Raw genomic sequence first — 69,933 nt, forward strand, 5'->3', positions numbered from 1 at the left:
TACCATCCTTGCATCCCTGGAATAAATCTTACTTGATCATGATGGATGATCTTTTTTATGTATTTTTAAATTTGGTTTGCTAATCCTTTGTTGAGTATTTTTGCATCTGTGTTCATCAGGGATATTGGTCTGTAGTTTTCTTTTTTTGTGGTGTCTTTGCCTGGTTTTGGCATTAGAGTGATGCTGGCCTTGTAGAATGAGTTTGGGAGTATTCCCTCCTCTTCTACTTTTTGGAAAACTTTAAGAAGGATGGGTATTAGGTCTTCACTAAATGTTTGATAAAATTCGGCAGTGAAACCATCTGGTTTAGGGGTTTTGTTCTTAGGTAGTTTTTTGATTACCAGTTCAATTTCATTGCTGGTAATTGGTCTGTTCAGATTTTCTGTTTCTTCTTGTGTCAGCCTTGGAAGGTTGTATTTTTCTAGAAAGTTGTCCATTTCTCCTAGGTTATCCTCTTTGTTAGCATATAATTCTTCACAGTATTCTCTAATGGTTCTTTGTATTTTGGTGGTGTCCGTAGTGATTTTCCTTTCTCATTTCTGAGTCTGTTTATGTGTGTAAACTCTCTTTTTCTTTTGATAAGCTCCTGCTTTTATTGGTTTTTTCTACTGTTTTATTCTTGTCAATTTTATTTATTTATTCTCTAATCTTTATTATGTCCCTCCTTCTGCTGACTTTGGGCCTCATTTGTTCTTCTTTTTCTAGTTTCGTTAATTGTGAGTTTAGACTGTTCCCGTGGGATTGTTCTTTCTTGAGGTAGGCCTGTATTGTGATATGCTTCCCTCTTAGCATGGCCTTTGCTGCATCTCACAGATTTTGTGGTGTTGAATTATTGTTGTCATTTTTCTCCCTATATTGCTTGATCTCTGTTTTTATTTGGTCATTGATCCATTGATTATTTAGGATCATGCTATTAAGCCTCCATGTGTTTATGGGCTTTTTCATTTTCTTTGTGTAGTTTATTTCTTGTTTCATACCTTTGTGATCTGAAAAGCTAGTTGGTACAGTTTCAGTCTTTTTGAATTTACTGAGGCTCTTTTTGTGGCCTAGTATATGATCTATTCTTGAAAATGTTCCATGTGCACTTGAGAAGAATATGTATCCTGTTGCTTTTGGATGGAGTCTTCTGTAGATGTCTGTTAGGTCCATCCGTTCTAGTACATTGTTCAGTGGCCCTGTCTCCTTACTTATTTTCTGTCTGGTTGCTCTGTACTTTGAAAGGAGTGGTGTGTTGAAGTCTCCTAAAATGAATGCATTGCATTCTTTTTCCCCCTTTAATTCTGTTAGTATTTGTTTCACATATATAGGTGATCCTGTGTTGGGTGCATAGATATTCATAATAGTTATATCCTCTTGTTAGACTGACCCCTTTATCATTATGTAATGCCCTTCTCTGTCTCTTGTTACTTTATTTGTTTTGAAACTTATTTTGTCTGATACAAGTACTGCAACTCCTGATTTTTTCTCCCTATTGTTTGCATGAAATATCTTTTTCCATTCCTTCACTTTTAGTCTGTGTATGTCTTTGTATTTGAAGTGAGTATCTTGCCGGCGGCATATAGACGGGTCTTGTTTTTTATCCATTCAGTGATTCTGTGGCTTTGATTGGTGCATTCAGATCATTTACATTTATGGTGATTATTGGTAGGTATATACTATTGCCATTGCAGGCTTTAGATTCATGGTTACCAAAGGTTCAAGTGTAATTCCCTTACTATTAAACAGTCTAATTTAACTCACTTATTATGTTATTACAAACACAGCCTAAAGTTTCTTTTTTTTTCCTCCTGGATTATTTATATATTAGGTATCATGTTCTGTACTCTTTGTCTATTCCTTGATTGACTTTGGGGTTAGTTGATTTAATTTTGCATCTGTTTAATAATTAATTGTTCTACTTTCTTTGTTGTGGTTTTATTTCCCCTGGTGACAGCTATTTAGCTTTGGAATACTTTCATCTATAACAGTCCCTCCAAAATGCACTGTGGTTTGTGGGAGATAAATTCTTTCAGCTTTTGCTTATCTGAAAATTGTTTAATCCCTCCTTCAAACTTAAATGATAATCTTGCCAGGTAGAGCATTCTTGGTTCGAGGCCCTTCTGCTTCGTTGCATTAAACATATCATGTCACTCCCTTCTGGCCTGTAAGGTTTCTGTTGAGAAGTCTGATTGTAGACTGATGGGTTTTCCTTTGTATGTGATCTTTTTTCTCTCTCTAGCTACTTTTTAAAGTCTGTCCTTATCCTTGATCTTTTCCATTTTAATTTTTATATGTCTTGTTGTTGTCTTCCTTGGGTCCCTTTTGTTGGGAGATTTGTGAAACTCCATGGCCTGAAAGACTATCTCCTTCCCCATATTGGGGAAGTTTTCAGCAATTACCTCCTCAAAGACACTTTCTATCCCTTTTTCTCTCTCTTATTCTTCTGATACCCCTATAATGCAAATATTGTTCCATTTGGATTGGTCACACAGTTCTATCAATCAGTATTCTTTCATTCTTAGAGATCCTTTTTTCTCTCTGTGCCTTAGCTTCTTTGTATTCCTCTTCTCTAATATATATTCCATTTACCATCTCTTCTACTACATTTAATTTTCTTTTAAATCCTTCCATTGTACATTTCATTTCATATATGGAATTTCTTAATAATTGAATCTCCATCCTAAATTCATCCCTGAGTTCTTGAATATTTTTCTGTAACTCCATGAGCATGTTTATGATTTTTATTTTGAACTCTCTTTCAGGAAGATTGGTGAGTTCAGTTTCATTGGTGAGTTCAAAAACACCCTTTTTCTGTTGTTTGTGAAATTTTGGTCTTAACCAGTTTCGTTTGACTTTTCATATTTGTATGTGGCGCCCTCTAGTGCTCAGAAGCTCTAGTCTCTGGAGCTGCTCAGCCCCTGGAGTGATGTGGGGGGTCGCAGTGGAGCAGCACTAGTGCCCTGTTTCGTGACGTCCACTCTGTTCTCCAGGTGTAGGAAGTCTAGCGCAGCCTTCTTTCCTGTTGCTCTTTTAAGATTAGTTATATTAACTATATTTTCATATTACATGTGGTTTTGGGAGAAGTTCCCTGTCTCACCTCTCATGCTGCCATCTTGAATCCTCCCTTTTGGCCCAAAGACACTTTCTATCCCTTTCTCTCTCTCTTCTTCTTCTGGTACCCCTAATGTGAATATTGTTCCGTTTGGATTGGTCACACAGTTCTTTTAATATTCTTTCATTTCTAGAGATCCTTTGTTCTCTCTGTGCACAGCTTCTTCGCATTTCTGTTCTTTAATTTCTATTTCATTTGCTATCTCTTCTATCTCATCTAATCTGCTTTTTAATCCCTCTGTTGTTTGTTTCATTTCAGTTGTCTCCCTCCTGAGTTCATCCATTAGCTCTTGAATATTTTTCTGTAGCTCCATTAGCATGCTTATGACATTTTAGTTTGAATTCTTTTTCAGGAAGGTTGGTGCTTTCTGTCTCACCGAGCCCTCTTTCTGGTGTTTGAGGGATTTTCTGCCTTTTCATAGTCCTAGAGTGATGGGAGTGGTTGCAGATGAGTGGCATGGGTGTCAGCTGGGGGGACAACATCTGTTCCTGCTTGCTGGTCACAATGCCTGTCTCCATTGTCTGTGCTGGTTAACCGTGCACAAGGAAAGGACTCTGGATTAATCCCCTAAACTGCCATGGGCAGTGTGGCCCTCGGGATGGCCTAGTGTGATGGTGTGGGTTGCAGGTGAGCAGCTTAGGTTCTGCCACAAGGACAAAGCCCTTTTGGTTTCCCAGTCTCAGTGCCTGTCTCCACTGTCTGTGCTGGTTAACCCTGTGCAGGGTGCAGCTTCTAGGTTAATCCCCTAAGCCACTGTGGGCTGGGTGGTCCTTGGGATGGCCTAGGGCAATGGCAGGAGTTGCTGGCAAGCAGCGCAGGTGTTTGCAGGGAGTGCAAAGCCCTTTCGTGATTCCCAGTCCTGGTGCCTGTCTTGCTGTCTGGGCTGGTTAGCTGCATGCAGGGAGAAGCCTCTGTGTTAAGCTGTGTGGTTGCTGTAGGTGGGGCTGCCCTCTGGCTGGTCTGCAGCAATGGGGAGGACAGTGGGTTTGCACACAGGTGCTGGCCAGGAGGAAGGAGCAGCAGGCTGCTTATCATGGGGAGGGGCCTCAGGGCTGTGTTGCCAACCAGGGGAATAGGGTGCCTGAAGCTCCTCAAAGTTCCCAACCTGCTAGGCTGAGTGTGCCAGGATGATTTTGTCTGCCTGTTCCTTCTCCTAAACCCTTGCCCCTTTAGCAGCCTTCTTATTGTTGAGAAGTCTTTCAAAGCACCTGCTTTTCTTTTATCTCAGGGCAGCCAGTTGTGGTAACCTGTTGCAGTCTTAGCCTCTGACTTTGGTTTTCAGCCCCTCTAATCTCCAGAGCACCATACAATGTGGGTCTGTGCTCCCAGGGTAGATTTCTAGGGCTGGATATTTAGAAGTCCTGTGCTTCCACTCCCTCCCTGCTCTGATTCTCCTCCCCCCACTGGTGAGCTGGGGTGGGGGAAGTGCTAGGGTCCAGCCAAGTCATGGGATTTTACTTTACCTTTTTCAATGAGATGTTGACTCCTCCCAGATGTAGACTGGTTGGTGTACTGTTACTTCTGGTCAGTCTTTTAGGAATAGCTGTATTTGCTGTATTTTCAAAATATATATGGTTTTGGGAGAATTCCACCACACTACTCAGATTGCCCTCTTTTCTCCTCTCTGTCGATTTAATTAGTTTTTAACATTTTAAAAAGTGTAACATTATTATGTGATCTTTAGGGACTTTGTTTTAAACTTGTTGCTACAGAGCTATGCATCAACCATGTGGTTGCATCCCTGTGGTCTCCATGGGGCCCCTCTTGCAAATACACCATAGTTTCTTCATCCATTCTCCTGTTGATAGGAATTAGATTATTTCCAGATTTTTAAAAGTTGTTAAAAGCTGATTCTCTGAGACTATTTTGCATGAGATCTCTTGTAAATTATATTTTGTTGTTCATTGCTGGTATATAGAAATGAAACTCTCTTTTACATATTCTTATATCCAGCCATATTGTTTAATATTCTGATTATTTATTATAATTTGTCTATTGCTTATGTCATGATTTCCAAGTAAATGATCATAACATCTGTAACAACAGTGTTTTCCAAGTATTGAGTCTCTTTTTTTTCTCATCTTACTGCACAAGCTTGGTTTTCTTATAGTATGGTGGGTGGCTATCCTTGTCTGGTTCACATTTCAAAGAGCCTACTTCTAACATCTCTTCACTTAGGATGATGTTTGCTGGGTTTTGCATTTTTTAAATATTACATTATCATATATAGAAATTCTCTTATACTCTTACTTTATTGATAGTTTTCACTGCATTGAACTTTTTTTTTGCATTGAACTTTTTAAACTGTTATCGTATATATTGTTTCTCTTTAACATATTGTGATTAATCATATTTACAAATTTTCTAATGTTAAATTATTTTGTATTCCTGGAATGAACCCAAGTTGGTAATGGTATAACACCTATTATATGGACTGTGGGATTTGATTTAACAACTTCCTTGGGATGTTTACATTAAGGAAGATGGTAGGCCCATACATATTTTTTTGTATTGTTTTGCTTTGGGGTTATGTTGGTTTTGTAGGATGAGCTGAGGTGTGTTCTTTTCTTTTATACTTTCTCAATAAGTTTTTATTGATTGGGATGATCTGTTCCTCAAGCATGTGGTAGAACTCCTCAAACCATTTTCTTGGTGGTAATATTTTAAACTCCTTCAAATGCTGTCACAAAGATAAGAATATGTAGCTTGATTTGTTCTTCAAAATGTAATTTCAAATAAATTTTATATTTTGTTTGTTTTCAAAATTGATAGTATGTCATTTTGATGGTGTTCTTTTGATCACCTGTTTCCTGCTTGATCTGTTATCTCCCTTCTCTTACTCAAAATGTTGCTAGTTGTATGTGTAACCATCCCCTATGTTCTTGATAGTCTTCCTAGGCATTGCCTTTTTGTTAGATTTTTCAAAGAAGCCACCGTTACTTTGTGGACTCTACTGTATCTTTGTTCTCTGTCATCAGTTTTCTCTGCTGTAGCTGATTTTCAGCCTTTCCTTTACCTAATACAGGTTTTTCAGGCATTTATTTCCCTTGATCCTCTGCCTTGCTTTCACTACCATCATTAACATTATCTAGGGGGATTTATTTTGGAGATGATAGTTTTACATTGCTGAGTAGTTTTAAATTTCAGTATCCATTTCTTCTTAAACCTTGACTCACTCATCTGTGTTCTTTTTAATTTCCCAGGGTGTAGGGATTTAAAAATATAATTCCTGTTAACTTTAAGTTTAATCATAAAATCATCATCGACATGGCATCTCTTCTTTCCATTTGGGGGCTTTCTTTATGGCCTGGTACATGACCAATTTTTAAAATGCCCCCATGTCTTTGAAAGCGGCAGGCATTCTTAAACTGCTCCACATGTGCTTCTTGGGTTCAGCTGGTTAGTTTTCAGTATCCAGATCTTCTAAATCCCTACTGATTTTTTTTTTGGTCTGTTTACTTATCAATAAGGGAAAGAGAGCAAAATTTCCTCTCATTATATTACTTTTCAATTAAAATAGTTAAAAGGTATTTTATGAGGCACACACATGTTTAGCATGACTGGATACTCCTTGTTAACTGACGATCCTGTTATTTTGTAGCAAAAATGTCTACCTCTAATAAAACATTCTTTGTCTTAAAATCTGCCTTGTCTGATACTAATAGCTCTTCTAGCTTTGTTTTGGATAGATTTTGTTTGATAAATCCATCCTTTCACTTCTAACTTTGTCTGTTGTAATAAAATATTTTTTACCTTAATTTTTAGCACTTGAATCTACCTATCAATGTTTCAATTAACTGGCAAGTTTTAACATCTATTTAAGTCAGGATTTAACATCAATTTATGTCAATCTTGGCATTATTGACATTTTAGGTGGGCAATTCTTTGTGGTCGGGGCTGTCCAGGAAGTTTAGTAGCATCCCTGGCCCCCAGCCAGTAGATGTCAGTAATACCTTTCAGTTGTCACACCAAAAATATCTTCAGACACTGCCAGGTATCCCTGGTTGAGGACAGAATTTTCTCAAGTTGAGAATCACTAATTTTATAGTAGTGACAGTTGGATCTTTTTACGGCTTTGTTATTCTCTCGTCTTCCTGCATCCAGAGTAGGATTAAAAACATTGTGTCACCTGGACATTTGTTTCTCTTTGACTTGCTCTTTCTCCCTTAAAGTTTTGATATTTTAAGATTTCACCCTAATTTATCCACAAACGTTTTTAAACTATGTCCCCTTTTACATTCTGTGGAGCCAATCAATCTAGAGTCTTTTGTTTTTCTTTAAACTGTGAAATGTATCTCTTATTTCTTTACTTTCCAGGACTTGACTTGTGTGACCTGATGTGGCATGCTGCCCCCACCCACCACGTCCCTGGCTAGTCTCTTTCAGAGAGAGCTCTTGGCCTTGCTCCCCTGCTTCTCCAAACTGTCCTCTAGCTGTACGCACCCCAGTGCTCATTCCATGTATTTTATTTTATGTTTCAACTATTAGATATTTCACACCAATTACCCCATTTGTTCCTTTGTGTTTTTTGTTCTTGCTTTATGATATAAGACCTTCCCTCACCCCCTCAAGCCTGCTTATTTTGCCTGGACAGACAGTTGTAGTATGTTTCCATGTAAATTTACCATATTTTTATGTCACTGGGTTCCTCAAAGGTCTCCCAACTTGTGAGCTCATGTCGCCTCAGTACTGGCCACTCTCAGGTGATGTGTAGGCCTGTGTGCACCCAAAGCTCTTAGGCAGGGGTGCAGGTGGGGGCTGAGTCCTGAGAGGATAGCGCCTAACACCTGAGGTCCAAAGCTGGTCATTTTGTCCCCAGCCCTCACCCAGGGAGAGGTGCTCTGGAAGGAGACACCCCCCAACAGGCACCCTGCAGGGGAAGAGGGATGCATCCAAGGGAGAATATGAACTGGCCAGCTCATCACTGCCCTACCTGGAGTTGCTGCTTCAGGATACCTGGGCCAGATGTACATGCAGTGTGGGGGCAGGAACCAACTGTTTGTAAGCTACAGAGGGACAGGGTGGAGACAGAGGGACAGCATGGGTTCATGCTGCCACACCTCCTTCTCTGAAAGGGTGCCTTGTGCACATGCCCATCTAAAATAGCATCTGGCTGCTATCTTCAGGGGTTCCCCATGGTTTCCAATGACCTAGAAGTTCTCTGTAGGACTCCTCATGGCTGCATGGAGGGTGGCGCCTGTTGTGTCTTCATGACATGTTGAATAGTGTCCCAAACTTCACTGTCCAGAGGTCCTTACCTTCCGTGTTGCTTCTTCAGTGGAACTGTGTTGAGGTGCTCAGACTTGCCCTTCTTGATGTCCGACCTCCATCTTTGCACTGCCACATTGGATCTGTCCCCAAATATTGTGGGCCGTCTTCACAACATGCTCCAATTGCACCACATCTCAGCCTCTTTCGGCAGTGCGGGTCCATGCATCCTGTCTTGGCCCTAGGCTTTCCAGTCCTGGCCCCCATAAAGCAACTGAGTGCCTGGCATAGCTTAGCTACATCACCTCCTGTGATAAAATGGAGTCACAAGAAATACATACATATTTCCCAGGTATATTTGGTCTCCACCTGCAGTTCCTGAAAGCACTGCAGAGCGAAATGGATGTTTTATCATATTAATGAGACTTTTGGACCCTGACCCAAGGGCAGGGGCTGGAGACTGAATCAGCTTACTGTCAATAATTTGGTCAGTCATGACAATGCTATGAAACCCTCATGAAAACCCCTAAGAAGGGCTGTTTGCTATCTCTCTGCTTTGCTCTCCCTGCTCTGCTCAGCTGGATCTTGCTTCTTGATCAGAGAGCTCTTCTGTGCTTGGGAAACCAGAACACCTCCATGTGCCACCAAGGCAGGCTCCAGGCTCCACGAGGACAGAAGCTCCTTTATTTGGGACCTTGCCTTATGTTTCTCTTCATCTGGCTGTTTACTCGCATCCTTTACAGTATCATTCATTAAACTGGTAAACGTAAATGTTTTCCTGAGTTCTGCGAGAAGCTCTAGCAAATTCATTGAACCTCAGGGGGCAGTCATGGAACCTCCAATACGTAGCCTGTAGGTCTGAAGCACAGGTAGCTTCCTGCAGCCTACCACCAGCATCTGGAGTGAGGGGTGGAGGGAAGTCTTGTAGGACAGAGTCCTTAACCTGGGAATCTGATGTTGTCTGTAGGCAGATAGCATCAGAATTGAGTGGAGTTCTCAGGCAGGTAGTGTCAGAATTGAGTTGAGTTCTGACACCCTGCTAGTGTTCCAGAATTGCTGGGTGTTAGTGAGTGGGAAGAACCTCTCCCACATACTTACACATATTGTAATCAAGTCCAGTAACCGAAATGGAGTTATACTACTATTACTGCTGTGTATAATATTATTATGGTTCATATATGTAGGGAGAAAATACACCATTTCATTTGGTGTCGGACAAATGGGAATCATACCTCCCTTCAGCTGTCTCAGCCTGCATGGACTTGGTGTGGGATTTGGGCTCCCTGGGTGCTGGCCCGACTCCTCTCTGGTCACCAATCCCACCTCCTGGGATGGTGGCCATGTACCTGCCTTTGGAGGGCTCCCCTTGGGGTCAGCTGGCCTGCTCCCTGGGTCTGTAATAGAAAGCCACCTCCTCTGAGAGGCCATCCTTGACCATCTTTTCCAAGTTAAAAAAAAGGAGAGGAAATGGGCAACAAGCACCCTTGGTGGTCTGTGATCTTGTTTCTTTGGGCAGCATGTGTCCCTGCCACTGTACACCCCACTTGATAACCTTGTCATCTTTCTCAACAAGAGCAGTGATTCTGCATGGCTTTCCCACTGTATGCGGGTCCCATCCTAGAACATACCATGCAGATACACAATCCTCTGGGGAGGAAAGGTGGGTTCCAAGAGTCTGACTGAGAGGAAACATCTGCACAGGTTGCCACGGAACAGAAGCCCCTTAGGATGCCCTTGCTATGTCGGTGCTTGTCGGTCTTCAGCTCATTCATCTGCTGGTTGGAGCATGGTGGGCCATGCTGAGGCCAGCGAATCTCATGCCCTCATGTGCTGGTTTGCTTGGGTTTGAGGGGGTGGTTGGGGACATGTGGATGGGGGTGGTGGAAGCTGAAGCCTGGGAGGCAGAGTTGCTTCTAGGGTCCAACTGGAAGGCCAGAAGAGGAGGAAGGGGTGGTGAGAACTGAGGAGCCTGGTGGAGCTTACTGGGCTTAACAGGAGAGTGTTTAGGATAGTCAGTCGAAGGTGTGAACTTGGCAGAGGCTGGAGGTGACCCAGGGCACAAGATTCAGACCACTAGGAAGGCAAACCTGGGGCCTGATGGAACTGGCACATATGGCCCAAAGCTGCTCCACAGCCTGCCCAGCCCTGTGCGGGATTCCCAGGCCCTGGCAGCCACTCAGGTGCCTTGAGCCCTGACACCTACAGCCTGCTGGTGCCTGTCACAGCCCACCAGCTTGCTCTGCTTGCTGCCTCCCTCCCAGGCACCCCATAGGACCTGCCCCTTTGCCCTGGGTCCAGTGACATGACAGCCCCTACACTCTAGTCTCTGCACACCTACAATGCTGTTTGGCACACATACCTCTGGTATGATGGAACCTTATAAACATTTTATTAATGGGGCAGCTATGGCTCTAAATGTATGGCTCGTTGACATGGGGTTTGATGCTGTAAGTCACAAGCTCAGATCTTTGCCTGAGTGGCTGTGACAAGGGGCAGCTGTCCCAAGGCTGTGTAGGGGGACCACACCTAGTGTCCCCCTCCTGCCTTGTCCACACCCCTTCTCCAAGCAGTAGGGTGGAATGGCTGCAGGAAAGGGTCGGGGTTCTGTGACTTGCCCTGCTCAGCTGTGAGGCTGCTCTGAGTGGTGATGGGTAGGCAGCAGGGGACAAAACCTAAACATAGCATGGGCTGAATGGTGACACAGTCCTGTGACAGGAACATCTTCCCAGACAGGAGGTTCACTGCAGGAGGGACCCAGCCCTCCATGGGGGGCAGCAAGGCATCTGGGACTGTCTAGCAAGTGCTTTGTTTTGGCCAGAGGTGGGGGATGAAAGCTTCTCCACAGTCAGAACACCCACCCTTGCCCCCTCTGGGTTTCATCAGTAACAAAAAACCTAGAGCCAGTCAGCAACACGGGGAAGGGCAGCTCTTTATGGTAAAAACTTTATTTACTATTTATAAATACATTGCAAGACAAACTTTCCAAAAATACCTTTTTTTTTTCCCAAAAACTTAATTAAAAAAATAAAGAAAAGCTAATAGGTAGGCAGAATGTCTGGAGACCCTTTGTGTTCTCAAGGAGGGCTGAGTGCGATGTGCATCCAACCTGGAGGCTCCTAGGGTCCCTGCCGCCACCCCCAGACCTGGAGAGCTGGCCCCAGGGGGGACACAGCAGGCTGGTGTGCAAGCCCCTGGCCATGCTGACCCTCAGCAACCTTGCTAACATCCTCTAGTACAGGTCCTATTGCATTGGGACTGTGACACATACAATGGTAACAGTTGATGAAAAATGTATTATCTGTGTAAATAGGTGAATCAGGAAGAAAAGTAGGGGCGACTCTGTGTGCTCCCAGGATCCCATGTGGGCTCCTCAAGAAACCATTCCTCTTTCCTCGTCAGATACAATTATCATTTTTTAAACATTGTGCCAACAGGACAGACACGAGGGGTGAAAATAAGCCTCCTTTGCCTTTTAGGAGCTTATCCTCAAAAACAGATTGGAGCTTGAACTGGTCAACATAGGACACAAATCCTGCCATTAATTCTGATGCTCCTGGAAATGAGGTGCTATCCCTTCCCACCTCCCTCCCTGGGGGTCACCAGAAAAGGCTGCTCACTGGCCTGCCAGGCCCTACTGCCTGGCGATGCAGGAGGGTCAGAAACGCCTGCTACAACAGGTTCTCCAAGTTCCCTAGAACATTCTTGGTCATTTTTGTTTTATAACTAGTAAGACTCTGCCTTATTCTCTGAATCTCCACATTACAGTCCCTTGAAGACACAAAATGCCTGTCAGGGGTCCCAGGCCCTTGCCCCCAGATGTGAGCTCCAGGTGGTGTGTCTAGATCCCAGATACAGGTGTTTCCTGCTTTCTACAAGCCGGTGAGGCCTTCACAGAGGAGGACAAAGCCTGGTCGCCAAGGCCAGATGCCCAGGGTCCAATGCAGCGAGATTCCAGGACAGCATGAGGTCCAGCTGTGCTGTGCTGGAGTTGACAAGTATTTTTATAGGAAGCGACAAGAAAAATCAAACTGCGTTTCACGGTTCAGTGGAAAGTGGAAAGATGCTCAGGTGCACCATTTAGAAGAAACCTCAGAATTTCAAACATTTCTTTCTAAGTTTTGGTTTAAGAAAAAAATCAATTCACCACAAAAAGAAATATAAATTGAGGCTGTAGCCAGCTGCTGATCATTTCCTTGGCAGTCTTTTGTGCAAAATAAGGCGTATTTGAGCTCAACGTTAACTGAAAAAAGCAGAGAAAGAAATATATTGAAATAACGCCCCCAGATCAAAGGACTCTCCTCCATCAGACCCCATGCCCAGGCAATGGTAGTGGGGCTGGGGGAGGGGCCGCCCTATACTTCTTAACAAAAACAAAGATCAGTGAGATGCTCTCAGTGCTTACTGTTAGTCACCCTAAAATTAGAATTACTCATTCCCAACTTACAAGGGAACAAAACTTGTAAGTAAAAATGAAAATTTCTTCTCTTTGCTTAATTTGTTGCAAGGAGATGAAAGGAAATGTATTTCTTGATAGAGCTCTCATTTATTCAAAGAAAAAGGTATATTGAATATGATGGCACTCTTCAAATGGTGGTTTAGAAATCAATGTTGTTTTAGATTTAAATAAACTTTACTGAAGTTATATTAATCAAACTATCAGAATATCTGCAATATATTTTACAGAAAAAAACAGCCACATCTTTCATGTAGAATCATGTTCCTTTAACAAGTCTTTTTGGATTAAAAGTTTAACTGTGAAGATCAACAAACCAGCAGACTTACAGGGAAAAAGCCTAAATTTGAGGGTCCCTATGCTGCATGTGTGTGAATGTTCACATGTTCTAAGCTCTCTGAAGCAAAGCCAAGTATCTTGAGACAACGTGGCCACAACCTCTTTCACTGCACTGGTTCAGCTGGGTTGGGGACCCCCAAGCTTTCTTTGGGGGAGGGCCTGGGTTGTGTTTGTCCTCAGCCAGGGCAGCTCCTGGGGGCCAGCCCCTAGGCAGTCCTTCACCCACAGATCCCCCACCATTCCAGGAGGGAAAGCCCAGGGCCGGGTGCCGTCTTGGGGCCTTACGTGGTGGGCAGTTTACTTGCTCTCCATGCTGTAGCAGTGCACGTCGACTTTGCCCTTCCCATCGAAGCCCGGGAGGGGCTGCCCGTACTTGTCCACGCACCAGCAGAAGCCCCGCTTCCTGCCTTTGGAGGGGCGGCACTGTGGGCAGAGCAGACACAGTGAATCTGGGGCCCCACTGTGGGGTCCTGACCACAGGGCAGGTGCCAAGGCCAACCAAGGGTAGGGCATTCAAGGCCACTGTCCAGCACAGCCTCTGCTACGGGAGAATCCTGGTCAAAGCCACATTGGGGTCTCTGGTAGATACAGGAGCCTGCTGGCTCTGCAGGCATGTCCCATGTGCCCTGTGCAGGTGATGCCTGTCCTTCAGAGCCATATATAGGAAAGCTCTCATGGTGAGTTTACTGGTATGTGACTGAGAGAAACATGGGAAAAGGATATATGAATGGAATAAATGTTGTGGAATAATGGCTGATAGGAAACAGGTGTGATGAAGAGGCCAAGGAGACCACTGGTTACCAAAGAAGATGGCCCTTGAACCATGTCACACCCACAGACACCTGGGGGGCCACCTCGGGGGCTCTGTCTTGACCCTGTGAGAGGCTGCCAAGTGGAAGCCAAGCAGGCTGAAATGTTGCCTGGTTAATAGTAATCTGCAAGGCACCCTTACCACAGGGTTGGGTCCCTGTCAGGAAGCACAGTGTGGCACAGTGTGAAAGGGATCAGTGTGGGGTCTCAGAGCTGTCACCAATGTCATGGTCATGCATCATGGAAATGATCCACACTAGTTACTCAAAACTTCACTTAATAATGCCAAGCTAACACAAGTGCCAGTCAAGGGCTCCTGGCCGCTGGGGGCAGCTTGGAGGGTCAGAGGGAGAAGTGGATGGTGGAAAGGCAGCAGGGGTGAGGGTCTGTGCTGCAGCCCCCGTGGTCTTGGCTGTGGCCAGAATGCAGGGTGGCAAGTGAGAGGTGAGTCGAGTCAGCAGTGTGGGGGCGGCTGAGGGGCTGCTCACCTGCTTCTTCTTGTAGAAACCCTTCTTGTCGCAGTTGGGGATGTGGATGCCCCTGGGGCTGAGCATGTCCAGGAACTTGAGTTGGTTCAGTGTGTCTTCCATTTCCCGGCGGCAGGGCCCCTGAGATCAGCAGCGGGTTACTTGGGTACATGCGCTTACAAAACCCCAGGCAGCCACGGCCTGCTGCACCACTCTTTTGCCTGACTTAGGGGAGGGTCACCATCTATACCATGTAAAGAGGACTTGCAGCTGCACAGCTGTATTGCTGATTTACCACCAGGGCTCCTCATAAAAAGGGCCCTGGGATACCGGGCTGGTGGCCCCACCACCCACCCAGAGGCAACAGGCGCTCACATATTCAGTCTCCCGCTTGGACTCGGAGGAGAAGTTCTGGGTGTCCGTGCTCTGAGACTCGTACTCGACCTTGTAGCGCTGGCTGTCCTTGGCATGCCCCTTCCTGATAACATCCATCTTGGCATGCAGTGGGTGGAATTTGGGGTCGGGCGTCCTGTGAGTGCCAGGGAGGGCCTGGTTTTCCACGCTCCCAGGGCTGTGGTCTTCCTCCGACTCACTGCCGTTTCCTTAAATACCATAAGGGGGACAAAGCAAGATGCTCTTTATGCTTAATTAAACAACAGGCTTCTCAAGACCTTAGTACTGTGACCAAGTCACCCTGAAGAAGAAATGTTACCCAACAATTCCAAATACCCTCAGAAAACACCTGGATAAAGTGTTGTTCCAAAATAGAGTAGCCAAAGTAGCTTAACCTTAAGAAGCCCTGTTTCTAAACTGGAATCTGACCTTCAACAAGAAGGTGGAGTAGAAGTGATTATTCCGCAGCCTTAACCTTCAGACCAGCCAACCTCCCTGGCAGGGGCAGACCCAGCCAGGGCTGTGCAGGCACATGGAGCCCCAGGGCCTCTGGAGAGCGGGTGCACATGGGGCTCGGGGATAAGCATGCACCCTGGCCCACCCGCCCGTGGGATGCCTTTGGGTGGTGGCTGCATCTGGCAGTGAGAGTGCATTCCTCCCCAAACCTGCTGCATGTCCCAGCTACTATGGGTCGTGCTGTCCATGTATAGGGTCTGAACACCTAGAGGAGCTGTACAGGCCCTGTACATCCTGGCACCCCTCCCTGCCATGCACAGGAGCCTACAGATGCAGACAGCACCAGCACTCAGCCCAGTGAGAGGCTCCTCTGCCAGAGCATTCACTCTGAGAAGGAAGGCGCTTCTGTAGACCCCTCTAAATCAATGTGCTAAATGAAGAGACTGACACCTGATGGGGATGCTGGAGTATCCACAGTGTCACTGGGATTTTAAGGGCACTGACTAAATGTGGGGCTGCTGGGGACCCCTTCCCCCTGGCTGGGTGGGTCTACAGTCAGGTAACTGGTGGATTACTCCACTCAAGGAGCAGCACCTGGTGCCACCAGGTCCTCAATATACTACTTGGGGGCTCCAGAGTCCTATTCCACCTGTAGGTTCCCTACCTCCAGCAGCCCCGTAAAGACAGGGGCAGTTTGCCTGCTGCTGGGAAGCCCGCCAAGGCGTCTGACTGGGCTCTGACGAGCGCATGCCTTGTTGGGAGAATGCTGAGCTGGACTGGGAGACCCAGTGCCTCTGGGCAGGTGCTGGCTCTCCTGGAAGCACAGAAGGCAGGTGCGCTCACAGGGTGCTGGGGAAAAGTCCCTCTCCTATAGGGCCTTGATTTCCTCTCCCAGGAAATGAAAAGGTGGAGGAGTAGCCGAGTCCCCAGGGGTCTGGTGTCTGGGGAAGCAGATTTGACTAGCCAGGTGCCAGACAGTAGGTTCTTAATTGGTAGAATTTGCTTTCAATTTCCTTTCATCTAGTTTTTTTTCTTTTTCAGGGAAGTACTGGGGCAAAGGAAATGCTAAGGATATGTAAATAAGCACATTTGCATTTCTTTCCCAAGAAGTGGGGATAATTTTAAACGGGATAATTTTAAACTTGCTTGGTTTCTTTCTTATTCTGCTGATTTAAGCATGAAGAGAAAACCTTTCCATTGAAGCAACTGAGAATTTTAACTTTCGACTGTCATTTAAATTCACCCCTCCATGAATTTTATAAGTCATTTAGATCTTTTCATGAATTTGTAATGCACCACGTTAACCTATACAATGGAGCTACAATGGCAGTAATCATACCATCCATTAAAGTCTAACTAAAAATGGCAATGTCTATGAGAACTTCTACATTGCTTTTTGAATATCCAAAAACACACTAGAAGAATAAAGTACACCCGGTAAACGACATAACCTCACCCCGAGAAACAAACACATCTAGTGAATTTGACTATCCACTAGTATAAACAGTGTTTCAGGCAACTGGAATTGTGCCTTTCTATCAGTCCTCTAATGGTGTTTCTCTGAGATAAATAGAGCAGTCTAGTAAGGCTGACCCCGGAGTGGAGGTCGGCAGGGTTGGAAATGATAAAGGGACCTCCTCCTGCCAGCCTTAGGCAGCGGCTTGCCCACTGCACTCTATCCTGCAGGGTGGCGGGAGGCGGGTCTGAATTCTCTGTCTTCTGCTCTGCGGGAACTGCACTCACGGAACTCTATGAGGCTGGCGAAGCCGGCTTGAAATTTAGAGGAACTGCTGCCAACTCCATGCAAACGTCTTTTCTAAGAGAAATGTTAAGTCCTTCCCAGAGCCACTGGCCTGATAAGTGGCTGGGCCAGTGGAGTAACTGCCAAATGTTAGCTCCTGTCCCTTGAGGGCTTCCTGAACTGGACCCCATTTCTTCCACTACGTATTAAGTGGCAGGCTGTCCCATTCCACAGCAAGGGATGGGACAAGAGTGGGGCCTTTGCTGTCACTGGACTCCTTGGGTCCACACTCCCCACAGCCCTGGCACCTTTAATCTGAGGGCCACGGCCACCCAGGCACAGGGACCGGAGGGGTGCACGAGGACAATGCAGGAAATGGCAAACGGGGTTCGGCCCCCACGCTCCTCCCTGATTCTGGGGGGCCTTGGAGAGCCACTTCTTTATTAACGTCAGGTAGTCAACCACAAAAGATACCAATACCCGACTCCCACCTAGCTGGTTGGGGGACGTGACTTTGCAAATCTAAGTCTGTGCAAAAATTAGTACTTTTAAAGACAAGTACCATCGCCTACAACGGGCCTGCCCGTCTTTCCCGCTCGGAATCAGCCCTGGCCGCCTCCCTGCGTCCCAGGCTCGCCCAGCATTGGCACGACCACACTCGCCCCTGGTCTGTGGGAAACGGCAGTCACGTTCCTGAGGCGTGCCACACGGTCCACGCCCGCGTTCCCGAGATCCGGCGCGGTGCTGGCATGGAGGACGCGGAACCTGTGCTCGGCCCAGCATTGTTCTACTGCCCATCCACCTCGGAATCCGCACCCGCCCTTCCCCGGAAATCTTTGACCCTATTTAGGCGAAAGCCCTTGGCAATTACAGGAACTGCGTTCAGAGGACCAAGCGCACGAAGACCAGCGGTGGAGGATCCCTCAGGGGCGACGTCCAACCCTAAGGGCGGGGACAATAGAGGAGTCCTGGCAACGGCACCGCCCCAGCCCCGGGCCTGGCGCTGCAGAGGCGCACCTGGCGCAGGCGGCTCACCTGGCGCGGACGGCGCGGGCAGCAGGTAGGCGCGCAGGCGGCCGGAGGCGCTGGCGTTGGCGCAGAGCCCGCGGCCGTCCAGCAGCGCTTGCAACGGGCGCAGCTCGCCGGACGGCGGCTGGCAGCGGAGGCCGGCACCGCAGCGCTCTGTGTAGACCCCGCAAGGCTGGCCCTCGCGCAGCGCGCACGTCAGGCAGCAGCCGCACCCCGGCTCGCGCACTAACTCGGAGCACGCGGCCGCGGCCGGCGGCGGCGCGCACTGGGCCAGCGCGCGCGAGTCGCACGGCTCGCAGCGCACCACTGGGCCCGCGCCCACCGCACCCGCGCCAGCCCGAGCCGCCGGCGGCCCACGGAGCAGCGCCAGCGCTGTCAGCGCCGCAGCCCAGAGCGCGGGACGCGCCCGCTGCATGGCCCCTGCCGCGGGGTCCGCTGCTCGGCCGGCCGGGGTACGCGGGGACTAGGCGGCACTGCGGGGCGCGAGGCTGCGGCAGCGGAGCAGGCAGCGGCCAGTTCTCAGCGCCGCGCCGCCGCGCTCTTATCTGTGTTGCCCGAGAGCGCCGTCCGCTATATAGAAGCCGCTGGCCGAGGACACGCCCCGGAACGGCGCGCCGGGGGGAGGTGGAGGATGGAGGGAGGAGTGGGGGCGGGCCGGCTCAGAGTAGGCTCAGGGCCCGCGCCTTTGCCTGGGCGGCCAGTCGGTGGCCGGGAGCGCGCAGCGCGCGGCCGCCCGGGCACCTGCTCCCCTCGTGCACGCCCGGCGCCCCCGCTGCACACCTCTGTCCCGGGAACCTGGCGGCCCTGCGGCCCTCCAACCCCCCGCGCCTCAGGCCACTGAGGAGCATGGGCCATCTCGACGTCATGGGCGCGCTGGCTACCGCCGCGGCTCTTCTCCCTCAGCGCCTCCGGGTGAGGTCTTCCCACGGCGAGCTAGTGGCCGGGAGACTGGCGTGCGCCGCTCCTTAACCCATGTGTACTTTGCAAAGCTTTGCAAAATTCAATTTTTCGGGTAGGGGAATTTCTGAACGAGAATACCAGATTTGCGTCGGGTCTTGGGGAGCCGGATTTAGGGTTATTTGCAGCCAATGGGCCGCTCGCAGCCCCGACCCCCCGGGACCTACCAATGCGCACCCGCAGGTGTGCTGGTGGCCGACGCCCTTTTCAATTTCACCTCTGAAAAAAGTGGAGACTCACACTGGCCACTTCACCGCAAGTGCCCAGTTGGCCATGGGCGCCGACGGGCGCATTAGCAGGGCTTGTCAAAGATTTGTTTTAGCCATACTCCCAGGTTATGTTTTCGAATAGAGTTTAAATCCACAACAAAAGGATAATAAAAACAATGAAGCGGGCCCTGGGGAAGAATAATTAATAACCGAATAGTCCCTAAAATTGGTGATTTCCTCTATCATTTTTTTTCAGCCGTTTTGTGTCCCTAAACTAAGTTCTCTCCGGTGCGTTGAAGTGGAGATTGTAGCTCATCTGCGCAATCTAAACATTTTGCACTAGGGTGGAATTCCGAGGACGCGATTGCGCCGTTGAGGTTGCAGTGAATCAGTCGCCTGGAGTTTCAACGGTGATGCACGCTCCTTCTCTGGGTGACCAACAGGGGACGCTAGTGGTCCAGGATTGAATCGACAATTGCACTTTCCAAGGCTCTTCTACGAAGCGTTTGTGGATCAGCAGTGGGAACTGGCAACACTCCGCAGGAGGGGAATTTCCTGGGCACAGTTGAGCATGGGTACTTGTCCTACGAGGTGGACAGGTACTTGGAGGGGGCTTTTGCAGTTTGCGGTAGGAATAGCAAACAGGACCCCCTTGCGCTGCTCTCGGCACGCTGGCCATCCTACTAGGCAGTTGGGGTGAACTTGACATCCACACACCTACCGTGTGTGATGTGTGTGTACATACCTTGCCGATTCACTCATATCAAACCATAAAATAAAATAATAGTCACATAGAGATTCCTCAAAGGAGAAGAGGCCAACGACAAAAGAGGGGCGGCGTCCCGGGCCCCGAAAAGGCGCAGCGCCTCGGGTTCTACTGGCGCCCGCCTGAGCAAGCTGCGGAGACGCCCTGTGAACTCAGTGCGCCTCGCGGCCCCTCTCCCTTCCTCCTCCCGCCTAGTAGCTGCGTGGTGCCTGCTTTGACGGCCACGGGCAGGGTCTCCGATTTCATTGGAAAACCAAAGGAAGAACCCAAGGCCCTCAGGGTTACATTTTGTTCCTGAAATAACCACAGAACCTCAGTTCTGAAATCGAGCCGGGTTCTGTATCCAAGGATGCTTGCTTGAGGTTGCAGGTCCGCCTTCTGTCCAATACCATGTTATGCGGAGCCGGCTGCTGTGTGACACGGGACAGGGTGGCAATGTGGCACTTTGTCACAGTGTTATCCTTTGAGGGGTGGGCGCGGACGCCCGGGCGTCCTGGGCTCTGCTGACCTGCCAGCTGTGCTCGCGCGTTCCGCGCAGAGTCCCTAGGGGGCGCCGGGACCCCAAAAAGTGCGTTACATTGTAACTCAGTGATGTTCCTTGACAACGTTCTGTGTACGCTGTCATCGCCTTTTTCTTGAAATCGTGCAACAGCGAAATAAATCTACTGCAGTGACGTGGGGAGAATTGTGTTTCAATACTTAGTCATTTTTATTTGACAAAACTTCTGGGAAAGCTCCCCCTTCCCTGTCTCTGCAATGTAATTGTAGCAGGGTGGACTTTGGGATAAAACTTAATTTTGTGGCATGCTGGTTAATTTTGTCAGACTTTTGATCAGTCTGGCCTTTGTGGTTATTAATATGAACTAGAGTGGTTATTGGGAAAGATGCTTTGTTTTGCCTGTTGAAGGTACTTGGCATACAGTTGTTTAATTGTAAAGCGCATACACCCATCTGAATAACAGGGGACAGAATCCATCCCTTTTCACTTATACAATTCAGTTGGCCTGTTTATGATTCATGATTGCAGGGGTCTGATCCTAACCACATGGCACCAGCCTCTCCTGACCAGAGGGGAAGCAGAGGGGTTTACTGAGTGCATTTGTGTCCCTAGGGAGGAACTGGCAGACCCTGCCTGTGTGGTCAGAAAAGCTATACAGAGGTGGTGGCATTTGAGTTGAGCCCACTTGAGGGAGGAGGTAGGGAGGATGGGTAAATGTGGGAAAGGACTGAGCTCTGCATGTCTGGAGGCATGGGGTGGGGGCGCCAGGAGGGCAGTGGGGATGGTGTCTGCATTGGCGCGTATTTATAGGCTAAGGTAGAATTATGAAGTTTGGAAGAGGAGCACAGGAAACTTGATAAAGTAGGTTGTGAAAGTGGCCCTGGCAGCCCTGGAAATCCATAGCCTGGAGCCGGGGACTTCAGTGTTAGTGCCATCCTGCTTGGCCTGACAGCTTGGAGGTGCATGAAAGGCTTCAGTGCATTCTGAACAGAAGACCAGCCTTCCCGGGACCCAAGGGGAAGCAGGTTTCTGTTCAGCACAAGTGTTCCCTGTCCATGCCTTTCCTCTCAAAACTGCACTCCTCTCCACGTGGCCACCCACAGCCATGCCCACATAGTCAATAATTTACAGGACATAGGCTGTCCTTGCCATCTACACAGAGGTAAATCCTGTTCCTATCTCAGATCCTGATGCAAATAGATTTTTAAAAATTGTGGCATAATTGACATACCATGGACTACACAGTTCTGCAGTACTTGATTACGTTTTGACAGAGGTATATACCCATAGCATCACCATCATGTCACTATACTGAACATTCCATCACTCCCAAATGTGCCCTCTTGCCCTAGATGATCTTGAACCTTCCATTCCCCATTCACATCTCAAGCACTTCCTGTCATTCTAGAGTAGCTTGTATTTTCTGGAATTCTTTATAAACAGACTCAGATAGTATGTATCCTTTTTCATCTGGTTTCTTTTTCTCAGCATAATTATTTTGAGATTTATCTCTGTTGAGGCACGTACAAATTGTTCACTCCATTTTGTTGACTGACTCTCACTGTGTGCATGCAACCTTGGTTTATCTGTTAACCTGTTGATGTATATTTGGGTGGTTCCCATTTTTTGGCCTATTAAACACAAAGCTGCTATGGACATTCTTGTACAATCTTTGTAGGGATGTGTGCTTCCAGCTCTCCTGGGTAAACATCTAGTAGTGAAATGTCTGCATTGTAGGACATATAATCATATTATATATATTACATATGATATATGTTATGTATCATATAATATGTCCAGACATTCATATATATGCTTGATGTTTTAGGAAATGGACAGGCTATCAGTTTCCCAGAATGTTTCTAAACATTCCCACCAGCAATGCATGAGAGTTCCAGTTGCCCCATGTTTCTATCAACACTTGGTATGGGCAGTCTTTTTAACTTTAGCCACTCTATTAGGTAGGTAGCAATATCTCATTTTGGTCTTAATGTGCATAGCTCTAATGACTCAGGACTAGTGAGCATTTGTGAGGTTCTAATCTGTCATCTGGGTATCTTCTGTATTGAAATGTCTGTTCAAATTTTTGCCCATTTGAAAAATCGGGCTTTTTTAAATTGAGTTTTGAGAATTCTTTACACATTTTAGATACAAGGCCTTCTTTACTAGATAGGTGATTTGCAAGTATTTTCTCCCAATCTATGGAGGGTCATTTCAATTTTTAACAGTGTTTTTTGTGGAGTGAAGGTTTAAATTATGATGAAGCACAGCTTATCTTTCTTCTCTTATGAATTCTATTTTTATAATGGGAGAAATTACATTGTTGCATTGAGAAATCTCTGTCTAACCTAAGGTTATAAAGAGTTTAGCCTATGTTTTTTTCCAAAAGGTTTATGGTTTTAGCTTTTACCATTTAGGCCTATCATCCATTTTGAGTTAATTTTCAAATATGGTGTGACGTATGTATTGAAGCTATGTGGATATCCAGTTTTCAGCACTATTTTCTGAAAAGATTATCCTTTTCCACCAAATTGTCTTTGTGTCTTTGTTAAAATCAGTTGTCTATATGTGTGTGGGTATATTTCTGGGTTATCTCTCTGTTCCATTGATCTCTTTATTATGCCATCTATATTTATCCATCTTTATGCCAATATCACTCTGTTTTCATAACTTAGCTCTACAATAAATTTTAAAGTCAGATAGTGCTTGTCCTCCATATTTGTTCTTTTAAAAAATTATTTTGGCTCTTTTAAATCTTTGAAATTTCACATGAATTTTAGGACAAATTTTTTAACTTCTATTTAAAAAAAAAATCTACCAGGATTTTGGCTGGGACTGCTCTGATTCTAGAGATAATTTGAGAAGAATTGACTTCTTAACAATACCAGCTCATCAGACTCATGAACACAATGTAAGTATCCATTTATTCAGGCATTCTTTAATTTCTGTAGCAAAGTTTTGTAGTTCTCAGTGTGTAAGTCTTGCAGGTGTTTTGTCAGACATACTCCTAAGTATTTCATACTTTTGATGCTATTGTATATGGTACTTTTTAAGATTTAAATTTCTGAGTTTTCATTGCTAGTATACAATTACTTTTGATATATTGGTTTTGTACCCTGCAAACATGAAAATCTCAATTAGTTCTACAGTTCTATTGTGTATTATGTCACCTATGAATTGGACACCTTACTTCTTCCTTTCCAATCTGCATGCCTTTTTTGTTTTTCTTGCCTTATACGCTGGCTAAAACTCCTAGTATGATGCTTAATTGAAATGGTAAAAGTGGACATCCTTGTTTTGTTTCTACTTTTGGGGGAAAAGCATTCAGACTTTTACAATCAAGTATGATATTAGCTTAGGCTTTTCATGGATGACATTTATCAGAATGAGAAGTGTTAATGAAGGATACTGATCTTTGGGGTTGTTTTTTATTCTTATAATACCTTATTTCTGGAAGAGTTTGTATAGATCTAGGATTATTTCCTCTATATATATTTGGTAGAATTTACCAGTGAAGCCATCAGTTCCTGAAGTTCTCTTTATAGGAAATTTTTGGTTTGTTCTGTTTTGATTTTCTCTGTTCAGGATGAGAAAATTCTTCCCTCTTTCCATTTGTAGAGGGAAAATTTTTATCATTTTATAAGGAGTGAATGTTGGTGGCTTTTGTCCAATGCCTTTACCGTACCTATTAGGATGACCATATAGCCTTTTTTTTCTAGGCTTATTAATTTGGTGAATTACACAGAATGTTTTTCAAATGTTAAGCCAGTCTTGCATTCCTGGAATAGTCTCCCTTCCCCTTGGTTATGATGTATTATTATTTTTATGCAGTGCTGAACTTGGTTTGCTTAAAATGTTTTTCAGAATTTTTGTATCTGTGTTATAATGGATACTGATCTGTAGTTTTTTATTCTCATAATATTTTATTTCTGGAAGAATTTGTATAGAACTGGTATTATTTCTTCCTTATGTATTTGGTAGAATTTACCAATGAAGCCATTTGTGCCTGAAGTTGTCTTTATAGGCAGTTTTGGTTTGTTCTGTTTTGTTTTTCTCTGTAGGCCCAACAGAAACCTGATGGAATTCACCCTACTGGGCTGTGGACTTGCTTGCTTGGAATCCATGCCTTTTTATTCCTCTCAATTTCTCCCTTTTGGAGTGGGAATGCCTCTCCTTTGCCTGTCCCACCACTGCATTTTGGAAACAGATGAAATTTCTACAAAAGGTCTCCATGTGGATAGGAGCTTTGCCCCAGTGTAGGTCATACCCATATCATCACAACTGGGCCATTTAAACAATTAGATGAAGGAGATTTGGAACTTTCTGAGTTGATCATGTTTAAACGAGATTTTGGATTTAGAGTTAATTCTGGGATGGAAGAGTTGAGATGAGGTGAATGTATTTTCTGTGTGTGGCAGAAGTCAAATTTTGGAGGTCAGAAGGTGAACTGTACTGGGTTTAAGAGTGTCTCCCAAAATTCAGTTCAAGTATACCTCAGAATGTGAGCTGAATTTTACATCGGTCTTGTAGCTGTAATAAGTTTTGAGTTTAGAGGCAGTCCTACAGGTTTAGAGCAGGTCCTAAATCCCATGTCATTTTAAGCCACCCCTTTTGTGGTATTTTGTTAGGCAGCCTTAAGAAATGAATATATTTTGTAATGGAAACAATGAGATTGTATGCATTACCAAAGCAATGAGTAGGGGCCTGATGAACAGAGGATCGACAGCAAGCCTGAGACTTTAGAGGTCAGAGGAAAAAAAGGAGGAACTACTTACTCTTTTAGAAAAAGGCTGAATGATCAGTGAGGAAGGAGAAAAACAAAAATGTGTGTGAGGTGAGACACGAAGGGAGGGGGGGTGGGCTGGGAAAGTGAACAGCAGGGTGGCTGGCTGCACGGAGCACCCACTGGAATGTCAGGAATTTAAAATAAGACTAATTGGCATGACTGTGTCCTGTTCTCCCACTACATTCAGCAACAGGTGCAGGCATCAGGCAGTCAGAGCCCTTAACCAGGAGTGGTTTTCCCCAGAGAAGGGGCGGCACCAGGAATTGAAACAAGTTGCTGTGGGCGCCTAGAATATAAGCTCTAAAAGTCAGCCTCCTTTCGGTGTGATTGGTCTGCTTCCTGTGTTTGAGCTGCGTTCAGCCTACACATTTAAGTGAGCTCTCTTTCTGTGTCTGGGTAAATTATCATGATGCAGTGTTTCTCCTTGTCTTGTTAATTTTCTGTCCTCTGAAATATACTTATTCAATATTAATTTAAACACCCCAGTTTCTTTGGATTATTGTTTGCATGCTATGTCTTTTTCTGTCCCTTTATTTTCTTTAACTGGTCCTCTTTGCTTAGGAATTAAGTAATTCTTCATTTAGAAGAATTTGAAATTAGACAATAAAGGCATTCTTTTTTGCAAAGTATGGGAACATCTGTTTTCAAAGGATGATCCCAGATATGGAATTCATTCAAGCCATTTTCTGTCACCAGGAATTAAACTTTTAAATTCATTACTGTGTTCCCCCAAAAATTTATTGATTCTCTATGAAGGGTGAACTGTGGTGAGTAGTTGTGTCCATTTTGTATAAGATACACTTTGTGGTGAAGAGTTTTTATAAAAGATAAGCTATTTACATATAGATAGTTTGCCTCAAAAAACAAAATGACATCAGCTTGAGATTTGATTGTGTGATGACAGCCTCCTGAAGAAAGAGCATGCTTGGTGTGCATGGCTTTTTGGGATTGGATACTTTGCATTAATTTATTTCCAAGTTTCCTCTTTCCTCATGCTTTCCATTTTTGTTATTGAGTTGGGCTAGTGAATTTTTATTCATATGTTGCTTCTCTTTTGTAAAATTTTCATTTTTTTCATTTTTATTTTTTACCTATCCTTTCTCTGTTGGGAAACACAGCATTTACCTTCACTTTGAACTTCTCCTTTGGCCTCACTGTCTCACAGCTGCAGGAGCAACTTCAAGTCTGATGGATTTTGCGCCCCGGTTGTCTGCAGGGCGGCCTTCATCAGCTGTCTTTCTCTCTTGAGAACTGCCTATGCTCTCCAGGTTTTTCTACTGTGCCTTCCCCATGGGGAATGTCGTGCCCTTCAGACTCTGGGTGCAGGGTCTTATTTTGAGCCCTCAGAGAATGTTGATGCTCTGTGTGTGTGTTTCAGCAGGACAGTAGCCTGGTTATCAACCACGTGTTCTATGTCACTGTTTGTGGCCAGTGGTTCTTACCTCAGTTCTGCTTTGCTTTGCTTCTTTAGGCCGTCACACAGGGGTTAGTCTACTAAAACTCCACACTAGAAACAATACAAAAGTGACATAAAAATTCAAATCCTAGGTATATGCACCCATGGGCCATGAGGGAGGAGAGTCTCAGGCTGGCTGGGATAAGATGTGTCCAGGACTGGGTACCACTTGCTTGTGGTCCTCAGCTTTCTTGGTTGTCTCAGTGTCCCTCTGGGGGGCCATTGTTAGGAGCTTCCAGTCAACCCCTTTGGTGGCTGGTGCCTGACTCCTCCGCTTTGCAGGAGGATCTCTGGTTAGATCAAGGGAGGAGGGCACCTAGGTCAGCGGACGTTAGCTGTGGGGCAGGAAGGGAAATGCAGGATGGGAAATGGTCACTTCCTGTTTGTTCTTCCAGTCCTGGAGTTGCACTCCCATCTCCTTCCTCGTACTGTTTTTTAGGGTTCTCTTTGCTTGCCTCTTGATTATTTCCATGGCTGATAGCTGTATTTCATGGGGAGGATCAGGGAGAAAAGGTCTATGCTACATTTTCCAAGACAGAAGTTGTTTACTGTTTTACTACTACTTATTTGCTCCTTCATTGATTTCTACTCTTTATTGTTTATCTCCTCTTACTAACTTTATGTTTAATTGATTTTTCCTCAGACCTTTAAAGTGCAAACTTTAGATCATAGATTTAAACTTTTTTCCTCTCCAACTTACATTTCAAACTGTAAATTTCACTCCAAGTACTGAAGGAGCTGCTTCCTATCAATTTTGATATAATATGCTTTCATTGTAATTCAGTCCTAAATAATGTTCTACTTTCCATGTCATTTTTGTCTTTGACCCAATGGTTATGTAGATCTGTGCTGCTAAATTAGTTTCCAGACATTCATACATTCTCTGCTCCTCATTATGTTATTGATTTCTAGTTTAAGCATTTGAATAAGAGAATAACCCTGTGGTTTCCTCACATTGTAATTTACAGAGGCTTGTAGATAAATGTTCTGTCTTGATGGTCTATTCTGGTGAATGTTCCCTGTGAATGTGCAAAGAATGCCCATTCAGCACTTGTGTGTAGTGTTCTGTATGTGTGCCACCTGGTTACATGAGTTAGTGGTGTTAGTTTTCTGCTGCTGTATAATGAACCACCCCCAAACTCAGCAACTTAACAAGTATTTAATGTTTCCCATAGTTTCTGAGGGTCAAGAAGCTGGAGGCAACCTGGCTGGATGGTTCTAGCTCAGGGTATTTCATGAGGGTATAGTTCAACAAAGGTGTGGTGGCAGTGGGGCTGTGGGTGGCCTAAGGCTTGGTTGGGGAGGGAGGACACACTTCCAGGACAACTTAGGGACACAGTTGTCCACAAGAGGCTTTGGTTCCTTACCATGTGGTTCATCAAGCTGCTTGTGACATGCAGTTGGCTTCCCAAGATCATGTCACCTGATGCAGTACCACCAAGACAGAAGCCATAATGCCTTTTATGACCTATGCTTCATAAAGCATCACTCCTTCTCTATTTTATTTATTCAGCCCATACTTTAGGAAAGAGACTTACTCTCCACACTTTGAGGAAGGAATAGAATCAATTAATTATTGAGGGAAGAATATAAATTTCCAATCACAACTGTGGATTAGTTCATTTCATCCTGTAGTTGTCAATCCTTGCTTTGTGTATTTTTAAGCTCTGTTATTAAGTGACTATACATTTAACATTGTCTTCTTGATGAACTGATTTTTTAAAAATATGAAATGTCTTTCTGTATCTTTGAAGATCCTTTTTTTCTTGAAGTCTGCTTTATCTGATATTAATTTAGCTACCTCAGCTTTCTTATAATTAGTGTCTACTGGATATATATATATATATATATATATATATATATTCTACCCTTTTGCTCTAAACCTAATGGTGTGTTTATAAAGCTCATCACTTATAAATAGCAGGTAGTTGGATCTTTTTTTCATTTTTAATCCTAATCTGATAATCTCTGTCTTTTATTTGGAGTGTTTTTGTTAATTAACATTTAAAGTAGTTCATATGATTGGGCTCAGTCTACCATTTTCCTATTCATTTTGTATTCATCCCATTGAGTCTTTGTCCTGGTTCTGTTTTTCTGCCTCTTTGTGGATTTGTTAAATATCTTTTGGTATTCCACTTTATATACTTTATTGGCTTTTGTATTGTTTTTATTGTTTAGAGATTATAGTCATCATGCCTGTAACTGTAGGACCATGAGTTCATGTTAGACCCCTTCTCAATGTGAGAACTTTAGAACAACATAATCCCAGCACCAGGACTCCACCCTCTGTTCTATTGTGGTGATGTAATTTATTTACGCATATGTTATAAAACATAAACACAAAGTTATTTTTTCTATAGAGGATTAGTCATCTTAAATATATTTTTAAAAATTCTATCTTTGGCCTCATATTGGTTCTCTTTGCTGCCTTCATTCTTCCTGGAAGATCTGTGCTTTCATCTTCAATAACACTCATCAGCCTGAAGACCCTCTTTTGATATTTATTTCAGCGCAGACCTGCTGCTGGTGAGTTTTCTAAGCTTCCTTTTTTTCTGAGTAAGATTTATTTCATCTTCATTTCTAAAGGACATATTAGCTAACTATAGAATTTATGATTGGAAATACTTTTCTTCCATCATGCAAAAAATGATTTCATTTTCATCACTCTGGCTTCCTTTGTTTTTAGGAAAAGTCACCTGCCTTTCTTTTTGCTGTCACACTGCTATAGTTTGTTTCTTTTCTCTGGGTGCTTTTATCCAATTTCTCTTTACATTTGGTTTTTAGAAGTTTGACTAGGGCATATGTTGATGTAGACTCTTTTGTTTAATCATCATTGAACTTTGTTGAGCTTTTGAGCTATTGAATTGATGACTTTGACAGCACTGGAAAATTCTCACTTATTGTCTGTTCAGACATTACTTTTGCTCCATTATCTCTTTCTATGAATGCAGTTACATCTATATTAGACCATTTGCTACTGTCTACATGGGTTTTAACCCATGATGGTGTGGCTTGGTGTCTTGGTGATCAGGAACCTGAGGTCCATAAAGATCTGGGGTATCTGGGGGAAGGTGATGCCTTGATCTTGGGTCCAGTCTGGATAGGCTGCTGCTGTTGTCATCTTGCAGCTGAATCATGGGCACATCTGGGAGAATGAAAGCAAGAACATTCTCTGGGGCTTTCAATATGCCAGCCTCTGTGCTAGCACCTCTAGAACAACTTGTGAGAGTCTTACAGATGAGAACCAGACCCAGGGCCCCTATGAAAGGGCCAATAAAATGGGATAAAATGGGTAGTGGAAACACTAAGGATGAGTTCTATGTTTTCCTAACCTGAAGTGCGTGCTGTTCTCCATGGACAAGCGTGCCACTACTTAGTACTGTTTCCAGGTACAGTGTCACATGGTTCTGCTCAATGAGGGGGCTATGGTTCACCACTAAATACAGCAACTTGCAGAAAATTTCTGAGTTTAAGGATGTAAGATAAAAAAGGCAGCCAGGTACTCATAGGTGAACCTGGCCAGGTCTTGGAGGCAAGGAATTGAGGCTGTGGGGTACCATCAGTAAAGTGGCATGAGTTATTTTTGGAGGCTAGTGTTCTGCCCTTTGAGGCTGCCCCTTTTTTCCCTTTGCAGCAGATGTGTTTATTAATTGCATGGCCCACCTGCCCCTGTCAGGGGAGACAGAGGCTCCTGTGTGGGCAGTGCCTGACCCCAGTGGGAGAAGGAGCTCTGGTCTGAGTGTGTGGCGGAGTACAACCTCGCCTGCCTGCTTGTGTGGGCATCACCTCACAGCCTGGGGGCAGGGTGGGGAAGCTGGACCTCAGACCACAGCCACCTGCCTGGACTCCATGGGTGCCCAGGGTAACAGAACAGTGAGAGCAAGGTCACAAGTGCTGTTTTGCTGTGGTTATTACTTCAATAGTTTGTGTTGACCCAGAGGCATTGCTTTAAGTCACACGAACATGCGGAATGTTGAGGGGGATTCTCCCAGGGTGATATGGCCTGTTGCAAAAGCACTGGGGGTCCCCACTGTTGGGTGGGAGGGATCACTCATTATGGGGTCTGTGGGGAACATCTGTGCATCAAGTCTCAGGCTGAACCGAGAACTGGGTCTTTAGAGAGAGCCTGGGAGGGTAGGCACATGTTCTGGGCAAACATTCCAAACCGGAGACCTACACAAATTAAAATGTCTCTGTGGTGTAGGCACATCAGCTGCTTTTACAGAGGCGGTGGAATATTTATCACTGGAAAAGATCCCATTTCCCAGTGAGGCAATGGAAAAGACTTCTGATCTGAGATGCTTTCCCCATTCCACTTCAAGCAGCCTTCCTGGAGGATTGTGGGTGTATTGTGAGCAGGTGCCACACTAGTGTGAGCATGTGCAAATATGCTTGAGTGTGTGTGATTGGAAGGGGGTGTGCGTGCATGAGTATGTGTGCTCACATAATGCAGACACAAATCCACTTTCTGATTTTATCAGTTGTTTTCAGTTTAGCAGTATTAGCTGAAGCCATAATGAAGCAATAATCAAGATTGGCAAGTGTAAGCAAGCATCAATTCAAATCAAGAACAAGTTTAATGGCCAAAAGAGGTTGTATTTTGTTGAAATGCAAGAAATAATTTTCATTTTAGGTTGAGGGAATTAAAAAGAAAATCTGTGTAAAGATTTCTGATTATGCCCCCTCTTCCTCAGCTGTGACGCTGGAGGCCCGAGGCCTGCGTGAGGCCAGGAGAGACTGTGTCCAGGTGGGGTGAGGCTGGGGCTTTCCCAGCCCAGGGGTGGTGGAAGGGCTGTTTCTCCCTTCCTGCCAGTGGGCACTTTCAGCCCCACACCATGATGGGGTCACACATCACCCACCCATCTGCCTCAGCCACCTGTAGCCTTTGGAGCAGGACCACATCTAGTGGCCTGTGTTTCCCCTGTGCTGATGATGCTGCAGCCCAGAGAGAGGGAAGGTGAAGGCAGGGCAAGTGTTTGGCAGCCCAGGTCAGCTGGCCTAGGCTGGCGGGGAAGCCGTGTGTGGCCCCTGGGGCTCTGCCTCGTGGGCAGGCCAGCATTACTGGCTTATAACAAGGAAGAACAGAGTCAAGAGTGGGCACGAAACTACAGCAATTTGACAGAGTGATTTCGTGCCCCTTGAATCTAACAAAAATCGGGATTTGTGTTTTACATGTATTATTTCACTTATTTTGATTTTATTTTACAAAAGGAAGAGTTCCCAATGGACTGGAAAATAAAACACATGCTCGGTTCCTTCACCACAGGTGCTTTGGGAGGCAATGAGCTAACACAGGTCACTCCGGTGACACAGGTAACTCAGGTCACTTAGAACCATAGGCTCCAGGTTTGAAGAATGTGTATGCTTGTTTTTACTTATGTCTAATATGCACCCTGACTCAGTGGGTTAATAGAGGGAGATCCCTCCTCATGTGTGAAGACCACGTAAGCCACTGTGTTTACCTTGGAACCTGGTGACACAGTGGTGGTGATCACGTCCCACAACAGCCCTAGTCTGTCACCCTGGGATCCCTCATGTGCCAGGAATCCATCAGGCCGGCAGCACACTCGAACCCGAAACAGGAATATTGTTTCCCAAACCAAATCTTATATGAAACCCCAATATACAAAATTCCTCTAACAATAAGGACAGTGTTTGTGAATTTCCTTTATAATTTCAAGTTCATGATGTGTATTTATTTGGGGTTAAGCTGATCAGCAAACACGGGAGGGCTCTTGTTGGAATGTAGGATGAAGTATTTCTGGTCGTCTCAGTGCTTCTCCTGTACTGTCACCCCACATGGTTCCAAAAAAGAAATCACCCTTTAATAATCCCAGTTATGAAAAGAAAGAGAAACACAAAAATTTTCAGTTTTTCTTGAGTAGATACGTTCACAAATTTAAGGGACATTAAAGAATCTCCTAATTAAAAAGATTTTGAAATGTATTGTACAGCAGTAATGGAAGTATTTTTTTTTTAGTTGAGGTAGAATTCACATAACACAGAATTCACCATTTTAACCATTTTAAAGTACACAAGTCAATAGCTTTCTGTACATTCACAGTAGCAGCCGTGACCACTGTCAAACTGTAGAGTGTTGCTATCCCCCAGAACAGCCCTGCCCCTACTGGAATCACTCATCTTCTCTCAGCCTCTATGGAGTTCTGAGTTCGCACACAGTGAATTCACTTGACAGAAAAGAACACACAGAAGGGTTCCTAGGTGCTAATATTTGGTGCATGACACGTTTAAGTATGCATATTTTCACTAAAGTTTGAAAAATAGCCAAAGTGTATTAAAATATACATGGAAGCAACTATCTGAAGTTCATGGAAGCACCTCTGTAGACACACTGGGTTCCAGGGAATGGAGTCTGGGAACCACTGTGCTAATCTGCTACCCCTCTTTTGTGCATGGAAACCAGCAGAGGCAAAGGAAGGACCATGGGTTGTAGGGAGCAGGGGCTGATTCCCTGCCCTTAAAGGTCCTGGGCTGCTGCCCACCAGGGACATAGCCTGGTGTCCCTCATCCAGAAGAGATGGCTTAGAAAAGGGAACAATGTGGGCTGCCTCCAAATTCCCTGCAGGTGCCATAAGAGCAGGCAGGCCCCATTTCTCTGTGGTCACAGGGTGTGAAATTAGGGCTAGGGGGAGAAGGGGCAGGAATGAGAGAAATCATTCCACCCAAATACAAACCATCCCACTCCAAGGGTCTGTGTCTCTCCACGACTGTGTGGGTCCAGGGGACCCGAGCATGCTCTCAGCAGCCCTTCCTGGGATCCAGCCTTGGGCGTGTGGTCAGCCAGGTGGCCCCAAACGGGCCCTTGGGCCCCACCACGCTGTGTACTGGTTCCACCTCCCCTCTTGCCCCAACAGCTCAGTTACCTGCCCATGGCAAAAATGCATGAGGGTGACTGCTGCCTGCATGCTCTGCATAATAAGTGCCTCTTTTGGCCCCAGAGAAACCCTCAATAGGTTTATCTACCCTGTTTTATGAGGGTTAGGTTCCTGCCCCAGGCCACAGGGAGGAAATAGCTGGTCAGGATTGCAACCCAGCTCTGGGCCCCTGAAGCCTCTACTCTCCCTGTCCCCACTGGCTCCCACCTTTTCCCATCTGACCCACGGGACAGCCTGGTTCTGGTTGCCAGGCAGTGGCCCCAGCCTGTGCTGGGCCTGCACTGGGGGCCGAGGTAGCAACATGCAAGGCCTGGGGCCTCCCCTGACCCTCAGTTGCTGCCCCTGGTCCCGTGGCTCCTTCTCCTGCCCCAGGCCCTCAGGGGGGGCCTCTCCTGACCACTGGCTAAAGCAGCCTCCTCCACACCCAAGGGACCCATCCCAGCCCAGGACACAGGCCCCGCAGATGCACCACTGTCCTGTTCACTCAGTGCCAGAGGGCAACCCAGCGAGAGCAAGCATGGCACCCGTGTTTGTTGGGGTACTGCAGGAAGGTGGGCAGGGCGGAGGCCCATTGTCAGGGGGTGTGCTTTCTACCGGGGGTGAGGGGTGGCGGTGGGGGTGGGAGTTGGGGGAGGGCCAAGGGCACAGTGAACTGGCATGTGGCCAGGATGACTGTGGGGTGTGATGAATGGAGGGGCAGTGACAGAGAATGAAGGGGCCTGCCTGGCCTCCTAGTGGAATGCCGACCCACATGAAGGCTCAACTGTGAAAAGAGTCATGGGGAAAGGCAGCCGTGCTGAGGCCCTGAGGTAGGAATAGACACTGTGGCTCAAATACAGAGAGGTGTGCCTGTGCGTCTGCAGGAGGTGCACCAGGGAGGCAGGGCATGCCCCCAGGTTCCCTGTTGAGGAGCCAGCCACCCGACTTGGGGTGGAGCGGCCCCGGGCGAGCTGGCCACAGGACCCAGAAGGTCCTTGCCATGGTCCATGCGAGAGCCAGCCCCCAAGCCCTGGAGCTCTGCTGGTCCCCCTTGGGCACACAGGTTCAACAGCCCTAAATGGCCCTTCCTGACTGGGTGATCTGGAGCTCATGAGACCGAGAATCACAAAAATACAAGGCTGAGCTGGCCAAAGTGCCAAAAATCTCATCACCTCTTTGCTCACTATTTTACAACAATTAAAAGATCCTATGAAGCATATGTGTTTGAAATAATTTGTGAGCCTGAGACCTAATTTATTTCAGGCAGCCACGAGGAGGCTGTTGCCCCCACCACCCTCTCCTGGGTTAGGGGTTCTGTGCACTCACCCCCAAGGCCCCTGCTGTGCGTGTAAGTTATTCCTGACTGACTGACGAAGGTGAGCGTAGGTGCCTTGGACGTGGAGACGGCACTGCCGGCCTCCGAAGCACACACACCCATGGCTCCTCTGTCTATAAACTAGGGGATTTGGACTTCACCTTGGTGTCTGCCACCAGAAGTCAGATCTCTGAAAAGGAAACCACACAGGCTCAAGTCGTCCAGGTGCTTCTGCCAGATTTTATTTACAAATGACTGTCTGTGCCGTGTAAGTCCTGGACCTAAAAGTCTGAAGCTGCCCGGTGTGGCTGGGGGTTGGACACAGGGCTGGAAGCAGCAGAAGCTGCCCAGGGGGCAAGGCAGCGCTCCAAGCCCAGGAAGCTGGTCAGGGATTGCTGGGGGTGGCCGGAGCTTGGAGCAGCTGCCTGCTCACAGGCCTGGCCTATGGGCTTCGGGTGGGAGAGGAGCCTCACAGCCTGTGCACGCTGGACAACTGACCCAAGTGGGCCTCAGCTTGTATTCTAATTTATTTCAGCACCTGCCTGTCTCTGGCTAGGGTCACCAGGCAGTGGGGTGGGAAGCAGCCCTGGCCCCCACCTCACAGGGAGCCCCTGGCCTGCTGTCCTCCCCTCGAGGGTCTCAGACAGCCACCACCTGCTGCCCAGGCCCAGTCCTCTCTCAGTGTCTTGGCTCCTGGGCTCTTGGCTGCAGGGAGGGAAATTCCAGGGGTGGGTTGGAGAGCAGTGCCCCTTCCTGGACTCAGCTTCCAACATCTGACCCGACTTTCAATACTAAATAAATATTGAGTGAAGATGACCCTCTCCTGCTCCAAACTCCAGCTTTTTCTAGAGTTTATTTTAATAGGTTACCAAAACTGTCTTCTGCAAGAAGCCCCTTCTTTTTGAGAGTGCTTGCTGATTAGATATTACCTCATAAAATAAAAATACATTAAACCTCAAAGAATTTAGGAAGCCCAATACAGTCTGAGAAAAATCATTAGCCAGTAAAAATATCTTAAAAATATTTTTCTTGGCTTCTTGAGTAATGATGTTTAGTTGGGACATCAGAGAGCCAAATCTAAAATCTGTTGTTATTTAATGTTATTGAACGAAAAAATCTGCCCTCTCTGTTAAGTGATGATTTGAATATCACTGTTTTCAGAGGGCTTTCAGGAAAAATAAGAGTCAAAGCTAGTGCCAGCTTGATTAGGTGATGCTTTTGCTTTTGGAGCAAATAGACATGACAGAATGCTGACCTCTGAGCCAGAGGTCATCTGTGCCCCTGTTGACTCCCTCCTACCACGTGAAGGGACATTGCTGTGCCAGGGGAAGGAGAAGTGGAGCTGCTGAGTGCATAGTCCATGTTCCTGCAACCGCAGCCCCTCAATGGCAGGGCCCTAGGCTCAGAATCACTTTACTGGATGGTTCTGATGCAGTAGCCATTGGGACATGCCAGCTGTTGGCACCTTTATGGATCTTCAGAACGTTCAAAATCCCATACCTGCACTGCTCTTTGGGTCTTAACCTACACAGCTGGTAGACAAGATTAATCCAATTTATGGACGATAAGGAGTGTCCAGCCCTGCCTGAGTGCCTGTGGGACAGCTTCCCCGAGAGAGGATTTTAGAGCAACCCACAGGAACCGGCCATGGGCCATGCTGCAGTGGCAGTGGGGGGTGGGCCCTGGTGGCAGGGTGGCCCCAGGTCAAGGCAGTGCCCAGGGTGCCATGTGTAGCATGAAGCCCTGCACAGCCCAAAGCCTGAGGGACCCGAGGCCAGAGCAGAGGTGGCCCCTTGAAGCTGAGGCCTCAGGCTTCCAACCACGTGACCTGGGCTCTGGGGGATACTGGGTGACCTGCAGGGCACAGCAGTGGGCTGCATGTTGTGGGGCCCAGCAGGAGGTGAGGCTGCCCCAGGGTGTGTCCCTGTTTCTGAGGATTCAGGGCAACAGATCTGGGGACCTGGTGGAGACTCCCACTTGCTCTACCATGAGCCCCCTAACTGTGTGGCTGGGTGTCCTCCTGCTCCAAGAGGGGCTGTAAGGGAATGGGGGGCTGGGAGGAGGACTGGGGTGTGGTCCTCAGGACACAGGTGCCAGCCCTCACCTGTCAGTGTTTAAGCCTCCACCCTCCCTGGCATCTCAGGCTCCTCCCAGAAGTGGCCACACTGCACTCACGAGTGGTCCTGGCCTTAGTGTGGACCCTCCTTTCCCCTCTCTGCTCTGTGAAGGCCCCTGCCCTGGAGCACTGTCACTACTGGTCTTCTCCCAGGATCCTGTCCAGTCAGGTCCAAACACAAAGTCAAGGTCAGAGGTTTTAACAGGTTTTAACAGTGACTCTGTTGTAGCAGGTGTCACCTGAGGTCCCCTGGGCTGGGTGAGAGCCCAGTGAGCTGACTTTGTTCAAACCCCGAGGGAAGGGGTCCTCTGGGGGTCCTTTCTGGTTTAAGAACATGTAGCTCATGGAAGTGGCTGGTGCTGCCAGAGTAACAGGCAGGCGAGCTCCCTAAGGGGTCCCTGACTGTGGAGGGCTGGACACTGTCAACCTCTTCTGGCTGGTCCCAAAGCCACTGTGATGCCAGTCTTGCCGACACGTGGAGGCTGCCTTTCACTCACAGCCATCTACGCCTTCCACACCTATGTGCCTTCCACACGCTTCCCCAGGGATGTGGCCTCAGAGAACTCACAGTTTTGGGGCCATGAGGAGGGGGAACACACTCCTTCTTGGGTGCAGGACACATGGGGGCTTTCCTGCAAAGAGCATGCACAGCATGGCAGGAGAGAAGGGGTGACCTTCTGGTGGACACCCCACCCAGGAGACCACAGCCTCCATCTAATCCTGAGAAAAATACCAGATCGATCCCAGCTGAGGGGCCACCTGCAGAAGCCCCAGCCAGCTAGCTGCCAGGTCACCACATACATGGGAAGCTGCCACCACCTTCGGGGCCTGCGGGGGCCTGAGGACTGCATGTCATGTGGGGCTCTGTGTGGAGTCCTGCACTGCAAAGCAACAGTAGCGAAAATGAAGGGTACCCACATAATGTGTGTTAGTTAATAATGTACTCGTATTGGCAACATGAAAAATGTACCACTCACCAGTAAGATGCTGATGCCAGGAAATTGGTGTGGGGTGTGTGAGAATGCTTGGCCATACTCACACATTTCCCTTCCTATGTTGCTGCTTATTAATCCAAAATTGTTTTGAGATAAAACATTCATGTTAAACAAGTGTCTGTCCTGCCCAGAAGGCAGCCGCAGTGCCCTGCCATTGGCGTGGGGCTGGTGGGCTGGGAGGTGACTGCTGTGGCCAGGGGCTGGGGTTGCTCAGTGAGTGGGCCAGGATGGATGCATTTATGACACAGTGTTCTGGATGACTTGACTGGGATCCCAGGTATGTGAGTCCATTGTAGCAGCTTCATCCTGCAGGATGGCATGAAACAGGGGCTGTTAGGGACACCCTGACCCCATCTGTACCGCAGCACATCAGTGGGACAAACCCCACAGGGTACACAGCCCAGGCTAGGCAGGCCCTGAAGTTAAGTCCAGGTGCAGATCTATTTTCCCTTATTCAGCTAAGACTGCTCTCATTTTTAGTGTGGACTCGCCTCTTCCAGGCCTCAGAGATCAGCACCTCAGACAGAGATCCAAGTCTGTCTGCCAGAACCAGCCCCTGGTGCACGGAGAGGTCCCCTTGGGGCCTAGAATGACACCACAACAGACATTAGCGAAACAAAGTTTGGAGAGGGGCCAAAGCCTGCTCCTGTTTGGTCCCCTGGATCCAGCTGCTCCTGAAGTCCAGCCTGAGTATGAAGCAGAGGCTTTGTTTGTCATTTTGCTTGAGCCAGCTTAAGTTGAATTGTTGTACTTGGAGTTTAAAGCGTTCTGACAGTCCAGCTGTCCCTGAGAGAGATCACAGGATGGTGATCCATCTGTCCCAGGGCCTCACATGCTGGACACTGCCTGAGTGGCTGGAGGCAGCATTTTCAGGGTCCAGTCGTAGTGACCACGGTGTATTCCTAGGAACACAGAAGATGAAGTTCACCAGGCTCATAAAGGCCCTTATAAGGCATAGAGTCCCAGCATTTATCTGCAGGTGTGCATCCTGGCTGAAGTCCTGTTTTGTCCCTGGACCTGCCTGAGGAGACAAGCGTCAGCATCTGCCAGCCAGTGTGGCATGGCCAGGCCAGGAAGCCCACCTGCTTCTGCCAGCAGGAGGCCCCACAAGTTGTGGACCATTAGCATATTCCAGATTGGAGTGGAAACTTTCAAGAATGTGCTGACCCCTCATCCTAATCCCAACAGCGCCTTCCTGAGTCGCGCATGGTTAATCCGGGAAGATGAGGATGCAGACCTCACAGAGAGAGTGACTGGGTGAAGCTGATGGCCCTGCTTACCTAGCGCCATCCTCAGACTGCCTTGTCACTGCACTGGGGACACCTCTCAGACACACAGACCTGCCTGTTTTGGGGGAGATTGTGGGGTGCAAACCCACAGGGCTTTTCCTCACAGGCCTGGAAGTGGGGGTACAGACCCTGTCTTGAATACTTTTCAGTGAAGTTTGGTTCTCAAACCATGTGTCCAATCAACCAATATGACCTTGACAATAACAGTCTCAGAGGAAAATGCCCCCATTTCTGATTTTATATAAATGTGTATAAGTGGAGCTAAGGATGAGTGTGCTGGCCGTGGGGTGGGGTTGGGTGGGGAGGAGAGCTGTGTGTGAAGGACAGTGGGCAACTGGGGGGCAGTGTGGCCCCCAGCAGACCCCTACCCATCCTCTAATGAGTGTCCTGAAGATGGCACCCGCCCAGGGCTCTGCTTTATCCTTTATACTGACTGTTGGACATACACGGTCACTTCCAGGCCAGCTGCTCCAGCCCACCCCAAACTCTGCTTCCAGCCTGAGCCTCAGTAATGAAAAAGCAGCTTTCAAGAGGTGTCTCTTTTTTGCAGTTACCAGTGTGTGAGTTAAGGAGACCCTGTTGGCCACTTTGGCACAGTGTGAGGGCATTACAGATGGAAAGAAATGGAAGCAAGGGGGAAAATGCAGACAAACACAGGTGGGTGACTCCTCACAGATACCCATGAAACCAGCCTTTGTGGGCCAGGTCCTCAGGATTTGGACTTGTGATGTGGGAACGTGTCAGCATGTCAGAGTGCCTCCACCTGGCTGCTGTGTTAGGATGAACTTGGAAGGAGTCCATGGGGAGGCTTCCCAGGCATCCCAGAGGAGTTGTCTCCTGCCCCTACTCTGCAGGAATAACTGTCATATCCTCAGGGACCCACCAGCTTTGAGATGCCCTTCATGTACCAATAGCATGTGGCTCTCCCATTTAACCTAGATACTTCCATGGCTTCCAATATACTCACAGAGTTGTGCAGCCACTGCCACAATCTAATCTAGAGCATTTCTGTACCCCCAAAGAAACCCCACATCCACTAGCAGACATCTCCATTCCCTTGTGTGCCACTGCAGACACTGGTCATTTCTATTGTAAAAACCCTGAAGTCCCTCAGTGATAAAGAATGCTACAGTATTTATTTCTGCATTACCAGCCCATAACAGTGAATCAAAAACAGCCTTCATAAGAATGAACCACACTTTAAAATAGAAAAGGTTTTAAAAATATGACCCAAGGATTGAATATCTTTAAGAGAGGATGGCCCTTGACATGTCTGTGCCTTCTGTGCAGCTGCCCTCATGTTTCTCAGATATGGTTGAAAACTGGTGGCATGCCATGGGGAGAAGTGATGATGTTTTTCCTTTCTTGGCTGTATTTCTCTAGCATCTGTCATAAACAAAACAGAGAAAGGAGTTCTTTTAAACCTGGTGCAATTTTCTGAAATGCAAGGAAGCCAGGAATGAAAAATGTAATATCCATGTTCAGATTATTACAAATACACGGCATAAATCACATCTGCTCATTAAACTTAATTCCAAGCAACAATAACAAAAGCAGAGATGTTAGCAATTTTCTTAAAGTAAAGTAGTTGATGAAGTCTCAGTTTTAACTGTTTGATGTCATGAGGGTACCCCATTTCTTCTGGCCAAGTGTGGATGGACTTGGTCTATGCACTATGGGAGCTGGAGTACCTCCAACCAAACCTCTTCCCACACCTTTGTTTGCAGTTGAGAACTAGAGGTGGTGCCCCCGGGCCTCATCGGGTGAGTGCAGGGCTTACCCAGAGCAGGGGCCTTGGCATCTCAGGAGGAATTATGTACTAATCAGGTGAGACCAGTCATTTTCAAACATTATTTTAAGGCTCAGGAGTACTTTGTCAGGTGAAGCCTTATGTGCACCAGCAATAAGGAAGGGTTAGGGCAGAATTGTGCTGACAGGGCTGGAGTCTGACTTGCTCCCTGATCCTGCAGGGCTGGCTCAGTTTAGTGAGTCCTGAAACATCTTTCTCCTGGGCTCCTTTGGAGCATGGGACCCATCCTGTGTATGCTGCCACTGTTTTTCTGGTTTCTCTTCCCTTTTCAACTGTGGAGTCTGAACAGAATGACTGCATCTCTCATGAAACTATGTCTCAATTTATGACCCCAGGAAAGATGGACTTGGGTCTCCTGCCTGCCAGGTACCATCAGGGTGCTGGAGAGATATACTGGAGGAGACAGTCATCTCACGCTCACAGAGCTAACATCCTACATACAAAAGATGGTAACCAAAAAAAGGAACCACCACATGGCATACTTTGTGGGGATAAGTGCTATGGAGGGGGACAGTGGGAGGGGTGAGTTTGCTGTTTGCACAGGCAGTTGGAGAAGGCATCTGGAATACAATGGTGTTGCCAGACACGTGAAAGGAGTATGCCTGCATATGGGGGAACACAAGTGCAAAGGCCCCAAGGCAGAAGCCTGTGTGGTGAGCTGGAGCAGCAGCCATGAGACAGCATGAAGCAGAGCTGGAACAGAGTGAGTAGGTTAGGAGATGTGGACAGAAAGGCCTCAGTGAGCCAAACTATGCAGGGTCAACAGGCCACCATGTGGATTTGGGATGGGGCTGGAGCAGAGTAACATACTCTGACTTGGCTTTTGAAAGGCTGCTCTGTTGAGGACAGAGAATAGAAGCTGAGCATGGGAGGAGGGAGGCTGGTCAGGGGGCTCCTGCAGGAATCAGACCAGTGACAGCCAAGTCCATCTTTCAGCTCATAAGGCTTCTCAGCTCCATGGTCTTTGTGACCTACCTTCTAACCCATCTGCAAATCCTTCTATTTGTACCTTCTAATGTGCCCAGTATCTGACTGCCTCTTATTACCGCCACCACTCCAGGTCACACCTGATTATTGTAACTGGCATACTGACCTCCATCCTCCCAATAGCATCCTCTTGATGTAGCAGCCAGTAGATCTTTTCAAGTGTAAATCAGGTAGTGATGTCTTTGAGGATGGCAGTGTAGGCAACTCCAAAGCTCTGTCCCTCCACTAAAACAATAATTAAGCTGGAAAAAACTGTTAGAATCAACTTCTCCAAATTTTGGAATCTAATAAAAAATTTACAATAACCAGGGGATTGTTTTACAAAGAAGGAAGTTCTTAAATTTCAGTATGAGAACACTGGGCATTTTGACTCACCTGCCTACATCCCTCCACTTCCCAGCTCCATGGTCACTTTGGGGACGTTGGCCTGTGTCCCCACTGTAATTGCTGGTGCACAGACTTTGGTCTCAGAGAATTATGGTTGTGTGTCTGTCAGACATCTCCCTGAAGTATTGGCCAGGGGCTTTGCTTCTTTGTGTTGGAGTTTTTCAGGGCTTGAGCAGCCTCCTGGGGGACAATTTGTCAAAGCATTTAAAGGCAGAAGCACTAGCTGTGACAGCCTATGGCAAAGGAGTAACAGAGGACAGGGGGCAGGCAGATCAGAAGGCCTAGGAAGAGGTTGGGAAGGATAAGAATGAGGGAATAAGGTTTTGAAAAGCTCCCACATACTAGATACTGGAGAATCTAGGAGGCCATGCACATGACCAGGGCATAGTTAAGCCTTGAGGCAGAGCCCAAACACATAGCCTATCTGCAAAGACTGGGAAAGTATTTTATTATGTTGGTCTTAGCCATTTAAGGAGCTTTCTGTTAAATCACTAGCTGACCAATAAGCTAATAGAACTGAGACTTCAGTGACCACACATGACAAAGAATAGTCACTATGGAAAGAGTTTAGAAGTGTCTCAAAATAACCACAACCCACAAAAAGGAGCCACAATGAAGACTTCAGAGAAGGAGATTATAATTGCCAGAGTTAACTAAATTACAATATTAAAAATGTCCAGTTGGAAAAACAAATTACAATATATGCAAAGAACCAAGAAAGTATAGCATACTCATGGGAAAAAATAAATGAATAGAGACTGTTCCCAAAGCAGCCCAGGCATTGAATTTCTTATAAAAAGATTTCAGACAATCTTAAATCTGATTTATCTTATTTCAATAATCTTAAATCTGATCGAAGAGCTTAAAGGGCAACTGTAGACAAAGAATTAAAGAAAACCAGGAAAAGTATGTCTAAATAAATAGCATCAAATGATAGTCCAATCAAAATCAAATCAAATTCAATCAATATCAAAAAGATAGAGGATATAAGAATAAATGAAATTGAGATTCTGGAGCCAAAAAGCACAACATCCAAAATGAAAAGCTCGTTAGAGGTGTTCAGCAGCAGATTTAAGCAAGAAGAAGAAAGAATCAACAAAGTTGAAGACAGCTCAATGTAGATTATCTAGTCTAAAGGGCGAAAGGAAAAAGAATGAAGAACAATGAACAGATCCTTAAAGACTTGTGGGACAGTAGCCAGTGTAGCAACATATGCATGTTGGGAATCCAGGAGTGGAGGGAGAAAAAGGGGCAGAAAAAATATTTAAAGAAATAATGGCCAAAGGTCCCCAGAGTTGATGAAATACATGAATCTATACATCCAAGAATCTCAGTGAACTCCAAGCAGAACTAACACAAAGTGAGACACACCATGAAACATTATAATCAAATTTTCAAAAGACAAAGCTTAAGAAAACCTTGAAAGAGAGAAGCAGCTTGTCATGTTCATGTTTAAGGGATTACCTCAACTGACGAAGTTCATTGCATGTAGATCTGACCTATAAGAAATACTAAAAGGATTCCTTCAGGCTGAAATAAAGGGGTACTACACAGTAACTCAGAATCATGTGAAGAAATAAAGAACACCAGGGAACTACACAGATAATTATGAAAGCTAGTATTACCATATTTCTGGTTTGTAACTCTTCTTTCTTTTCCCTATTTGGCTTTAAAATCAAATGTATAAAACAACAATGCAAATTTATGTCAGTGGACACTCAAATGTATTAAGATGTATTTATGACAATAACAACATAAAAGATGAATGGGGCTGTGTAATAGTGAAAATTTTAATACACTTGAATCTAAGTTAGTATTACTCTAGCTGCATTGTTATATATTTAAGATGTTAACTGCAGTCTCCTGATTATGAAGTAGGAAATAACTGAAGAAGATTTAGTTAAGAAAATAACCAAACACTATTTAAGGAAAGAGAATGAGAATGTCACAAAAATGATATGACAGAAGAAAAACAGGACAGAGCAGGATGGAACATGCAGTGTATGAAGCTGAGTTGGATGGAAGAGCCATAGCCCTAGTGGTGTCAAGGTTGGGGAGGGCTGTGGGGCTTGAGGCTGGGCAGGGTAAGCTCTTGAGAAGAGGAACTTGAGGATGGGAGAGACCAGGCACTGAAGGGACCTTGGTGGGCCTTGGAGAAATTGGAGAGGTCATATGACCCAGGTGCTCAACTTCCGAGGGGCGAGGGGAGGACCAGCACAGAGCTACCCCAGAAAGGAGGGGTGGGAGCACAGTCACAAAGCATGGTGGATGTGTGCATGCTGGCACTCAGGGACAGCCTGATGGGATTCAGGGAGGGGTGGAGAATGGTCTGGAAAGGAGGACTGTACTCACATCCAGTGGATTGGGGCTGTGGGGGCAACAGAGTGAGCCCGGCACAGTGGGAGCTCCCCAGTGACCACTGAGATGGGAGTGTTTCCCATGAAAGGCTAAGCATCTCAGAAGGGTTGGGGAGGGTTTCAGCAGGGCCAGGGGCTCATGGCGGGGTCTGCAGCTGAGTGTGACCTGGGGTCCTGGGCTTCCTGGTCAGTCGGAGATACCCAGCACCTGGCTGAAAGTGCTGTATTTAAGTGAATGGAAGACCCAGGATTAGTGATTGATTCCAGCAAGCTGGCCTTTCTTCCAGTTACCACAGAAAAGATGAATTTGCCCTAAGTGACTTCCTTTTGAAATCAAGCGAGGATCCTGGAGCTTGATGGGTGTTTGTCAGAACCTGCAAGTATACAGGACGAGGTTCCTCTTTGGAGAAGAAGCTGGGCTTGGCTACCCAGCAGCTGGGCGCTTAGGACCCTGCAGGTGCACTGCCTGGACTCAGAGGTGGGCCTGCACTTGCCTTCTGACCTCTCATGTCTGTGCTCTGCTGTTTGGGGAAGGCCTGGGTGAAGTATCTGGGGAGGTAGCCTGTATTTTCTTCAGTGTCTAACAAGGTGAAGCCAGGTAGTTCACACATTTGAGCTCTCTTTACAGACTCCTGGGAAGAGGCAGCCGGGGCCTGCTTGTTCTGGGATTTGGGGCTGCGAGGCAGTGCCAGGGTTCCTGGTTAGGGGCACAGTCTGGGCTTCATCACTTGGTAGCTGGCCACTGACAGCAGCTGTGTCTGTGTTTGTAAAATGAAGTCACTTGCTCCTTTGGTCTAAGGGGTCCCTCTTGGATACCTCCTCAGCCCAAGGTCAGGAAATGCCTGTGCTTTCCCTGGAGCTGCAGGAGCAAATACTGATGTCTGCTCCCTGTTTCCTGGAGAAGCTGTAAGAGCGATGGGTATGTTCTGCACTTCTGCCTCTGCCTCACACTAGTGGTGCCGCAAGAGCTGATGAGTCAGACGACAGGAGTAAGAATGTCCTTCCTACAGAGGCAGGGGTACCGATCACTGGGCAGCGCAGGACTCCGGGCAAAGGAAGGCCAGGATGGGAGGCAGCTCCTTGGGGAACTGGCATTGAAGTCCAGGCAGACGCATCTGGCCTGGTGTCGGAATGTCCTCAGGACAGACCAGGGAGTCCCCGAGACTATGAGAGCAGGTGCTTGCGGCAGCCCGGCTGCCTCGGAAGTCTTGGGCAGCCCTCTCCCCTCCAGGGCAGATGTGGCCTCCAAACGTCCAAGCTGCCCTCTGGGCCTCATGACCTTTTATGGGCTAAATGTGTAAGTCACTCTAAAATTCACATGGTGAAGCCCTGACTCCCAGTGTGGAACTTAGGAGGTGTGGCCTATGGGAGATGATTAGGGTTGAATGAGGTCCCAAGGGTGGGTCCCCCTGCTGGGATTCATAGGAAGAAACCCCGGAGAGCTCCCCCTCTCTGCCTTGTGAGAAGGTGGCCATCCACATGCCTGGGACACTGCTTGCTTGTGAGGACCCGAATGACCTTGGATGACCAGCCCCCAGAGCTGGGAGGGATAAATGTATGCTCTATAAGCCACCTTCTGTGGTGCTGTCCCTGTGACCCTGGCTGACCAGTGACCCTCCAGGCCTTTACCTGCTGTTCTTCCTGGGTCCCTGAGGGCCAGCTCCTGTTACTCTCCAGGATTCCCAACAGGCTCTCTGCACACCACCGGCTCACTGTCCCTTGGGGAGACCCTGGTGCCAGGTGAGCCACACTCCCAGAGCTCTTTCCCACCTGCCTCCTCCGACCCGACCACAGTTCCTCAGTGTCCAGCTGCCACCTTGCAGTTCTGTCACCCAATTTCATGTCTGGGACATGGGACACACTTAGGAAACCAGTGGTGCTGCAGTAGCCGGAGAGAGGGGAACACAGAGTCATCTGTCCTGGGGGATGGCCCGGCTGCCTCTGAAGGCTTGGGCAGCTCTCACTGCTCCAGGGCAGGTGTGGCCTCCGAATGTCCACATGCAGCTGCATGTGGGTGCTGCACGGCCTTTTGGTTTGGATCAGCTAGTGTCACCTTGACCATTAAGTTCACTTTACATTCTTGACATGGCTGTGACTTCATCCCAGATACATGGACCCACCTTTAGGGAAGGCTTACTAGGGCCGAGGCTCAGACTCACCCAGTCTCCAGTTTTTGATGCCTGTTGAAATGTCGTATTGACTTTTTTCAGAAAGGAAGGATATCATAGTCTCTTGAAGCAGTGTTGTTTATGATTTCCAAGTGGTTCGTAGAATTCGTTTTCTTTTTTTAACCAAGTGAGAGAACAAATTTGGAGGAAAAGCATTCCCTCATTTGTGTTTAATTTTAAAATTAAAAAGGTAAAACAGTTGCAGAAGCTAAATGCCAAGAATGAGGAAGGAGTCCGTGAAACCCACCACAGCCTCTTGGGTGCAGACCTGGTGCACCAGCCCCTGCAGAGCTGGGTGCTGTGCTGGCCCTCCTGGCCCCAGAGGAACCCTGGGTGAGCCCGGCGTGGTGGCTGGGGATGGGTTGTGGCTCCTCTGTGAGCTGCCCACCCCATGACTTTGTAATACAGCTCTGCTTTGAAGTCTTGGGTTCCACCTGGAGTTGGTATACAGGAGGAATTTGGCAGAATAACAGCCCCAAGACCATGTTCATGCAGCCCTGGGCAGCTCGTTATCCCCTTCTTGGAAGCTATTGTGGGGCTTTTTTCAAGAAATAAACGCTTACCATTTCATTTTCTCATCCTTCTGTCTTGATGTGTACTATCTGTTCCCAGGATGGTGGTGACAAAATGTGACAAGGGCCCCTGACCACAAGATGTATGGGGATGGGGTGGGGGGCGCATACTGTACATAGTACAAGTATGTTTCATTCCAATGGTACCATGAACTCATTGACAGCATTTTTGTGTTTTAAAAAAATTTCTATCTTCAATTACTAGTACTTGGCTTGGTATCTAACAAATAGTGCATTTGTTTTGTGAATGTCTGGAGTCTCCACTCTCAAGTTCCATATGAATGTGCGGGTGCTTGTGTTTTTGCATTTGTGTATCTTGGTTGTGGATACTAGCCCTTTTCTTCTTATTATCCCAGGCCTGTAGAAGTGAGCACTATTAAATTTCAGCCCACTCTACTCCTCGTATGCTCTTATTACTGCTGCATCAGTCAGCTGCAAAGTGCATCGATTCTATCTATTCTATCTCAGCCGAGTGGAATGGGGAGATGGCAGGGGTTTGACGTCACAAATGGAGAAGCTGGCTCAGAGGCATTGAGGACACTAGCTGGTTAAGAACATTCTTAGGGTGGAAATTGCCCAGGTAATAACTACCTGTTTGAATTTTGTAGTCAAATACTTCATCTGAGCATGCTATATCTGGATTTATAGATTATAAAAGATTTGCATTTTAATATTTCAGTGTCTTGTCCTAGATAACATCCCTACCAAATACCAAGCATTCCTACCAGATACCAAGTATGAAATAGGATATTACTAAATATTAATATTAAGTGGAATAAATCTGTTGTTCTTTATTGAAAATGCAAATGAAATAATAGATACTGTGACTTCTCATGAACAATCTAAATTATTAGCACCATATTCAATCATTCTTCCTTCAAAAACTACTAATCTGCATAGGGGCTTCTGGGGTCTAGCAATGCTCTTATTTCTTTATCTGCTTGGTGGTTTCCTGAGTGCTGGCTTGTAATTACTGATTGTGCTGAATATTTGTTTAACTGACCTTTCTTCATGTGTGTCATATTATTCAATATAACAATGTAATAAAGGACATTATATGAATGTGCTTCATTTATTCTTGCTACAAAACTAATGTATGTTAGGACATTTGAAAAATAGTGATGCACAGAAAGAAGGAATGTATAATCCCAGTGCTACCTGCTGATGGGGTGCCTTATGGTGCCCAAGTTTCTCCATGGCTTTCCCCCCACTCCATGCCATCTCCCACTTGGACGCTCTCCTCCCTCAGACTTTTTAAAATAAAGGCATTAACATTGATAAAAAATTATTTGCTAACCTATGGACTGATTTGGATGTCACCTTTCCCAGTTTCATGGTGCCTTTAGCCCCTATGCCTCCTTCCCAGGGGCATCCCAGTGCACCCTGCTTATCCCCCTTCCTGGGACCCTGTTGGTTCTGTGCAGACCAAGGTGGCCACCCTCCTGGGCTGTCTGTGACATTTGTTAGTTCTGCCTCATCTACCATGATATTGACATTTTGAGGAGCACTGGTCAGGTGTTTTACAGAAAGTCACTAAATCTGGGTTTGACTGGGGTTTTCTCATGACTAGACCAGGTGTGGATTTGGGGTGATCCAGAGGGGTGCTCTCTCACTATGTCACATTGGGGCCCATGACACAAACATGACTTAGCACTGTGATGTTGACCCTGTGCCCTGGGCTAAGGGTAAGTCTGTGGGTTTCTGCACTGTGATGCTGCTGTTCCCTTCTGTTCTCTGTTCATCCCTAAGTCCAGTCTCTATTTGGGGGAATTAACCCCACCTCCTAGGGGAATGGAGGAGTTTCAAAGAATTTGTTAAATCCTCAGCATTTGTCAAACCTACCCTGTAACTGGTAAATATTTTGCAGGAGATACTTAAGTATATGCAAATACCCTGTTTCTCCCTAAAGATGTGTCCCCTAACTTCAGCATCAACAGTGCATCTTGGTGCAGCAATAATTACTGGGATAAGCTAATGGAAAACACTTTCCTTTGACACATCTACATTTACTGATTGGAATTCTTCTTGAAGGAAGGCTGTTACTTCACTCCCGTTTACTTATTCATATTACTATGGATTTAGGGAAAATTATCTTAGGGGTTTAATAGTATAATCCAATACTATTTTATTTAATCTGTTGCTTAAGTTGTTAAAGGCTTGACATATGGAGGTCCTTTTAGCTTGGCCCCTGTGTCCTTTTAACATGGTTTCATGCTTTATTAATTTTTTTAGAACTTATGTAATTCCTGGCACTGTAAGATTCTCCAGGTTTATCTTGTATTTTCTCTGCTCCAGCCCTAGAAAATACCATGTTTCCAAGGAGCCTTTGTTTGGTTTATGGGAGAACAGTATTATGGGAGAAGTCTGTAGTGTCTCAATTTAACTACTATTCCACTCAAAAAGTTAACTCAAATGAATTAAAAACTTAGATGTAGGACCTGAAACTATAACTTTTAGAAGGCAACATGGGGAAAACCTCCTTGACCTTGATTTTTAGATATGACACCAAAAAAAAGAGAAATGAGCAAAATTCAATGAGTGGGGTGACATCAAATTAAAAACTTCTGCATAGCAAAGGAAACAATCAACAAAATGATAAAGCAACCTATGGAGTGGGAGAAAGTATTTGCAAATCATGTCTGATAAGGGGCTAATATCTAAAACATATAAGGAACTTGTATAATTTCATAGCAAACAATCACTGAAAAATCCAATTAAAAAGTGGGCAGAGGACCTGAATGCACATTTTTTCCAAAGAAGACATACAGATGGCTAATAGGCACATGAAAAGAGGCTCCACATCACTAATCATCAGGGAAATGGAAGTCAAAACCATGATGAGATATCACCTCATAATAGTCAGAATGGCCACTATCCAAAGGACAGGAAGTAACAAGTGTTGGCGAGGATATGGAGAAATGGGAACCCTCCTACACTGCTGGTGGAAGTGTGAACTGGTGCAGCCACTGCGGGTACATTATGGAGGTTTCTCAAAAAATTAAAAGTGGAAATATCATACAACCCAGAAATTCCACTTCTGGGCACTTATCCAAAGGAAATGAAACCATTATTTCAGAGTGGTCTGCACCCTCATATTCTGCAGCATATTCACGACAGCCAAGATGCGGAAACAACCTATGTGGCTTGGGGTCTGAACAGGACAAAACAAGAGGAAGGCTGAGCTGGCTTTCTGCCTGCCTGTGAGTGGGGATGTCAGTCTTCTGGGCTCACACCCTCGTTCCCGGCCCGCAGGCTCACACAGGAGTGTGCACCCTCAGCTCTGCTGGGTCTCCAGCTTGTAGACAGAAGACTGGGAATTCTCAGGCTCTGTAATCTCACAGTCCCTCCTACAAGTTCCTAATTATGTATCTCACTTACATATTTGATATGAAAATGAATACATTAATCTATAGATTAGTTGAGAACCCAGCCCACAGATCTCTATTTTTGACAAACTCTATGGGTCACTCTAATCCAGAAACGCTGGTCAAGAATACATGATTTCCCCCAAGATAGGACTCTTGGGATAGGTTTGGGGGAATGGCCAAGACCAGCAAGCAGGGTGTCCAAGGATCCTAGTGTTTCTGCATAATGAACAGTCTAGCTCTGAGTCGTTCCCCTGGGCTTTCCCCTTGTTTCATCGCTGATGTGTTTTGGGTGTGTTATCTCCAAGGCCCTGTTTGTTTTCTGCATGCTTTTCTCTTTCTGCTCCTTCAGACAGAATGTTCTCCACTGAGTCATCTTCAAGTTCACAGGCTTCCTCTTCTGTGTGTTCGGATCTGCACTGGGCTTTTCTAGCAAACCCTTTTACTCCAGATACGGTACTTTCCATTCCAGGATCTCTGTTGTCTCTTTTTATGTCTCTGTCTCTTGGTTGATATTCTCTGTTCATTGGAACATTGTCCTGATTTCCTGCAGCTCTTTATCCATGGGTCCTTTAGCTTCTTGGGTAGACTTAACGTGATTGATTTAAGGTCTTTGTGTAATAAGATCAATGCTTGGGCTCCCTCATGGGCACTTTCTATAAAGTTCTTTTCTCCCTGCGAGTGGGCCTTACATTCTTGCTTCCTGGCACATGTCTCCTGACCTTCTGTTGCAAAGTGGACAGTGTGAATATGTTTCCACTGGGAATCAGACTTGGCCCCTGCTGGCAGCTATCCCTCTGCCTTAGCCCCACTTCCTGTGCGGCCAGCCAGATGCTAGGCAAGCTCAGACCCTCTCAGGCATGCTGTGAGCCTGCCTCCAGCCTAAGGTGTGCGTGTGGTCTCTCCTGCCCCCGAACACGTGGGGGCTTCCTTTCCCCTTGCCTCATTTCCCAACCTCTTCCTTCTCAGGAATGCCTCTGGTGTGTCCTGACTCACCCCAGCTCTGGCTCTATGGCCTGTGTCTTTACCTGTAAATGCTTTTAAGAATGCCATGCAGGATGCCAGCCGAGCCTAGGGCAGACTCTGAGTCAGGTGAAGAGAGGCAGCCCTTTACGCTGCCTTTCCAGGGCTACTGGCACTAGCTGTCTGCCCTAGAGAGGGGGCTGAAGGGTCTATGACCACTCATCTGGGGTGGGGGGCAGCGGCAGGCAATTTAAAATGCCTCAACACAGCACATGCTTCCTTCCTGGTTAAGTCTCCTGATTGTTGTATCAGGACTGTATTCCAGGGTTCTGCAGAAGTCGATTCTGAAATGTTGGAGCCCATTAGCAGCTTTTGTGGAAGAAGGCGGGTCCGGGGTATGGTACTCTTCCATTTTCACAATATCTATTGTATTTTTAACCTCGTTATACACAGCCCAGTCTAACACACCTTAATTTTATGAGGATCATCGCTGTTGAAATGTGCAGCCATTCTCCGTGTTGGAGCGTCTGCCCCTCTGCCCTCCATGCCCAAGGCTCATCTCTGCTCATGGTAGATCTCCAGGTGAAACACTCAGCACATGACCCTCAAGCTGGCGGGTATACATCTGTCTACAAATATGGGAGTCTCAGGCACCAGCAGAATTGGTGCCGCAAGTTCTTTCCCTCCTTTCCCACTGGGAGCTGGACCACTCGACCCATCAAAGATTTCTGACCCTTTGGGGTAGGCTGTTGATTTTGTTCCATCATTGCTCTTGATCCTGAGAAACCACTTCCCTCTTGGAACAGGTTTGTGTCTGCAGCACATCTTTTTTTCTGGTTCAGGGCAGGGACAGCAGCCCCATGATACTTCGTATGTCTCCAGACTTCCTTGGGAAATCACAGCTTCTTAACTTTTATCTACAGTCAATGCAGTGTGACAGGGGCTCACGGCAGTGCCATGCATACACATGCACAGAAACATGCCATGCATATACATATACACATACACACACACACACACCATCTGTGTTCTCTATCCCACTAACCTCCCATTTCCACTGCAGGAATATTACTGGATCCCTGTAACATGTAGGAGTCAGGCAGACATCACCTTCTTCCTGCAGAACAAGCACTGTGATGAGAGAGCCCTGGTCTGGGCTACACACAGCTGTGCAAAATCCCCCCGTTGATGTATGAAGTAGCAGGAACTTCCTGAGAAGAGGTAAAATCTGACCTGTGCCCCAGAGATGAACCTGATTTTCCAAGTGGAGGAGGAAGCAGGACTGAAACAACTGAAAGTAGCTGAGGGAGGGAGACAGAGGCCTGGCAGGGGCAGGAGCAGGTCAGGAGCAGGTCAGGCTGCAGAGAAACCTCAGCCTCAGGGACCACGATCAGACTGTGGAGGTCACCAGAGGCCGAACGGGGGAGATTGGGCCAGTCCAGGCCACTCTGCAGGGGTGCTCATGCAGGAGAGAGTCAGCCTGAGACAGGAGGGGAGTAATGGCCTTTGTGCTGCCAGAGAGGTGGGGACAGTTGCAGACATGGCAGGGAGCAGGGTGTCGGGGAGGGACCCTGGGGTGCCAGATGGTTTGATGACAATTAGAGATTTTCTCTAAGCTCAGCAACATCATGGGCAGAAGTTCAAATTGAGGGTCTGTACCTGCCACAGCTTGACATCTCCAGAACCTCACACAGCTCTTGGGGACATGGCAATAGCCAGCATAATCATGGGCAATCTTGCCACAGCAGGAGAGGCTCAGCGGGTGGGAACGGCCCTCAGCCTGACCCACTGGCACTGATCTGGCTGGTGCCAGCGCGCTCTGCAGTCTGACCACAGGACGTGAAGATTTACCTCCTGCCTGAAAATGTCTATTCTGTCCTCTTGGTCGGACTACACGGCAACATGCAGACTTAATTTTCTTAGCTAATTATGTATATGATTTTTCTGCACATACTTTATATGACTTCCCAGGGTCTCTGAAACAACTCAGGAAAATTAGGTCATAAATTGATGAACAAGATTTTGAATGCATGGTTTTCCTTTTATAAGACATAATGAGTAACAATTAGGTAAAAATGTTATTTTACATGTTAGTTGCAGCTGGTACCACTAATTTTGTTTTCCTGTGGATTTGTCTTCAACTGTAGAAGAGAAAGGCATACAGTGGCTCGGCTCCAGGAAAAAAGGTGATGCACAGGCCAGTTAACCCAGCTGTTCTGAATTTGGGTATTGAGTGTGGGAACCAGTGATCTGCAGCCTCTGAGGTCTCAGATTTCAGCCCAGTCCAGTAGAGAACGGGTGAGCTTCAAGCAACCATGGCGTGTGCCCGGACTTTTGCAATGTGGGGCATAGCTACGTTCCCTGAGTGCCACAACTTTTTCAGTAATTCTTTCTCTGATAGACCTTAACTGAGATGACTGTTCTGGAAAGAGTAAATGCTTTAAAGTTAAGAAAAATTGTAGTTAAAAAAATTACAGGATTATCAGGAATGTGACAAATGGAAAAATAAGCCCAAGTTAAATGTCCCAATGTGATCAAAGCATGAAAGTGGTCAAGAGATTTGTGGAGTACTTCCGGGTCATCTGGATGTCAGGCCAAGGTCAACCCCTAGCCAGTGCCCCTCGTAAAAGGCTCCACATGTGTCCTTTCTGTATTTGCAAAGACTAAGGTCCCACTGGACAGGGACACCAGTGAGCCCCTCACCACAGGCCCAGAGTGGAGAGCTTCCCGCAGCCTGCAGATGTCTGCACTGTGCATCTTGAGAGCTGGGCTCAGGCTGCTTATGTGGGAGCAGGCAGAGCATCATCAGAGATCTGTGCTGTGACCTGCGGTGAGGTAAAGTAACCCCTTCAGATGTTGGCAGGGGGTCCAGCGAAAGTGCCTGGAAATGAGTGTGTGAGGTCCAGTTTTGCCATTACTTGGCTTTAAGACCCAAGGCCAGCTAGTTACCCCCACTGAACCCTCACTGGCTCATCTGTGCGGCGGGGAAGTAGGGCCTCCAGATGCTGCACAGAGGCAGGTGTTCAGGCTGCTTCCTTGCCGCTGGCACGCTGACCATGTGCTCCTCCTCTGGGATGGTGGCAGTGCAGGAGCTGGCCCTGGCTTCATGGGGTTTAGACTCCCATTAGGTGGGGAAAAGCAGAAAATAGAAGTGAAAACAAGTGAATACTTAAGATATTCTCATAGGTGACTCATGAGACACATGCCAAACTGATGGGGAAAGCATTTTGAGTGGAAGGAACAGCAGTGGAAAGGCCCTGAGACAGGGCTAGAAGAATTTCCCAGGAGGTGGGCGACATGCTTACCCCTCAGCAGCCTCTGTGTCCCCTGGTGCCTTGAGAAAACATGTGCTGGAACCCAAGGTTCTGAGTCAGCAGGTCTGGGCCTCAGGTCTGCTCTAATTAGGTGCCCATGCTGCTGCTCTAGGCTCTGGGACAAGGACATATGCAGGGTGGCTGAGTCAGAGGGAGCAGATGGCTAACGGGCAGGTGATGCTTGAGAGGGATTGCATGGCTGGGGGTCAGGAGTCCATCCATTGAAGCAGAAGCCAGCAGAAAGTTGGCCCTGGTGCTTTGTGAAGAGGGGTCCTTGTTGGGAAGAGGGATGCTGGATGGGGCCTGCTGCAGAGGCTCAGGAGAGAGGTGGTGTGCACTAGTGGAAACAATGGAGATTGGTGGTTTTCAAGTTACATTTTGGAGGTGAAGGTGTGACCAGGATGTGAGGACAGGAGTCAAGGATGAGGACCACATGTGGGGCCTGAGCAACCTGCCCCTGGACTCATCTAAGTGAGGACCACGGATAGGTGGTTTGGGCAGGGACATGGGACCCCAGTTGTGCCAGAGAAGAACCAGTGTTCAAGGCCCAGCAGAGGGAGCCACTGGTGCCCCAGGCTGAGCATCCGATGCCCTCTGGGCACCTCCTCTCCCCCACGCCACTGCTGGTGGAAGGGCTTTACGGGGCTCCCACTGACATCCTGCCAAACTCTGCCCTTTTCTATAGTATCTGCCTTTGCCCCATGGGAATCAGTATCTGGTGGATTCCTTGAATGCCGTCTTGGAGATCATGGGGGTGAAGTTAAGAAGGGAGGGGTGACAGGTGGCTTTGGGGATCCCAGACTTGGCTTCTGTCTTCATTTCTTTCTTCAAGCCATGAGGCATATTACTTCACGTCTCTGTGTCTTCATTTTCTCATTTGGAACATGGAGATAATAGTAACATCCACTTATTTACCATGTGCTTTTTTAAGGATGATGTTAAGTAAAGCACATGGAGGCCTTGCCAGTCTAAAGGTCTGTGAGGCCATAGATTATTGTTATTGGGTTTCTGTTATGACTGTAGAAGTGCTTGAGGATGCCACGTAAGCGGGAGACGTGCGGTACATTGATAAGCCGCTCAGGCCAGTTCACAGGCTGTTGGCTCCGGCTGCCTGTGTCTCAGCTCACACCCGCCTTGCCAGACACACCATCTGCTATATTTGGGTTTCTTCCATGGATGAGGAGTAGCTTTTGGAGGGTAGAACAGGTTGCTTTGGATTTCACATTCCCATGATTTCGCCAGGATATTCCTGAGGACTGTAAAAAGAGGTACTCTGGCATTGATAGGATTTTCAATCCACAGCAACCTGGGCAGGCCAGGCTTCCCTCTGAGGTGAGCGGGTCTCCCCTACCTGTGGTGCTGGCCCCACTGCTGGCCTGGCTCTCGGGGTAGACAGGCAACAGGGCCAGGGACCCGGACCTCTGCAGCATCCAGGAGGGGAGCCCTGGGGTTGTGGGGCGGGCTGCTTTGGAGTGGCCTCCAGGATGAGTCTGGTGGCCTCTCTTTCTGGGTCTCATCTACACATTTCAGCCTGTGGATAAAGGCACTTCCATCCGGCTCCTAACCAGAAAGGAGTGAGGCCGTGGACACTACTGAGCCCCTGAGTCCCTGGTGGCACAAGACAGCCTGCACACACGGTTCTGGAAAGGTTAAAGCTGCAACACTCTGCCTTGGGGATGGCAAGCGGGGCCTTGCTGCCCTTGGTTCATTCTTAGTTTGGGTCTGACCTGGCTTCAGACCCATGCTGGGCTGGCAGGCCACACTCATCGCAGAGATGGATGACTCAGGTCCCCATGTCTGCCCTCGGCTTCATGGCGCAAGTGTGTTTCCCCTTTCACTTTATTTACCCTGAGGCCCTGGGGTGGTGCTACATACACATGAAGTGATGTCATCTCCAGCAAAACTGGACGCCAAAGCAGTGTAGTCCCACTAAGACCCAGTGGAAATGGCTTCCCAGGGAAACCCACCAAACAAGGACAAGAACTGGACAGAGAGTGTGTACAACTTTTATTGGTTCAGCTGCTGTAATTCTGGATACAGATCATTCAGACCTGCAGATAATTTAGGGATTGGATTTGTAGGAAGACTGTAGCAGCCTGGGAAACCTCATTGGGCTCGAGAAACAAAGGAGCCACGTGCACTGCAGTTGCATGATGTGGAAGAGTTGTCCAGAGGGTAAGTTTGGGGACACAGGGCAGTTCTGTGCCCCGGATGCCAACCTTCACCTCATTGCCTTCTGGGGCTCTTCTGAAGCACCTACTTTCCCAGGGATGACCTGTCTCAGGCAGCCAGTGAGTGCCAGTTGCCCACCATCATGGTAACCACCCTTTACTGACCCCTACCTAGTGCCTGTGGCACCCACTCTCTTGAGCTCTGTCTTCACTCTCCAGGATCTGTCAATAGCCCTGTGAGCCAGGAGCAAGCCCACCTTCCTTCTGGAGCTGAGCATAGAAGGCTCACAGAGGAGGAGTACCTTGCTCAAGGTCATTGATAGAAAGAAGGTACAAGGTTAGTTCCGTCTCCCTGACTCAGACCTCTGGGACTCCCAGGGGAACATGTGGAATGTTTAGCCTTGTCTGTATGTGGTGGTGTGGAACATGAGCTCTCGCCTTCTCTGGAGCTGGGAACATGGGGATTACTGCCTCTTGTGGCCTCCTACACTCGGCCAGGCCCCGGCAGTGTGGGGTAAGAAGAGGCCCTAACTGTAGGGCTGTCCTTGCAGCCCATGCCTTGGCCCCTTGGGTCCTGCCTGCCATCTCTCCAGCAGTAGGACTGTTGAGTGCACAGGAACACGTTCCTATGGGCTTGCTGGTGCACACACACCCTACAGACCTTGGGGGTGGGCTCCTGAATCTCAGAGCTGGGGTGATAACAGCCACTCCAGTATCTTCCTCCTCATTTCTCTGGTTACTGCTTGGCCTAGTCTTCCAGGAGCACAGGCCCTGGGACTGGACGCTTGGAATTTCCAAGGAGACCCATTTAAGCTGTGGCTGCCCCCTAATATGCCAACTCTCTGCATCTTGTGTTTTATTTCCTTGAATACACTGAAACAGAGGTGTTTCAGTCCATACGTCATAGCTCTATTATCTGACCCTCTCTGATTGCCAGTTCTTGGTTTTGAGTAGAGTTTCCTTATTTACATGGTTATCATTTTGATTATGTTGTGAACTTTGCATTATTAAAACCTGCAGTTATGTCAATGTCCAGGATATTTCATCTTCTCCCTGAGATGCATGCTTACTTCCACTGGGTGGATTTTTGAGTTCTAGATCATTTCCATCCCATTGGGTCCTGCAGTGACTGGATGTGGCCTCAGTGCCTTGAACATGCACTTCTGTCTGACACTCACTTCTCTTGCCCCCTGGCGGAAGCCCTCAGTAGCCCTTGTTCACACCCTGGTGTCCACCTGCTTTCCATCCACCCTGGGGTTTGTTGCATCCTTGGCTCGGCCCGTAAGTGGCTGACCCTAGGTGCCACTCCCCCACTCTGGATTGCCTCTCCACGTCCCCACACCAATGTCTTCCCGGTCATGGCTGTCTGATGCCTTCCAACTTGAAAGCTCCCGTCCTTCTCTATTTTGGCTTCATGGGATGGTTGGTCCAGATCTCTCAGTCTGACATTGCATGAAATCTCTAATATGGTTACAACGTTTTTGGACAAGTGAACCTAAAAGGTACTTTGGAGTTTTTGTCAGCATCTGCTGAAATGACAACCCATCTTTTAATAATGGCAAGACTGCCCGAGTTGGGTTCCTGTAAACCTGTGGCTGAAATCATCCACATCCATGCACAACACACAGATACGGGTATTTTATAAACTTACATCACTTGATTCTCTTTTTTACTTAGGAATGTATCATAGCATCTCTCCAGGTCAATAAATATTCTTGGGATGCAGGTATTGAATAGAAGGCAGGGAACCCCCAGCCCTCCTGTGTGTGCTCACTTTTGTACACATGGCCTCAGGCCAACAGTGTTTTTGCTGCTTTGACATCAGGAGTTAAGAACCACCATTCTCCAACATGTGAGTCCATACCATTATTTGTTTAACTTCTTTTTCTTAGTTTGGATAATTTATGCTATGTTTTCTATTATAAATTATAAGTTTAATTTTTGCCCAAACATACTATCCATTTTTTGTTATATCTAAGTACATCCTTAGAGAAAATTCCTAAAGACATAATTGTACAATAAAAAGGTATGCCTCAAAGTAAGGTTTTTCATGTAGCATTAACAAATTCCTCCCAGAAAGCCTGTGCCTGTTTGTGTTCCTTGGAGCAAATGGTATGTGAGAGCTCATTTGTGTTTTTGTGGACATTCTTCTTCTTTTGATCTTTGCCAACTAAGTCAAAAAGGAACTTTTTTAATGTGTATCTCTTTGATTCTAGGTGAACCCAGTGCTACCCGTGTGTGCTGGCCACATGACCACCAATTTCTTTACTTTACCTGTAATTCCTTTCTTGGTTTGCAAGAGCATTCGTACATCAGATGTATAGTATTTGCATCACAAGCCTATCTTTTTGTTTTCCATTTTAATTTTGCCACTTTGGCAATGTGCAAGACTTTATGATTTCCACCTTTTGAAAAGCACTTGAAAAGACATTTCTTAGTCCTTTTAAGATGGATAATTTAAACAAATGATATCGTTATTTGTTCATATTACCCAATTACTTTAAGTTTGAGCAATAATGGGAAAAATGTTCCATGGGTTGCTGCTGAACCTGATAGTCACATGCTAATCACACTCAGCAAATAAGAACTTCATACCATTGGGAAGCTGTGTGGTGCAGCTCCATTATACCCAACCCCCAGCATTCCTTTAGGCAGTTCAGGTGACTTTTGGAATAGGAAATGCTAGGTTTCTACTGAGAGCAGATCTGGTTTGCCATTCTTGAAAAGATGATTTTTGTTCAAACGTGCTGTCAGCCAAAGACTCTGCAACATGTGCTTTGAGAGCAGAAAACTGCTCTCAGTGAGCAGACTGTGGGTTGGTTCTCAAACTTTTCCACCAAAGAGCTCCATCCAAGGAGAGGAAACCCTCGGGGCTTCTGGTAAGGAAGGAGGTGACCTGAAACTGTGGACCAAGGGCAAAAATGTCTTTCAATTCTCAGGTTTGTGTGTATGTGTGTGTGTGTATCATCTACTTAAATACCCATCCATGGATGTGTAGATAAAAACACAGATGTGCACATAGGCACCATGGTGTTCTTTATGAAATGCTTGTGGAAGTAATGGAAGGGCCTGGGTTTTTGCTTGTTCCCTCAGTGTCTAGTGGAGCACTTGGCTCAGGTAAAATTTCCATAAAGGGTGGTAGAATGACTGCATAAAACCTGCTTGCGTGAGATTTCACCTGGCTGTGAATACACACAGTGCGGCCAGTTTACAGAGTCTGAATGGTATTGCACGAGGTCCTTTTGAGGCCAGACAGAACAGGAAAGTCAGGGATGCTGTCCTCTACTTGGAATTTGACATTTTGCCTCATTACCAGAGCTGCCACCGATCACCTGCAAGGTGAAACCTCCCACCCTGCAGCTCTCACGGGCCCAGAGCGCGCTCCACCTGGAGCTGCACCTACAGTCAGTGTGTTACTTCGGTAGGCAGTTTTACCTCTTATTTTGTTTGACTGATTATACACATGTACACAGAAACACTGGAGTGCACACACAGAATTTGAGAGTGCCAGATCCCACCGCCTGTAAGGTGCTTGACTGCAAAACCAGCTGAAGTGCAGCATCTAAATGATTATTCAGTTGTAATGGAGTCTCTAGTTTCCCCTGATGAGCAAAGGAAATGAAGATCACAGTCCTGGTTTGCTGGGGTTCCCCCTCCATCAACAGCAGCCATATTTCATACTCCCTTGGTGAGCTGGAGTGCACACTGCTACCACTTTCCACTGGGCAGACGTCACACACCTGAGTCAATCGTACATTTTCTTTGGACATTTCTTCTGTAGTGAGGTTGGTTTACAGCAGTCAGAGACCAGGCCAAGAAAATATTCTTGGACTTTGTCCTGTGTCTGTATCCCTGACACACAGGGGCCATGAGTCACTGGCGGGCTCCAGCATGGCATCTGGGAGCCACTTCCAAACTGAGAGCAGGTGGTGCAGGGAGGCATGCATTCACTTCCACACTGAGAGCAGGTGGTGCCTGGAGGCGTGCACAGTGGCTCTTTTGGGAATCAGATCAGCCTGAGCACCACCTTCCGCTTGGTCTTAGTGGGACTACACTGCTTTGGCGTCCAGTTTTGCTGGAGATGACATCACTGTGTGTTAATGTAGCACCACCCTGAGGCCTTAGGGTAACTAAAGTGAAAGGGGAAATCGCTTGTGGATGTGCACGCACTTGTGCCATGAAGCCCAGGGCAGACGTGGGGACCTGAGCCATCCATCTCTGTGGTGAGTGTGGCTGGCCAGCCCAGCATGGGTCTGAAGCCAGGTCAGACCCAAACTAAGAATGAACCAAGGGCAGCAGGGCCCCACTCACCATCCCCGAGGCAGAGTGTTTCCAGAACCATGTGTGCAGGCTGTCTGTGCCACCAGGGTCTCAGGGGCTCAATAGTGCCCATAGCCTCACTCCTTTCTGGTTAGGAGCCGGATGGAAGTGCCTTTATCCACAGGCTGAAATGTGTAGATGAGACCCAGGAAGAGAGGCCACCAGACTCATTCTGGAGGCCACTCCAAAGCAGCCCGCCCCACAACCCCAGGGCTCTCCTCCTGGACACCGCAGAGGTCCAGGTCCCTGGCCCAGCTGCCTGTCTACCCCGACAGCCAGGCCAGCAGTGGGGCCAGCACCACAGGAAGGCGAGGCCCACTCACCTCAGAGGGAAGCCCGGCCTGCCCAGGTCGCTGTGGATAGTCCCGGCTGCGTGGCCTCCAGCTCCACTGTGATTCTCCTTTCCTCACAGAGTGTGGGCAGAAGAAGCTTATAAAGAGTCAGTGATAATGTGCGTAGATCTCTCACATGGTAAGGGACATGGAGTCATCACCAATAGGCGGCACCTGCATCATTAGTACTTGGTGAAGAGTTGGCATTGGCATCTGTGCATACACACACACATGTGTATATATGTGTGCATACATTTGCACACATGCATGGATAGAGGCACACACATATACATATGCATGCACACATGTGTTTATGCACATGTACAAATGTGCTATTGTATACACACATCTGTATATGTGCATTCATGTATGTATAGACATATACACACATGTGCTGTAAAGGAGGGCAGAGGGCATCAAGAGTCAGGAAAAAGGACTAATAACATTTTACCTAACTGCCTAAAGCATGGGCCACCCAGTTTTGAATAAACAACCCGAGGCTAAGCTTAGAAATGCGCCTGCTTTAAGTTAGATAACTAGAAGTGGGCAACAGCCTGGGGCGTGATCCGTGATAAGTCACATAGACATGCTTGGGTAAGCAAGAGATAACAATTGAAGCGGTCAGGCAACTGGAGTGTTCCCTAAAAGGTTACAATATAGAATGTGTTTTAAAACTATTGGTTGTAGAAATGCGCGGGCTTCCATGTAACAGCTGTGAAAATCCTATATAAGCAATACCTAAAGTTGCCTGGGGGTCAGCAGCTCGGACTCGGCCTGCGTGTCAGGGGAGGTGCTGTCGACCTCAGCTTGCTGGCTGAATAAAGACTTTGCCTGTACTTACATCTCCATGCCTGTGTGCTTTGTTCTCTCAGGAAAACCCTGAGTTCCTGGACCCTAACAGTGCATGGGTATGTGTACATTGGTATATATGTGTATGGGTGTATATACACATGTATGTATATACATACACATATGCATGTGTATAGAATAAGTCTTTAAGGAACCATAAAGTGGGTACCTCTTTATATTATCCTAGGTTTCTAAACATAAAGTTGAGCAGAAGACTATTTCTGGGCAGTGGGGAGACAGTGCCACATGCAGAGCCCCAAGGAGGTGTGCAGCAGCCCCCGCGGGGTGGGGTGGGGTGGGGTGGCATGGGAAAGTAGACTGGCACATGTGTGCACTCCGGGGCCTGGCCGGCATGTGGAAAGGTCTGCAGAAAGCCCTGGGTGGCAGGTCTGTGGCTTCCCTCCCCCAGCTCTTCCTGCTCAGCACCCACAGCAAGCCAGCCTACTCCTGGGACGAGAGATTGGGTGGATTTGGGCCCTTCCCTCTGCCCTCTCAGCCTCACCAGGCACCAGTGCCAGCACTAGGCTTCTTCGAGTGTTTGTTTTGGTAAGAAACTTCCAACTGGCATCCCTCCTGTACCTGGGAGCTTCTCCTGCACCTGCCCCAGGTGGACCTCCTGTGCCAGCCCCACCCACCTGGGCATCTGGTCCTACATCCGTTCCTGTGAGCCCTGAGCGACCCACTCTCAAAAGACAGGAGAAGGTGGGGTGGGAGACAAGGGCAGAGGCGTGCACTCCCTAATGCTCTGCCAGGAGGAATGCTCAGAAGGTTGTATGAAATGATGCCTGACAGCCTGAAACGCTGGTAATTCAGAGGGGGGAGAGAGCCAGGCAGGGAGGGAGCCGCCGGGGGCTGTCTGGGAGGGCATGGGTTGTTCCTCCCAGCCCTTACTCACCCTTTGGCTAGGACTTCTGTCTCCCAGCAGACTCTGTGCTCTTCCCTTAACTTACTGAATCTGCCACCCGTGCACACAGCAGTGTACAGGTCCTAATGGAGAACTGGCGGGTGTAAGGAAATCTATGTAACAACCCTGATGGAGTAAATGAATCACTTCAAAAAGTGACTACAAACAAAATCATGTCATGTTATATTTCCTGGTTGAAAAATACAAACATAGGCACCCTGCAGAACAGCCCTGGGAGCTTGCCGTGCCCTTCAGGGTCTGTCCCTGGGAGGCTGCTCTTCTGACAGCCAGCTCATGGCCTGCCACGGTTTCCTACAAATGCGAATGTCATACTACCCTTCTGTTTAGGGCTCCTTTACCCCCGCTGTGTCTGTGGGGCCACCGAGCTGGGGGGCAGAGCGGTGGCCTCCAGGTGGGCTGTGACATACCCCTGGGTGAAGGGGAAGGGCTGTCTTCTGTCTTCCTCTACTGGCGGGCATTGCACTGCCCCCAGCTCAGGACCGCCTTCCTGAGCGCCTGATGGTCCCCTGCGTGGCGGTGCAGCTGCCGGCTGGGTGTTCAGCTTTGTGAGGCGGCCGCACCAGTTTCCACCCTGACCAGCAGGCCCGCACTCTCACATCCTCAAAGCACCCGTCAACACCTGTGTTATCAGTGTTCCTTTTTCTCCCTCCTTTTCCCCCGGGTCCCTCTGAAGGGAGTGGTTACCTTTTGGTGTTAATTTGCATTTCCCCACAGGCTAGTGACACAGGGCACCTTTTTATATGCTTATTGAGAAGTTGGCCTCTTTTGTGAAATGTCAGGTCAAGATCTTGCCTGCTTTTGATGGGACTGTGTGGGTCCTGATTTGGTGGGTGGGGGGGGGGCCCTTTATTCCCACCCGGGGTTTACCTCTCCTGGAGGGCTGGCTGTTTACTCTCTGCAGGGTTCCTTTGATGAACAGAATTCCCAATTTTAATGAAGTCCAATTTAACAAAATTTTCCCTTGGGCTCATCTTTACTATAATGAGGTTTCTGCGTTTGTGGAGTCTTTGTTTCTATCTTTTTGGTAGAACACAGGTATTTTATATTTGACATTTCTGTGTCGAGTTGAAATGCATTTATTCTGAAATAAATAAAGCAATTATAACTAAGGTTGTGATAGGCCTCTCTAGCACTGTCAGGAACTTAAAATGAACATGATTTTATTTTTGAATAATAATTTCTAAAGTGTATGATTTCTCCAAATAATTCCCCCAATTTGAAAATTCTATATGGCAGAAGAGATTGAGGCTATTTATATCAACATCTTGATAGCAAGGACTCCCAAACTGGAATTACACAGGATGTACATGTCTTCACAGACGTCATGTGGCCACGTGAAGTCTGCAGGGGACTTGCCTGCTATGAACAGGGCGGGTGTGAGTCACCCCTGGGACCCAAAGCAACCTGGGAGGCCACTCCGGGATTTGGGAAGGGGCTGGGGAGGAATGAGCCCAAGAGCCGCCATGAGTCCTTCCCGCGGGCCCCACTGCACATGTGAGCCTTGCTGACAGCTCGGGTACTTACTCACCTTCCTGCTGCCCTTGGCAGGTTTCCCACCGCCTCGGCCAGTTAGATACATTAAAAGCATTTTCTAAAATGTGTTTCTTGAGAATTAGTTCCAGCAACTCAACGCCTATCAGAGGTGCCAAGGCCGGGGACAGGGAAGGTTCTAGGGAAGATGGCAGAATATGTGCAAGGAGTCAGGGTAGGTGCGGCTTCCGGAGCCTGTCTTGGCTCTGAAAACAAAGCCTTTCTGACTCTCCCTCCCAAATGGGAATATTTAGAAATGGTCTTTCTCAGGAGTATCCTGAGAATGCTAGGTTAGGGCTGCCTTGCCTCTTCCATCCCGAGCTGCGTTCGGCCCCGTGGTACACGCTGATACGTAAAGCTGTATTGCCATCTCTTTGTTCAGTGACATGCAGAAACAGGAGAATTATGGGTGCATGACAGAAGCTCACGCATCCCAGATTTAGGGGCAGGAAAACTTCTTGGAGGAAGTGGCCTTCACTGGGTGGGGCTGAGCCAGGGTATGTGGGTACCTGGGGCAAGGGTGGATCTGAAACCATTAGGGTTGATAAAATCACAGCCTGTTGCTTCACTAAGAGAAGAGGACTCTGGCAGGAGGCGGAGGAAGGCACAGATGGAGATCAGAAACCGCACAACCCACCCGGCCCCTTCCTGCCGTCCCTGCCCCCACTATACTTGGGACACTGCTACCCAGCGAGGCATGTGCATCCTGGCATTTCTGCTGGGAACGGACCATGCGCTTCCTTCTCCAGGACCCCACCTCTCTGCTTCCTGATTGGCCAGTTCCTGATCAGTGTAATCTCATTTCGGCCTCTCCGTTCCCCTTCCTCCCTGAAGGCTTGGTCATCCTCCACGGGAGCTGCCACCAGGTCATTTCAATCATGTCACGTCTGGAGGCCACCCACAGGAAAACATTCCTTCTTTTCCAGGATTGACTATATAGAGCATTTTAATATCGTAATTGTAGGAATGTTTTATGCTTCATCTGTTGAAAACTATGCTCTCTGATGCTGAAAATTATGAAATTACTCTTTGACATCATCATTAGAGTGTCATTTTTCCTTTGTAACTGTGAACTAATTTTTAGGCACCTGATTGTTTGAGGAGACATTAAAGTCAATAGTGAACCTAAAGCTACAGCACAGGAAAAGATGCACCACTCAAGATCCTTACTGTGGGAAGTCAGTAAACCACCCCGATATCCTTCACTAGGAGCGTGTGGTTCTGAGAGCCCCGACACGGGTCGAGATTGGCCATAAGGCTGCACTTCTAGGCTCTGTAGTGAACCTGGTCCTCCATTCTGACCCAGCATAAAACCTGTTTTCTCACATCTCGCGATGACCTGTGTGTGCTTTGTTGTCCCCAGTGTCACTGAACACGTAGCACAGCAGCGATGAGTGTGGATCCCCTAGCAGTGCACACCCTGTCATCCAGAATGTGCTCCTGTGAAGACATTGGGGTCATCACTCTTTACCAAACAAGCAGACACATGCCCTCAGAAACTCACATGTTACTCAAGAGCCCCCAAGGAGAATACCTATTTAAGTGAAATGTATGTAGGACAGCAGGGAACAGCATGGAGATGTGAGGGACAGGCGGTGTGTAGAGCTCCCTCTCCCCGTTGTCTTTACATGCTTGTCTGTCTCATTGTCAGAAGTGGGAGTTCAAGGTGGTGACTGTTCTGATTTCTGGCTTGTGTTTTAGTATCTGTCAACTACACACACACACACACACACACACACACACACACACACACACACACGTGGGCATACACAGGCACACATGCACACCCGCATGCATGCATACATCCTTACAAATATGCAATCACACACACACTAATTCTTACACATACCCATGCATACATGTGCACACATCACACACTCGTGCACATATCCACATGCAAACACACGCATGCCCACACACATGCATATACATGCATGCTCACACACAGATTTTCTTTCTCTCCTGCCTTCTGTTAATCCTACACTCCTGTCTAGGCTGCCTTGTCTCCTCTGCTCCTGCTCAGTGTGTCTCATGCACAATGTGTTTGTCTGGTGTCTGCCTCCCTCTCATGACGCTCCCACCAACATGGCAGTTTCTGCCCCTACCTTATCCCTCCTCACTCTGCTCTTGTCAGGGACACTAGGCATCTCTGCCCCCTATCAGGTGCACCTGTCCACTTGGCTCCACAGGCTGGAGATGCACAGAAACACTGTCTTTTGCACAAGCACTTGTTCCCATTTTTCCACAGAAACTGTAGTTTCTAGGGTGTTGATGCCTTTTAGTTAAACCCAGTTGCATATAGTGGTCTTCCTCCAGTAAATCACAAGATTCATGGTCACCCCAGGAGCCCAGCTTAGGCAGCAGCACTGGGAGAGCAAACACATACACCTTGACTGGCACACGGCACGGGTTTAACGTGTGTGCCCTCTTGTTTGAATGTTAGCATGTGAGTGGTCATCCTCAACCAGAGCTTGGGAGCTGCCACCCACTGGCTTCTTCACACCTAGAGCGTGTTGTATTTGGCCTCCACAAAGGGTTAACAATTTTTCTTTTTTTCTTTAGTGGGTGGTATTTAATAAAAGTAGGGAGATTTAAAAAATCTGGATTCCTAATTTCTCTTGAAACATTGGCAAATTTATCCAAAATAGGCTCATCTTTTCCTATATGGCAATCAGCAAGAGCTGAGAAGCATCTGCCCATGGGAAGGAGTGCCCTCGTCCAATTCCTGTGGTGGCCTGATTCCCCACTGGCTGTGTTATTCTACCATGTGGGTCCCCTTCAGTGGTATCATCTACCCTGGAATCAGATGGTCAGGTGCTGTGCCTTGCATCTATTGATAACAAAAATCCCATTCAAGCTGGCCAAACTGCGAGGGAGTATGCAGGCTCATAGCAAATAGAGGTGGGGGTAGGGTGGGCCTCAAGTTGTTGAATGCACAGCTCAGTGATCATTCTAAGATGTGAATGTCAGTCTTCTGCTCAAATCCCATTAATAACAAATCCTGCTGGGCCATTACTGTTGCCCTGACATCATTTCACCCCTCATTTATTCTGCTCTGGACACTCAGCTTCTGGCTGTTCCCCCAATTTCCAGCTGGTGTGCTGTGCCCCTTCTCCCCGGGATGTCCCTTGAAGGAGCTGTGTCCCACCTGGCACTCCCATCCTCCTTCTTTGCTCTTTCAGCCTGTTGTCCACATCAACCTGCAGCATGCTAATTTGTTTACTACAGTTAATTTTTGTCATCTCTCTTTTTTATCGTGGCAAAAGTATATATGATATAGGTGACCTTGTAGTGTAGAGGTACTTTCCTTCAAAATTTGAGCATTTTCATGATGAAAGGGTACTGATTTTGTCAAATGCTGTCTCTGCATCGGTTGAGATGGTGATGTGGTTTTTTCCCTCCTATACCAATTGGTTTCACATGTTGAGCCACCATTGCATTCCAGGAATAAATCTCATTTGGTCATGGTGCATAATCTTTTTCAAATGCTGTTGAATTTTTTTTGCTAGTATTTTGTTGAGGATTTCCACAACAGTATTACTAAGGGATGTTAATCTGTAGTTCCTTTTCTTGTAGTATCTTTGGCTTTGGTGTCCCGGTAATGCTGGCCTGAGAGAATTATTTTGGGAGTGATCCCTCCTTTTCAAATTTCGCAGGAGTTTTGGGAGCATTGGTATTAATTTTTCCATTGTTTGGTAGAATTCACCAGTGAAGCCATCTGGTCCTGGAGGTTTCTTTGTTGGGAAGTTTTTAATTAGTGATCCAGTCTCTTCACTAGTAATGGGTGTTGCCCATCTGTCATTGTTAGGATGTAAGATCCATTTGGCTTTGGGCCTTTTCCTGGTTTGCTCAGAGTTGGTCTTTTCAGACATCTTCCCACATCATTGTGCTGACTTTGTTCTAGGGCTGCCTCACACCCTGACTCAGAGTGCCTTCCCAAATTAATCCAAGCCACTCAGAAGCAATTTTGTTGTAGGATCAAAAGAAAGCAGACTTTGACCCCATATTAACCTGTGTCATATATTAGCCTGTGACCCTAAGAAAACATAACCTCCTAAGTTTATATCTTCTAAGATGCAGATATCAACCTCCTCATTGGATATGAATATAAAATGTGATTATAAAAGTGATGTCTTGTCCATCTCAGCAACAACTCTCTCCTCAAAATTGATATTTAAGATGGAATCACTGAAAAGATTTCGTATAGATAATTTTTTGACATGTAGACACTGGGTATATGCATTGGCTTTTTCCATAAACCTGCCATAACGTCATCTTGACTATGCTTTCAGTCCTGAATATTGTGATCAGTATCAAGTATAAAAATGTCTTTTTAATAGCAGTGAAGTACATATAGTGGCTAAGACCACAGGTTTCAGAGAGGGAGAGTACTGGGTTCACATCACACACTTCCGTTCCTTAATGCCAGGGCACCTCAGGAAACGAATTAACCTCACTGGACGTGTGATTCCCTCCATGGTAACATAGGGAGAGTAAAACCCACCTTCCTTGGTAAGATGATTATGAGGATTAATGTAAATAATGCATTGAAAATGTCTCGGACAAAGCATGGTGCTTGGAATGTCGGGTGTAACTGTCATCCGTGATGGCAGCAAGAGCAGTTCTTTTATCC

At 47.1% G+C, this 69,933-nt stretch overlaps 1 protein-coding gene and 1 long non-coding RNA gene across 3 annotated transcripts; one reads left to right on the plus strand and one right to left on the minus strand.

Annotated features, from left to right (window-relative positions):
• Positions 1–11,226: 11,226 nt before the first annotated feature.
• Positions 11,227–18,527, minus strand: IGFBP3 (insulin like growth factor binding protein 3). The gene is made up of 5 exons (XM_037003155.2): positions 17,994–18,527; positions 14,744–14,970; positions 14,390–14,509; positions 13,377–13,514; positions 11,227–12,539 (listed from the first exon to the last, which is right to left on the minus strand). Exons 1-4 carry the CDS (start codon positions 18,400–18,402, stop codon positions 13,389–13,391), a joined length of 882 nt encoding a protein of 293 aa, XP_036859050.1. The 5' UTR covers positions 18,403–18,527; the 3' UTR covers positions 11,227–12,539; positions 13,377–13,388.
• A 250-nt stretch (positions 18,528–18,777) lies between these two features.
• On the plus strand, positions 18,778–20,604 carry LOC140849953 (uncharacterized). 2 transcript variants are annotated; one of them, XR_012132418.1, is made up of 2 exons: positions 18,778–18,899; positions 19,497–20,604. It is a non-coding gene; the product is annotated as an uncharacterized lncRNA (long non-coding RNA). The 2 variants fall into 2 exon arrangements; XR_012132417.1 differs by having other exon boundaries at positions 18,796–18,899; positions 19,410–20,604.
• The last annotated feature ends 49,329 nt before the right edge of the window (positions 20,605–69,933 follow it).

This window comes from Manis javanica, chromosome 6 (assembly GCF_040802235.1).
Source record: "Manis javanica isolate MJ-LG chromosome 6, MJ_LKY, whole genome shotgun sequence".
In the NCBI taxonomy this organism is placed as follows: Eukaryota; Metazoa; Chordata; class Mammalia; order Pholidota; family Manidae; genus Manis; species Manis javanica.

Bases quoted from the DNA above. Each gene is read 5' to 3' on its own strand.
- IGFBP3 (XM_037003155.2), bottom strand. From the start codon at position 18,402: ATGCAGCGGGCGCGTCCCGCGCTCTGGGCTGCGGCGCTGACAGCGCTG. The intron at 14,971-17,993 runs GTGAGCCGCCTG...ATGGTATTTAAG, and splicing joins GCCCGCGCCGTCCGCGCCAG to GAAACGGCAGTGAGTCGGAG. The intron at 13,515-14,389 runs GTGAGCAGCCCC...CTCTGCCCACAG, and splicing joins GTTTCTACAAGAAGAAGCAG to TGCCGCCCCTCCAAAGGCAG.